Source organism: Glycine soja, chromosome 19 (assembly GCF_004193775.1).
Source record: "Glycine soja cultivar W05 chromosome 19, ASM419377v2, whole genome shotgun sequence".
Classification (NCBI taxonomy): Eukaryota; Viridiplantae; Streptophyta; class Magnoliopsida; order Fabales; family Fabaceae; genus Glycine; species Glycine soja.
Genome location: NC_041020.1, coordinates 14,221,554 through 14,293,642, shown reverse-complemented (window position 1 = coordinate 14,293,642; position 72,089 = coordinate 14,221,554). Strand labels below are relative to the sequence as shown.

The window sequence follows — 72,089 nt, the reverse complement described above, 5'->3', positions numbered from 1 at the left end:
ATCCACAGTATGTATGTATGATTACCTTAACTGAGAAGAAGTGCAAAGTTGGAAACATTAGTTCAATTGTTGAATTTAAAAACATTCTTAGCCAAGACACTTGTGCGCTGAGAGAAAAACTAGCCTTGTGAGGAATGAAATGTGGTAATTCTACCTTGATGAAGTTTTTACTTTCTAATCTTTTTCATCTTTATGTGTATTCCTTCATACTTCCATCACAAGAGCAAGACAAATGCAAGCTCAGGGTCAGTCATTGAAATTTTTGAAATGATTCGCAGTTATCTCATGCGTTGGTACATTCAGAACTTGTCTTTTGCTTGAGGACAAACAAAGGTTTTAATTTGGGGGAGTTGATAACTGCGAAATTTGAGTTAATTTGATAGTCAATTTTGGCTAAGAATGATTGCAATTTCTTTACTTTACTGCTGTTTTTAATGAAATAATAAAGAAATTAATATTTTTGTAGCTTTTGATTAGTAGAAGTTAAAAGAAGAAGATTTCAAGTGCTTTGGAGGAAAATTGATGCAAAAATTGGCAGAATTGGACAACTCGCTTAACGCGCAATCCAAGCTTAGCGTGCACCCTCACTAAGCGGGAAAACTCAGGCTTAGCGTGAAGAAGGTCCACGAGGAAGCCCAAAGGCGTGCTTAGCACGAAGTTAGCGTGAAAAGTAAGCTACTTTAGGCCTATAAAAGGAATAAGAAGCAAAAGGAAAAGATACCACTCTAGAGACTCAGGGTTCTCTAATGAATACATACTAAGTCTGAGCATCTCTAATAGGGGAAATCCTCTATATATGTCCATTGTCCCCTTCTCCTCCTCTATCCATCCCCCTTCTTCTATCCACATTAGCCCCTAAATTGTAAAGCCTCTCATGACAATGAGAGGCTAAACCCCTTTAGTTAGGGACTGACAGGTCTAAAAAGTCAAAAGATGTATTATATGTTTCATATCTATCAATGCAAACATGTGTTTTCTTTCCTATTATCCTTCCTTATTTTAATTTCATGTATCATTCATCCTTGCATTATCTTTAGGAGTTAGGTGCTCGAAAGAAGATAATCATTAGTAGAAATACAAGGAAGGTCTTATATGCATCAGTTTTAGAGATTAATCGCTAGACAGAGGGTAATTTCTAATAGAACTCAAAGGAAGATGTATCTTAATAAAATCATTAGTGATTACATTATGCTCATGCATCAAATCAAACATTTAGAATTAGAACTTCATGCATTTTATCTATTGAGTCTTTGCAAAGACATTTAAGAGATAGATAGGTAAGATAAGTTTGTCATCGTAAGACATCAGGGGCAAGTATTCTAATAGATGTGGGTAGGAAAAATTCACCTAATTGATAGAGAAAAATCTAAAATAATGCGTCTTAGGAAAATAAGGCATGTTAGGTCCTAACATTATCACATTCTGAATTTATCACTTTTTATCATCGTCTTTATCTTTTATTTTTCTTATCTTTTACATTAAAATTTAATATCTATTTTATCTTCTACTTTTTATCTTTATCATCTTTTAATTTAAATCTTTATCTTATCTTTTATCTTTCTTTATCTTTTATTTTAAATTCCTTATCTATTGCTTGTAGACTGAATTTGCACTTGCCAATGAGTTAACAAATTTATATGTAGTTTATCAATTTTTGAAAAATCATATATATGTATTCACTCATAGTTATTTTTAGGCTTAAATTTATTTTATCCTTAATAAATTAGCAAGAATCGATTTGATCAAATGATTCAATTTTTAAATTAACCAATAATATTGTTATTTGATTATAGTTAGTGAAGTTTTTGGAGTATTTCTCCTTGACTTTCTTTGGGATTTTTGGATAGCTAATCAATTTAGTCAAATGTGATTTATAACCTGATGCAATCCTACCCCGCAAGGGCATTGGATAGAAAACTCCAAGTAGATTGGGCCAGAGATGCAAGAGAAGGCCCTAGGGTTCTTATGAGCCTTAGGGTAGATTTCGGGCCCATGGGCTAAGTACGAGCCCACTTATCTTTGTAAATATTAGATTAAGGTTTCATTATTTTTGGGCCTTGTATTTAGGGCTCCATAATGTAGGTAGGGTACCCTAGAAATATAGGATTTTTCAGCCCTTGTATTTTAGGGCACCTAGACTAGTTTTTGTATTAGGGGTAGTTTTGTAATTTCACATGCACTAAGTGGATATTTGGTGTGTGTGGTTGGAAATAAATTTAATTGAATTGGTAGAAGTCCAATCCAATTAAATTTTAGAGGGGGAGGTGAGCATTTGCTTACTACACCCCATTGCCACATCATATAGTCACACTTTGTGCATGTCCTTCATGCTTTTCGTGTCTCATGACACCTAATTAAGAAGCTCCTAGGCCTACAAGCTCCAATGGAGCTTGCATCATGTGGTATCAAGAGCATCTTCATCTAGGTGATGTTCTTTTACTTCCTCTATCTTTTTGTTCGGTGAATTCTCTTTAATTCCTTGTTCTTCATCTTATTCTCCATGTATATCCTCCATTGTCTTGTGTTTTGGTGCTGTTTAGAGTAGATTCAAAAAAAAATAAACCGATTAAATCTTAGATCTACACTTGTTCTTGCATTTCTATGGTTCAAATTTTGTAGATCTACACTTGAATCTTGTTTTTGTGTTGATTTTAGGTTCTATCATTTTTCATTCATAATATTCATCTGCTGAACCTTAGATCTAAATTTTCTTCCAAAATATTGATTAGAAAAAAAAAACACAAAAATCTAAGTGTAAATAACTTAATCCATGTTGTCTTAGAGTCATGTTTAGTCATAGTAATTGTCACATTATGTTCTAAGTTTGTGTTGAATTTTTATTTTGTTGATTGAATTCTAGATACATTTGTTCATGTATTCTTGTCATTCTTAGCCTATCGTTTGAATTTTAAGTCTAATTCATGCATGTTATTTAGTTCATAACATGTTCTAAATCAATTCCTAGAAGTAGCCTTGTTGTTGAACTCTTTTTTGCTTTCTAAGTTTCCTACATGATGCCTATGATGAAGTTGAGTTGTGGCTGGATTTGTTAATCAAAATAAGTCTTAAGCCCTCTTTAATTGTGTTATTCAAGATAATTGAGCATAAGCAAACAATTGTAACTATCCAAGCCTTAAGCAACATAAACACTACTCTTGATTTCTAGGCTGAAATCGCTCGTGCTGGCGGCTTGAACATACGAACTTGTATAAATTACTGGGAATTGGTCACTACTTTTTTTGAGCTGAAACTTTTACTGAATTTTCTAGACATTTGGACAAAAATTATAAAAAAAGAACCAAGCGATTTGGATTAAATGAAAAAATAAGAAAAATCTCACAAGTTGGCAGAAAAATCAGTGTCCAGGAAAAAAAAGAAAAGTGAAAGGAAAGTGTGCTTGTTGTTTTGGCTCAAAATTTGTTCTATAATTGGTGCCTATTTTATACCAATCCTAGTTCTGAAATTTCAATTGAAAATTATTTGAAAACAAGTGCCAAAACTAGAGGTTTCTTTAGTCTTTTTTTTTTAGAGTTTTTCTACTCTACTCTAGAGTCATTCTAGGTTTCTCTTTGAGTCCTAACTTGCTTTTTGTGCTTTTCATTGCTTTAATTGTTGAATAATCCTTGGAAATTTGTCTTGTTAAAACTCTATTGGTTTAGCTTTCATTTCATTTTTTTTGGTCTTTGGTTATTGCTTGTCTCTTTGTTTCCTTGCTTGTGAATTGCCATATAGGGAATTGGAAAGGAGGATTGGTGCCATATCTTGAAGAATTTGAGTCAAGAAGCAAGGGGCCAACCACCTTAAGAGCTATTGGACTAAGAAGCACTCCAAATTGAGTGAAACACTAAAGAGAGAATAGCCACCACAATTGAGGACTTTTTTCTTTGTAATTTTGTAATTGGCAATTTGTTTTGCTTTCAAATTTTGTAACAAAAAGGCCTTTCATTGGAAGTAAGTTGGGAGCCTCCGCTAGGTCACCCTACTTCCATTTGTGTGTAATAATTTTAGGCAATTTCCCCTTAGGATAGTGAGTGTTTTGTTGGGAACCTTAAATGAGGTCATCCAAACACTCTTAGGATCCGCTTAGTTTGCATTTCTTGCACTTTAATTTCTTGCTTATTTTCATAGCTTATTTCCTTTACCCTCCATTGTCAAACCTCCTAGATAGCTTGCCTTTTACCAATTAGTTTTTACCTTATCTTTCACACCTCTTTTAGTGTTTATTTTGGCTAGTTTCAACCATAGTTTATTTTACCTTTTGTTTCAAACCCCCAACAAGAAAGAACCATAACTTAGGAACCAACATGAGTCTTCATTCTTCATCTAGTGTTAATGGTGAGGGTTCTACTCCTAAGGACCCCTTGTATAAGATATTAGATGAGTTGAGATCCCTTAAGTTGTGGAAAGAAAAACAAGAGAGAAAAGAAAAAGGTAAAAAAAGAGTGGAAGAAATAAGTCAATATGAAAGAAAGAAAATAAGAGAGGAAGAAAGAAGAAAAATAATGAAAGAAATGAAAAGAGAAAAACATGTCTCCTATAGTAGTCATAACTCTTGCAAGAGCCTAAGTGAAGAACTTCGTGACTATTATGAAGGAAGGCATAGGTCACATCTTAGACCTCACTCCCATAGGAGAGAAAATGAAAGAAAGCCTCAAGAGGTTAACATTAAACTCCCATACTTCCATGGGAAGGACAATGTAGAGGCTAATTTAGATTGGGAAATAAGGGTAGAGTAATAACTTAAAAGGAAGTCTACTTCAAAATCTTATGGCTCTCACTCTTATCCAAAGAAAGACCAAGGTCAAGGAATCTTAGGGGTGAGACCTTCTAAGCCCAAATATGATAAGGGGAAGACAATAGAAAAGCAACCCCGTAAGGCTAGTATGCAAGACAAGACTAGCTCCATGAAGTGTTTTAAATGTCTTGGAAGAGGACACATTACTTCTCAATGCCCCACCAAGAAAACCATGATTATGAGGGGCCAAGACATTTATAGTAGCCAAGATGAGGCTACTACTTCACCTTCCTCTAGTGAAAGTGAAGAAGCAAAGGGGGGAGAATCTAGTGAAGAAATCTATCCCCAAGAAGAAGGACAACCTTTAATGGTTAAGGAGGAGTGTAAGGAGGTAAGTGTCTCCTCCAAGAGGTTAGCTAAGAAGGAAAAACATTTTGAAATAAAGACAAATATTAAAGAAATTTCCCTTCTTAGACAACCTCCACATTTTCTCCTTTATAAAAAGACACTTGCTAGCATTGCCACTGTTAGTGTTTGGCTCTACTGAGCTTTAAAAGATTGGCTAAGATTTTGTTAAAACATAAGCACTTAGACAATGAAGGAAAGCTGGAGTTGCTGCACATGATGTCCAACGTTATGTCAAGGAATAAGATCGGGCTGCACAATGCACAAGGCAAGATAAAATGTCAAATGAAGAATTGAAGTTGCAGGATCCACGATGTCGGATACAATGTCCTGACATCCTGCCCGAGAATACTGGAGTTGCTGTACAATGCAAGATAAAAGTCAAGTGCAGAAGTGAAGCTGCAGGATCCACGATGTCGGACACGATGTCCTGACATCCGGCCCGAAAACACTGGACATATAAATCTGTTATATCTTTAACAGATTAGTGTGCAGTTAGCAAGAGATTAGAAGATCTATCTTTAGGAACGAATTAAAAGATCATTAAAGTTCGAATTTCAAAGTAGAAGAGTTCGTTCAGGGATTAAAGATTAAAGATTAAAGATTCAAACTAAAAGATCAAAAGTTATCTTTTAGTTCTTTAACTGCAGATTTTTCAGAAGAAGATAGATCTCCTCCAGCACAAGCCGTTGCAGCCCAGAAACGCAAATTGCTATATAATCATGGAGGCTGCACGAGTTCTGGACCAAGTCCGGGATTGAAGAGTTAGTTTGTGAGTTTTTGGGACTTGAGTCTTTTGTGAGCCACCTTGATGGTACCCTAGCATCAAGTGTTGGACCTATGTGTGTAGAGTTGATCTCTTGTGTGTAGAGTTGATCTCTTGTGTCTAGAGTTGATCTCTAGTGTGTAGAGTTGATCTCTTTTGTTCAGAGTTGATCTCTGGTGTGTCTTTGACTTAATTGTAAACACGGGAGTGTGAGTGAGAGGGAGTGAGCAGAGGTTCTCATATCTAAGATTGGGTCTTAGGTAGAGATCGCACGGGTAGTGGTTAGGTGAGAAGGTTGTAAACAGGGGCTGTTAGACCTTGAACTAACACTATTGAGAGTGGATTTCCTCCCTGGCTTGGTAGCCCCCAGATGTAGGTGAGGTTGCACCGAACTGGGTTAACAATTCTCTTGTGTTATTTACTTGTTTAATCTGTTCATACAGACACACATAAACTGCATGTTCTGAAGCGTGATGTCGTGACATCCTGTACGACATCTGTCCCCTGGTATCAGAATTTCAATTGGTATCAGAGCCAACACTCGAAATCACAGAGTGAGATCTAGGGAGATAAATTCTGATGAACATGGAGAAAGAAGGAGGACCAGTGAACAGACCACCAATCCTAGATGGAACCAACTATGAATACTGGAAAGCAAGGATGGTGGCCTTCCTCAAATCACTGGATAGCAGAACCTGGAAAGCTGTCATCAAAGGCTGGGAACATCCCAAGATGCTGGACACAGAAGGAAAGCCCACTGATGAATTGAAGCCAGAGGAAGACTGGACTATAGAAGAAGACGAATTGGCACTTGGAAACTCCAAATCTTTGAATGCTCTATTCAATGGAGTTGACAAGAATATCTTCAGACTAATCAACACTTGCACAGTGGCCAAAGATGCATGGGAGATCCTGAAAACCACTCATGAAGGAACCTCCAAAGTGAAGATGTCCAGATTGCAACTCTTGGCTACAAAATTCGAAAATCTGAAGATGAAGGAGGAAGAGTGTATTCATGACTTCCACATGAACATTCTTGAAATTGCCAATGCTTGCACTGCCTTGGGAGAGAGGATAACAGATGAAAAGCTGGTGAGAAAGATCCTCAGATCCTTGCCTAAGAGATTTGACATGAAAGTCACTGCAATAGAGGAGGCCCAAGACATTTGCAACATGAGAGTGGATGAACTCATTGGTTCCCTTCAAACCTTTGAGCTAGGACTCTCGGATAGGGCTGAAAAGAAGAGCAAGAACTTGGCTTTCGTGTCCAATGATGAAGGTCTGACTAATGCAGTTGTGCTCCTTGGAAAACAGTTCAACAAAGTGATGAACAGAATGGACAGGAGGCAGAAGCCACATGTCCAGAACATCCCTTTCGACATCAGGAAAGGCAGCAAATACCAGAAAAGGTCAGATGTAAAGCCCAGTCACAGCAAAGGAATTCAATGTCATGGGTGTGAAGGCTATGGACACATCATAGCTGAATGTCCCACTCATCTCAAGAAGCAGAGGAAAGGACTTTCTGTATGTCGTTCTGATACAGAGAGTGAACAAGAAAGTGACTCTGACAGAGATGTGAATGCACTCACTGGGAGATTTGAATCTGCTGAAGATTCAAGTGATACAGACAGTGAAATCACTTTTGATGAGCTTGCTACATCCTATAGAGAACTATGCATCAAAAGTGAGAAGATTCTTCAGCAAGAAGCACAACTGAAGAAGGTCATTGCAGATCTGGAGGCTGAGAAGGAGGCACATAAAGAGGAGATCTCTGAGCTTAAAGGAGAAGTCGGTTTTCTGAACTCTAAGCTGGAAAACAAGACAAAATCAATAAAGATGCTGAATAAAGGCTCAGATACGCTTGATGAGGTGCTGCTGCTTGGAAAGATTGCTGGAAACCAGAGAGGACTTGGATTTAATCCTAAGTCTGCTGGCAGAACAACCATGACAGAATTTGTTCCTGCCAAAAACAGGACTGGAGCCACGATGTCACAACATCGGTCTCGACATCATGGAACGCAGCAGAAAAAGAGCAAAAGAAAGAAGTGGAGGTGTCACTACTGTGGCAAGTATGGTCACATAAAGCCCTTTTGCTATCATCTACATGGCCATCCACATCATGGAACTCAAAGTAGCAACAGCAGAAAGAAGATGATGTGGGTTCCAAAACACAAGGCTGTCAGTCTTGTTGTTCATACTTCACTTAGAGCATCAGCTAAGGAAGATTGGTACCTAGATAGCGGCTGTTCCCGACACATGACAGGAGTCAAAGAATTCCTGCTGAACATTGAGCCCTGCTCCACTAGTTATGTGACATTTGGAGATGGCTCTAAAGGAAAGATCATTGGAATGGGAAAGCTAGTTCATGATGGACTTCCTAGTCTGAACAAAGTACTGCTGGTGAAGGGACTGACTGTAAACTTGATCAGCATCAGTCAGCTGTGTGATGAAGGATTCAATGTAAACTTCACAAAGTCAGAATGCTTGGTGACAAATGAGAAGAGTGAAGTTCTAATGAAGGGCAGCAGATCAAAGGACAACTGCTACCTATGGACACCTCAAGAAACCAGCTACTCCTCCACATGTCTATCCTCCAAAGAAGATGAAGTCAGAATATGGCATCAAAGATTTGGACATCTGCACTTAAGAGGCATGAAGAAAATCATTGACAAAGGTGCTGTTAGAGGCATCCCCAATCTGAAAATAGAAGAAGGCAGAATCTGTGGTGAATGTCAGATTGGAAAGCAAGTTAAGATGTCCCACCAGAAGCTTCAACATCAGACCACTTCCAGGGTGCTGGAACTACTTCACATGGATTTGATGGGGCCTATGCAGGTTGAAAGCCTTGGAGGAAAGAGGTATGCCTATGTTGTTGTGGATGATTTCTCCAGATTTACCTGGGTCAACTTTATCAGAGAGAAATCAGAAACCTTTGAAGTATTCAAAGAGTTGAGTCTGAGACTTCAAAGAGAAAAAGACTGTGTCATCAAGAGAATCAGGAGTGACCATGGCAGAGAATTTGAAAACAGCAGGTTCACTGAATTCTGCACATCTGAAGGCATCACTCATGAGTTCTCTGCAGCCATTACACCACAACAGAATGGGATAGTTGAGAGGAAAAATAGGACTTTGCAAGAGGCTGCTAGGGTCATGCTTCATGCCAAAGAACTTCCCTATAATCTCTGGGCTGAAGCCATGAACACAGCATGCTACATCCACAACAGAGTCACACTTAGAAGAGGCACTCCAACCACACTGTATGAAATCTGGAAAGGGAGGAAGCCAACTGTCAAGCACTTCCACATCTTTGGAAGTCCATGTTACATTTTGGCAGATAGAGAGCAAAGGAGAAAGATGGATCCCAAGAGTGATGCAGGAATATTCCTGGGATACTCTACAAACAGCAGAGCATATAGAGTATTCAATTCCAGAACCCGAACTGTGATGGAATCCATCAATGTGGTTGTTGATGATCTATCTCCAGCAAGAAAGAAGGATGTCGAAGAAGATGTCAGAACATCTGGAGACAATGTAGCAGATGCAGCTAAAAGTGGAGAAAATGCAGAAAACTCTGATTCTGCTACAGATGATTCAAACATCAACCAACCTGACAAGAGACCCTCCATTAGAATCCAGAAGATGCACCCCAAGGAGCTGATTATAGGAGATCCAAACAGAGGGGTCACTACAAGATCAAGGGAGGTTGAGATCGTCTCAAACTCGTGTTTTGTCTCCAAAATTGAGCCCAAGAATGTGAAAGAGGCACTGACAGATGAGTTCTGGATCAATGCTATGCAAGAAGAATTGGAGCAATTCAAAAGGAATGAAGTATGGGAGCTAGTTCCTAGGCCCGAGGGAACTAATGTGATTGGCACCAAGTGGATCTTCAAGAACAAAACCAATGAAGAAGGTGTCATAACCAGAAACAAGGCCAGACTGGTTGCTCAAGGCTACACTCAGATTGAAGGTGTAGACTTTGATGAGACTTTTGCCCCAGTTGCTAGACTTGAGTCCATCAGATTATTACTTGGTGTAGCTTGCATCCTCAAATTCAAGCTGTACCAGATGGATGTGAAGAGCGCATTTCTGAATGGATACCTGAATGAAGAAGTCTATGTGGAGCAGCCAAGGGGATTTGTAGACCCAACTCATCCAGATCATGTATACAGGCTCAAGAAGGCTCTCTATGGATTGAAGCAAGCTCCAAGAGCTTGGTATGAAAGGCTAACAGAGTTCCTTACTCAGCAAGGGTATAGGAAGGGAGGAATTGACAAGACTCTCTTTGTCAAGCAAGATGCTGAAAACTTGATGATTGCACAGATATATGTTGATGACATTGTGTTTGGAGGGATGTCGAATGAGATGCTTCGACATTTTGTCCAACAGATGCAATCTGAATTTGAGATGAGTCTTGTTGGAGAGCTGACTTATTTTCTGGGACTTCAAGTGAAGCAGATGGAAGACTCCATATTCCTCTCACAGAGCAAGTATACAAAGAACATTGTCAAGAAGTTTGGGATGGAGAATGCCGGCCATAAAAGAACACCTGCACCAACTCACTTGAAGCTGTCAAAGGATGAAGCAGGCACCAGTGTTGATCAAAGTCTGTACAGAAGCATGATTGGGAGCTTACTATATTTAACAGCTAGCAGACCCGACATCACCTATGCAGTAGGTGTTTGTGCAAGATATCAAGCCAATCCTAAGATAAGTCACTTGACTCAAGTAAAGAGAATTCTGAAATATGTAAATGGCACCAGTGACTATGGGATTATGTACTGTCATTGTTCAAATTCAATGCTGGTTGGGTATTGTGATGCTGATTGGGCTGGAAGTGCAGATGACAGAAAAAGCACTTCTGGTGGATGCTTCTATCTGGGCAACAACCTTATTTCATGGTTCAGCAAGAAGCAGAACTGTGTGTCCCTATCTACTGCAGAAGCCGAGTATATTGCAGCAGGAAGCAGCTGTTCACAGCTAGTTTGGATGAAGCAGATGCTGAAGGAGTACAATGTCGAACAAGATGTCATGACATTGTACTGTGACAACATGAGTGCTATTAATATTTCTAAAAATCCTGTTCAACACAGCAGAACCAAGCACATTGACATTAGACATCACTATATCAGAGATCTTGTTGATGATAAAGTGATCACACTGAAGCATGTTGACACTGAGGAACAAATAGCAGATATTTTCACAAAGGCTTTGGATGCAAATCAGTTTGAAAAACTGAGGGGCAAGCTGGGCATTTGTCTGCTAGAGGAATTATAGCAGCTACTGCAATCTGAACGTGCCCAAACGAATCACTTAACATCAATAGCACGTTCACCACAAAGCAAATTCGACCGTTGCTTCACACGCCCCTCTACATTCTTCATTCAAATTTATATCTGCTTGGCATTCGTGTTTTCTCCAGCATTTCCCAATAGTTTTCTGAGATTTACGAAATCATTCCAAACGCTCTGCTTTTCCATGGCTTCCTCACCAAAAGAAACTTCCGCTCCTGGTTCACCCGCTGTACCATCATCTCCGCACCAGGAACTACCTGATTTCCATATCCAACCCATACAAATAATTCCTGGTCAAGCTTCAGTCCCTGAGAAACTGGTTCCCAGAAGACAACAGGGAGTGAAGATTGCTGAAAACCCTAGCCCTGCAACAATTCCTAGGGAAGTAGACACGGAGATGGACAAGAAGATCCGCGGTATTGTGAGTAGCATTTTGAAAGAAGCTTCTGTGCCTGAAGCTGATGAAGATGTTCCAACATCTTCCACCCCGAATGTTTCTGTGCCTGATGTTGAGAAAGATGTTCCAACATCTTCCGGTCCAAATGCTGAAGTACTCTCTTCCCCCAGCAAAGAGAGATCAACAGAGGAAGATGATCAAGCGACAAAGGAGACCCCTGCACCAAGGGCACCAGAACCTGCTCCAGGTGACCTCATTGACCTGGAAGAAGTAGAATCTGACGAGGAACCCATTGCCAACAGATTGGCACCAGGCGTTGCAGAACGATTACAAAGCCGGAAAGGGAAAACTCCCATCAAGAGGTCTGGACGAATCAAGACTATGGCCCAGAAGAAGAGTGCTCCAATCACTCCTGCCACATCCAGAAGAAGCAAGGTTGCTATCCCCTCCAAGAAGAGGAAAGAAATTTCCTTTTCCTCATCCGATTCTGATGATGATGTCGAACTAGATGTCTCGACATCTAAGAGGGCCAAGAAATCTGGAAGAAAGGTGCCTGGAAATGTTCCTGATGCACCATTGGACAACATCTCTTTCCACTCCATTGGCAATGTTGAAAAGTGGAAATATGTGTATCAACGCAGACTTGCGGTTGAAAGAGAACTGGGAAGAGATGCCTTGGATTGCAAGGAGACCATGGACCTCATCAAGGCTGCTGGACTACTGAAGACAGTCACCAAGTTGGGAGACTGTTATGAAGGCCTAGTCAGGGAATTCATTGTCAACATTCCCTCTGACATATCAAACAGAAAAAGTGATGATTATCAAAGAGTGTTTGTCAGAGGAAAGTGTGTTAGATTCTCCCCTGCTGTGATCAACAAATATCTGGGCAGACCTACTGATGGAGTGATAGATATTGATGTTTCTGAGCATCAAATTGCCAAGGAAATCACTGCCAAACGAGTCCAGCATTGGCCAAAGAAAGGGAAGCTTTCAGCAGGGAAGCTAAGTGTGAAGTATGCAATTCTGCACAGGATTGGAGCTGCAAACTGGGTTCCCACCAATCATACTTCCACTATTGCCACAGGTTTGGGTAAATTTCTGTATGCTGTTGGAACCAAGTCCAAATTTAATTTTGGAAACTATATTTTTGATCAAACTGTTAAGCATTCAGAATCATTTGCTGTCAAATTACCCATTGCCTTCCCTACTGTATTGTGTGGCATTATGTTGAGTCAACATCCAAATATTCTAAACAACATTGACTCTATGATGAAGAGAGAATCTCCTCTATCCCTGCATTACAAACTGTTTGAGGGGACACATGTCCCAGACATTGTCTCGACATCAGGGAAAGCTGCTGCTTCAGGTGCTGTGTCCAAGGATGCTCTGATTGCTGAACTCAAGGACACATGCAAGGTGCTGGAAGCAACCATCAAAGCCACCACAGAGAAGAAAATGGAGCTGGAACTGCTGATCAAAAGGCTCTCAGAGAGTGGCATTGATGATGAAGAAGCAGCTGAGGAAGAAGGAGAAGCAGCTGAAGAAGAAGAAGAAGCTGCTGAGGAAGAGGAAGATGCAGCAGAAGAGACAGAATCAGATGATGATTCTGAAGCCACCCCATGATCATCAGACCCTTATGTTTGCTTTTCACTTTTATTAGCTAAAGGGGCATGTCCCTTTGAAACAATTGATTGTTATTGGTCTGTAATATTCGCACATTAATTTCATGCATCCTACTTTTGCCAAATTTATGTCTAAAAAGGGGGAGTAATAGTATTATGCTTGCTATTATGCATGATTTTGAGTAATAGGATACTATGTATGCAATAGTAGATGTATGGCAGTAGGATACGATGTATGCATGATTCATGACCTTGAGGGGGAGTTGTATGTACACGATTTTGAGGGGGAGACTGCTGCTGATGACGATGTTGTAAGCTACTAGAAGATGCTGCAGTAAGAGCATGAAGACAGGGGGAGCAGATAGCGGATGTCACATGAGATGTCTCGACATCCTGGAAAAGACTAGTAGCTGATAGAAGATGCTGCAGTAAGCATGAAGACAGGGGGAGCAGAAGCAGAAAGCTGATGTCACGAGAGATGTCTTGACATCCTGGAGAAGACTTGTAGATTTGCAACTTGAAGAATTTCCGCTGTGCTTGATTACTCCGATAATGGAAGTTGCTGATCCCACTTGCATAACTGCTCGTACCTGCTCAGGAAGTGTCTAAGTATGTTTTAGACAAAATTTGCCAAAGGGGGAGATTGTTAGTGTTTGGCTCTACTGAGCTTTAAAAGATTGGCTAAGATTTTGTTAAAACATAAGCACTTAGACAATGAAGGAAAGCTGGAGTTGCTGCACATGATGTCCAACGTTATGTCAAGGAATAAGATCGGGCTGCACAATGCACAAGGCAAGATAAAATGTCAAATGAAGAGTTGAAGTTGCAGGATCCACGATGTCGGATACAATGTCCTGACATCCTGCCCGAGAATACTGGAGTTGCTGTACAATGCAAGATAAAAGTCAAGTGCAGAAGTGAAGCTGCAGGATCCACGATGTCGGACACGATGTCCTGACATCCGGCCCGAAAACACTGGACATATAAATCTGTTATATCTTTAACAGATTAGTGTGCAGTTAGCAAGAGATTAGAAGATCTATCTTTAGGAACGAATTAAAAGATCATTAAAGTTCGAATTTCAAAGTAGAAGAGTTCGTTCAGGGATTAAAGATTAAAGATTAAAGATTCAAACTAAAAGATCAAAAGTTATCTTTTAGTTCTTTAACTGCAGATTTTTCAGAAGAAGATAGATCTCCTCCAGCACAAGCCGTTGCAGCCCAGAAACGCAAATTGCTATATAATCATGGAGGCTGCACGAGTTCTGGACCAAGTCCGGGATTGAAGAGTTAGTTTGTGAGTTTTTGGGACTTGAGTCTTTTGTGAGCCACCTTGATGGTACCCTAGCATCAAGTGTTGGACCTATGTGTGTAGAGTTGATCTCTTGTGTGTAGAGTTGATCTCTTGTGTCTAGAGTTGATCTCTAGTGTGTAGAGTTGATCTCTTTTGTTCAGAGTTGATCTCTGGTGTGTCTTTGACTTAATTGTAAACACGGGAGTGTGAGTGAGAGGGAGTGAGCAGAGGTTCTCATATCTAAGATTGGGTCTTAGGTAGAGATCGCACGGGTAGTGGTTAGGTGAGAAGGTTGTAAACAGGGGCTGTTAGACCTTGAACTAACACTATTGAGAGTGGATTTCCTCCCTGGCTTGGTAGCCCCCAGATGTAGGTGAGGTTGCACCGAACTGGGTTAACAATTCTCTTGTGTTATTTACTTGTTTAATCTGTTCATACAGACACACATAAACTGCATGTTCTGAAGCGTGATGTCGTGACATCCTGTACGACATCTGTCCCCTGGTATCAGAATTTCAGCCACATCTCTTAGGCTTGAGTTTATTCCTCAAGTAAAGGAGTTGTTGGATGAGGGTTTGGTTCGCAAGAGATTAAATCCTTGTGCTTTGTTGGTGCCCAAAATAGGTATTATTAGGCACCAAATCCCTAAAATAGGTGGTGTGATGAATGTTTTGGGTGGTGCAACACTCTTTTGTAAAATCACCCGTGCACCCAACATCTTCATGATTTGAGTACATAGGGACTCATTAGGTAGGTTTGTTCTTATTTTTAGTTTCAATACAAACTTAGGCACTCATATGGGACACCTTAGGTTTGTCATACTTTTTGGTAGGAATAATCAACATGAAAATACAGAAAAAGGTATGTTCTATTGCTTTACTTTTCTTAATTTTTTAAATTGTGATCAAGGGGTTCCCATGAACCCTAAGAGAATAAAGGTCATTCTTGAGTGGCCCGCTCCATCAAGTGTAAGAAAAATTTGGGGCTTCCAAGACTTAACAAACTTTTACAAAAGGTTTGCCCCATATTTTTCTATACTTGTAGCACCACTCATTGAGTTGGTGACGAACCATGTTCCTTCATGGGAAGATGCCCAGGAAATGAGTTTTCAGACCTTATCTTACTTCTGATGCAAGCTCCATTGGAGCTTGTAGGCCTAGGATCTTCTTCATCAATGGATTCCTTTGCTTCTTGGAAGATAAATGGCAGCGGAATGGAGAAGGAAGAGAGAGAGGAGACGCCACTTCAAGGAGAAGATGAGTCTAGAAGAAGCTCACCACCATAGGAGGCCATGGATAAGAGCTTGGAGGAAGAAGGAGATGAATGAAGGGAGAGGGAGAGAAGAGCACGAAATTTTGTGCTCAAAAGGAGCTCTGAAATCTGAAGTTAATATTCAAATGATCAAAGTTGAAAAAAATACACACACATGACCTCTATTTATAGCCTAAGTGTCACACAAAATTGGAGGGAAATTCAAATTTCACTTGAATTTGAAATTGAATTTGTGGAGCCAAACTTTGGAGCCAAAATTTCACTAATTATGATTAGTGAATTTTAGTTATGGTTCAGCCCACTAATCCAAGATCAATTACAAGATTCTCCACTAAGTGTGCTTAGGTGTCATGAGGCATGAAAAGCATGAAGGACATGCACAAAGTGTGACTATATGATGTGGCAATGGGGTGTAGTAAGCAAATGCTCACCTCCCCCTCTAAAATTTAATTGGATTGGGCTTCTACCAATTCAATTAAATTTATTTCCAACCACACACATCAAATATCCACTTAGTGCATGTGAAATTACAAAACTACCCCTAATACAAAAACTAGTCTAGGTGCCCAAAAAATACAAGGGCTGAAAAATCCTATATTTCTAGGGTACCCTACCTACAATATGGAGCCCTATATACAAGGACCAAATATAATGACATCCTAGTCTAATATGTACAAAGATAATTGGACCCAACCTTGGCCCATGGGCTCAGAAATCTACCCTAAGGTTCATGAGAACCCTAGGGCCTTCTTCAGCAGCTCTAGCCCAATCTTCTTGGAGCCTCTTGCTCATGGTTCTAGTGATTGGTCCCTTCCTAGGGAGGATTGCATCATCCCCTCCCCCTTGAAGAGGATTTGACCTTAAATCTGTTAGTTCTTCCTCCTCAATATCAGCTCCACCTGCAAAAGGAGTTAAATCAGAAATGTTAAAAGTGGTGCTGACTCCATACTCTTCTGGGAGGTCCAACCTATAGGCATTGTTATTGATCCTCTCCAAAACCTGAAAAGGTCCATCCCCTCTAGGGCTAAGCTTGGATTTCCTTTTAGTAGGGAATCTATCCTTCCTAAGATGGAGCCAAACCCAGTCACCCTCATTAAGAACTAGCTCTTTTCTTCCTCTATTGCCTTTAGTTGAATACACCTTTGTTTGGTTCTCTATTTGGTTCTTAACCCTCTCATGCATCTTCTTTACAAATTCTGACCTAGATTCCCCTTCTTTATGTATAAAAGAAGTGTCCAGTGGGAGGGGAATGAGGTCTAACGGTGTTAGGGGATTGAACCCATAGACAACCTCAAAAGGGGACTGCTTGGTGGTTCTATGAACCCCCCTGTTGTAGGAAAATTCTACATGAGGAAGATACTCATCCCAAGACTTATGGTTGCCTTTCAGAAGAGCCCTTAAAAGGGTGGATAAAGACCTATTCACTACCTCTGTTTGCCCATCAGTTTGTGGATGACAAGTGGTAGAGAAAAGAAGTTTAGTTCCTAACTTAGCCCATAAGGTTTTCCAGAAGTGGCTAAGGAACTTAGCATCTCTATCTGACACAATGGTCCTAGGCAAACCATGGAGTCTCACAACTTCCCTGAAAAAGAGTTTTGAGATGTGGGAAGCATCATCCACCTTGTGGCATGGTATAAAGTGTGCCATCTTGCTAAACCTATCCACCACCACAAAGATAGAGTCTACACCTCTTTGGGTTCTAGGAAGCCCAAGGACAAAGTCCATACTAATGTCTACCCAAGGTGCAGATGGGATGGGTAAGGGTGTGTATAGCCCATGAGGCATCACCCTAGACTTGGCTTGTAAACAAGCCACACACCTAGTGCAATGCTTATGGACATCTTTCTTCATATGGGGCCAATAAAACTTTTCTTTGAGTAAGACAAGGGTCTTGTCTATCCCAAAGTGGCCCATGAGCCCACCCTCATGGCTCTCTTTCACAAGTAATTTCCTAATGGATCCTTGGGGTATGCAAAGCTTTCCCTCTTTGAACAAATACCCCTCAGCCAAATAGAATCCATCTTGGGCCTTTTTCCCACAACTCTCATAAATGGGAGAGAAATGTTCATCTAAAGCATACAAGTCCCTAATATTATCAAATCCTAAAATTCGAGCTCCTAGGGAGCAAAACAATGTGTGTCTCCTAGAGAGGGCATCAGCTACCACATTTGTTTTTCCCTTTTTGTATTTGATAACATATGGAAATTGCTCTAGGTACTCTACCCATTTTGCATGCCTCTTGTTTAACTTGCTTTGCCCTCTAATGTACTTAAGTGATTGATGATCACTATGAATGACAAATTCCTTGGAAACAAGGTAATGTTCCCAAGTTTGGAGGGCTCTTATTAAGGCATAAAGCTCTTTATCATAGGTGGGGTAGTTGAGGGTGGCACTATGAAGTTTTTCACTAAAATAAGCAATAGGGTGCCCACCTTGTAACAATACAGCTCCAACTCCCACTCCAGAGGCATCACATTCTAGCTCAAAAGTTTTAGAAAAGTCAGGAAGAGCTAGAACAGGTGCCTTAGTAAGTGTTAGTGTTTGGCTCTACTGAGCTTTAAAAGATTGGCTAAGATTTTGTTAAAACATAAGCACTTAGACAATGAAGGAAAGCTGGAGTTGCTGCACATGATGTCCAACGTTATGTCAAGGAATAAGATCGGGCTGCACAATGCACAAGGCAAGATAAAATGTCAAATGAAGAATTGAAGTTGCAGGATCCACGATGTCGGATACAATGTCCTGACATCCTGCCCGAGAATACTGGAGTTGCTGTACAATGCAAGATAAAAGTCAAGTGCAGAAGTGAAGCTGCAGGATCCACGATGTCGGACACGATGTCCTGACATCCGGCCCGAAAACACTGGACATATAAATCTGTTATATCTTTAACAGATTATCGTGCAGTTAGCAAGAGATAAGAAGATCTATCTTTAGGAACGAATTAAAAGATCATTATAGTTCGAATTTCAAAGTAGAAGAGTTCGTTCAGGGATTAAAGATTAAAGATTAAAGATTCAAACTAAAAGATCAAAAGTTATCTTTTAGTTCTTTAACTGCAGATTTTTTTTCAGAAGAAGATACATCTCCTCCAGCACAAGCCGTTGCAGCCTAGAAACGCAAATTGCTATATAATCATGGAGGCTGCACGAGTTCTGTACCAAGTCCGGGATTGAAGAGTTAGTTTGTGAGTTTTTGGGACTTGAGTCTTTTGTGAGCCACCTTGATGGTACCCTAGCATCAAGTGTTGGACCTATGTGTGTAGAGTTGATCTCTTGTGTCTAGAGTTGATCTCTAGTGTGTAGAGTTGATCTCTTTTGTTCAGAGTTGATCTCTGGTGTGTCTTTGACTTAATTGTAAACACGGGAGTGTGAGTGAGAGGGAGTGAGCAGAGGTTCTCATATCTAAGATTGGGTCTTAGGTAGAGATCGCACGGGTAGTGGTTAGGTGAGAAGGTTGTAAACAGGGGCTGTTAGACCTTGAACTAACACTATTGAGAGTGGATTTCCTCCCTGGCTTGGTAGCCCCCAGATGTAGGTGAGGTTGCACCGAACTGGGTTAACAATTCTCTTGTGTTATTTACTTGTTTAATCTGTTCATACAGACACACATAAACTGCATGTTCTGAAGCGTGATGTCGTGACATCCTGTACGACATCTGTCCCCTGGTATCAGAATTTCAATTGGTATCAGAGCCAACACTCGAAATCACAGAGTGAGATCTAGGGAGATAAATTCTGATGAACATGGAGAAAGAAGGAGGACCAGTGAACAGACCACCAATCCTAGATGGAACCAACTATGAATACTAGAAAGCAAGGATGGTGGCCTTCCTCAAATCACTGGATAGCAGAACCTGGAAAGCTGTCATCAAAGGCTGGGAACATCCCAAGATGCTGGACACAGAAGGAAAGCCCACTGATGAATTGAAGCCAGAGGAAGACTGGACTAAAGAAGAAGACGAATTGGCACTTGGAAACTCCAAAGCTTTGAATGCTCTATTCAATGGAGTTGACAAGAATATCTTCAGACTAATCAACACTTGCACAGTGGCCAAAGATGCATGGGAGATCCTGAAAACCACTCATGAAGGAACCTCCAAAGTGAAGATGTCCAGATTGCAACTCTTGGCTACAAAATTCGAAAATCTGAAGATGAAGGAGGAAGAGTGTATTCATGACTTCCACATGAACATTCTTGAAATTGCCAATGCTTGCACTGCCTTGGGAGAGAGGATAACAGATGAAAAGCTGGTGAGAAAGATCCTCAGATCCTTGCCTAAGAGATTTGACATGAAAGTCACTGCAATAGAGGAGGCCCAAGACATTTGCAACATGAGAGTGGATGAACTCATTGGTTCCCTTCAAACCTTTGAGCTAGGACTCTCGGATAGGGCTGAAAAGAAGAGCAAGAACTTGGCTTTCGTGTCCAATGATGAAGGAGAAGAAGGTGAGTATGACCTGGATACTGATGAAGGTCTGACTAATGCAGTTGTGCTCCTTGGAAAACAGTTCAACAAAGTGATGAACAGAATGGACAGGAGGCAGAAGCCACATGTCCAGAACATCCCTTTCGACATCAGGAAAGGCAGCAAATACCAGAAAAGGTCAGATGTAAAGCCCAGTCACAGCAAAGGAATTCAATGTCATGGGTGTGAAGGCTATGGACACATCATAGCTGAATGTCCCACTCATCTCAAGAAGCAGAGGAAAGGACTTTCTGTATGTCGTTCTGATACAGAGAGTGAACAAGAAAGTGACTCTGACAGAGATGTGAATGCACTCACTGGGAGATTTGAATCTGCTGAAGATTCAAGTGATACAGACAGTGAAATCACTTTTGATGAGCTTGCTACATCCTATAGAGAACTATGCATCAAAAGTGAGAAGATTCCTCAGCAAGAAGCACAACTGAAGAAGGTCATTGCAGATCTGGAGGCTGAGAAGGAGGCACATAAAGAGGAGATCTCTGAGCTTAAAGGAGAAGTCGGTTTTCTGAACTCTAAGCTGGAAAACATGACAAAATCAATAAAGATGCTGAATAAAGGCTCAGATACGCTTGATGAGGTGCTGCTGCTTGGAAAGAATGCTGGAAACCAGAGAGGACTTGGATTTAATCCTAAGTCTGCTGGCAGAACAACCATGACAGAATTTGTTCCTGCCAAAAACAGGACTGGAGCCACGATGTCACAACATCGGTCTCGACATCATGGAACGCAGCAGAAAAAGAGCAAAAGAAAGAAGTGGAGGTGTCACTACTGTGGCAAGTATGGTCACATAAAGCCCTTTTGCTATCATCTACATGGCCATCCACATCATGGAACTCAAAGTAGCAACAGCAGAAAGAAGATGATGTGGGTTCCAAAACACAAGGCTGTCAGTCTTGTTGTTCATACTTCACTTAGAGCATCAGCTAAGGAAGATTGGTACCTAGATAGCGGCTGTTCCCGACACATGACAGGAGTCAAAGAATTCCTGCTGAACATTGAGCCCTGCTCCACTAGTTATGTGACATTTGGAGATGGCTCTAAAGGAAAGATCATTGGAATGGGAAAGCTAGTTCATGATGGACTTCCTAGTCTGAACAAAGTACTGCTGGTGAAGGGACTGACTGCAAACTTGATCAGCATCAGTCAGCTGTGTGATGAAGGATTCAATGTAAACTTCACAAAGTCAGAATGCTTGGTGACAAATGAGAAGAGTGAAGTTCTAATGAAGGGCAGCAGATCAAAGGACAACTGCTACCTATGGACACCTCAAGAAACCAGCTACTCCTCCACATGTCTATCCTCCAAAGAAGATGAAGTCAGAATATGGCATCAAAGATTTGGACATCTGCACTTAAGAGGCATGAAGAAAATCATTGACAAAGGTGCTGTTAGAGGCATCCCCAATCTGAAAATAGAAGAAGGCAGAATCTGTGGTGAATGTCAGATTGGAAAGCAAGTCAAGATGTCCCACCAGAAGCTTCAACATCAGACCACTTCCAGGGTGCTGGAACTACTTCACATGGATTTGATGGGGCCTATGCAGGTTGAAAGCCTTGGAGGAAAGAGGTATGCCTATGTTGTTGGGGATGATTTCTCCAGATTTACCTGGGTCAACTTTATCAGAGAGAAATCAGAAACCTTTGAAGTATTCAAAGAGTTGAGTCTGAGACTTCAAAGAGAAAAAGACTGTGTCATCAAGAGAATCAGGAGTGACCATGGCAGAGAATTTGAAAACAACAGGTTCACTGAATTCTGCACATCTGAAGGCATCACTCATGAGTTCTCTGCAGCCATTACACCACAACAGAATGGGATAGTTGAGAGGAAAAACAGGACTTTGCAAGAGGCTGCTAGGGTCATGCTTCATGCCAAAGAACTTCCCTATAATCTCTGGGCTGAAGCCATGAACACAGCATGCTACATCCACAACAGAGTCACACTTAGAAGAGGCACTCCAACCACACTGTATGAAATCTGGAAAGGGAGGAAGCCAACTGTCAAGCACTTCCACATCTTTGGAAGTCCATGTTACATTTTGGCAGATAGAGAGCAAAGGAGAAAGATGGATCCCAAGAGTGATGCAGGAATATTCCTGGGATACTCTACAAACAGCAGAGCATATAGAGTATTCAACTCCAGAACCAGAACTGTGATGGAATCCATCAATGTGGTTGTTGATGATCTAACTCCAGCAAGAAAGAAGGATGTCGAAGAAGATGTCAGAACATCTGGAGACAATGTAGCAGATGCAGCTAAAAGTGGAGAAAATGCAGAAAACTCTGATTCTGCTACAGATGATTCAAACATCAACCAACCTGACAAGAGACCCTCCATTAGAATCCAGAAGATGCACCCCAAGGAGCTGATTATAGGAGATCCAAACAGAGGAGTCACTACAAGATCAAGGGAGATTGAGATCGTCTCCAATTCATGCTTTGTCTCCAAAATTGAGCCCAAGAATGTGAAAGAGGCACTGACTGATGAGTTCTGGATCAATGCTATGCAAGAAGAATTGGAGCAATTCAAAAGGAATGAAGTTTGGGAGCTAGTTCCTAGGCCCGAGGGAACTAATGTGATTGGCACCAAGTGGATCTTCAAGAACAAAACCAATGAAGAAGGTGTCATAACCAGAAACAAGGCCAGACTGGTTGCTCAAGGCTACACTCAGATTGAAGGTGTAGACTTTGATGAGACTTTTGCCCCAGTTGCTAGACTTGAGTCCATCAGATTATTACTTGGTGTAGCTTGCATCCTCAAATTCAAGCTGTACCAGATGGATGTGAAGAGCGCATTTCTGAATGGATACCTGAATGAAGAAGTCTATGTGGAGCAGCCAAAGGGATTTGTAGACCCAACTCATCCAGATCATGTATACAGGCTCAAGAAGGCTCTCTATGGATTGAAGCAAGCTCCAAGAGCTTGGTATGAAAGGCTGACAGAGTTCCTTACTCAGCAAGGGTATAGGAAGGGAGGAATTGACAAGACTCTCTTTGTCAAACAAGATGCTGAAAACTTGATGATTGCACAGATATATGTTGATGACATTGTGTTTGGAGGGATGTCGAATGAGATGCTTCGACATTTTGTCCAACAGATGCAATCTGAATTTGAGATGAGTCTTGTTGGAGAGCTGACTTATTTTCTGGGACTCCAAGTGAAGCAGATGGAAGACTCCATATTCCTCTCTCAAAGCAAGTATGCAAAGAACATTGTCAAGAAGTTTGGGATGGAGAATGCCAGTCATAAAAGGACACCTGCACCTACTCACTTGAAGCTGTCAAAGGATGAAGCAGGCACCAGTGTTGATCAAAGTCTGTACAGAAGCATGATTGGGAGCTTACTATATTTAACAGCTAGCAGACCCGACATCACCTATGTAGTAGGTGTTTGTGCAAGATATCAAGCCAATCCTAAGATAAGTCACTTGACTCAAGTAAAGAGAATTCTGAAATATGTAAATGGCACCAGTGACTATGGGATTATGTACTGTCATTGTTCAGATTCAATGCTGGTTGGGTATTGTGATGCTGATTGGGCTGGAAGTGCAGATGACAGAAAAAGCACTTCTGGTGGATGCTTCTATTTGGGAAACAACCTTATTTCATGGTTCAGCAAGAAGCAGAACTGTGTGTCCCTATCTACAGCAGAAGCCGAGTATATTGCAGCAGGAAGCAGCTGTTCACAACTAGTTTGGATGAAGCAGATGCTGAAGGAGTACAATGTCGAACAAGATGTCATGACATTGTACTGTGACAACATGAGTGCTATCAATATTTCTAAAAATTCTGTTCAACACAGCAGAACCAAGCACATTGACATTAGACATCACTATATCAGAGATCTTGTTGATGATAAAGTGATCACACTGAAGCATGTTGACACTGAGGAACAAATAGCAGATATTTTCACAAAGGCTTTGGATGCAAATCAGTTTGAAAAACTGAGGGGCAAGCTGGGCATTTGTTTGCTAGAGGAATTATAGCAACTACAGCAATCTGAACGTGCCCAAACGAATCACTTAACATTAATAGCACGTTCACCACAAAGCAAATTCGACCGTTGCCTCACACGCCCCTCTACATTCTTCATTCAAATTTATATCTGCTTGGCATTCGTGTTTTTACCAGCATTTCCCAATAGTTTTCTGAGATTTACGAAATCATTCCAAACGCTCAGTTTTTCCATGGCTTCCTCACCAAAAGAAACTTCCGCTCCTGGTTCACCCGCTGTACCATCATCTCCGCACCAGGAACTACCTGATTTCCATATCCAACCCATACAAATAATTCCTGGTCAAGCTTCAGTCCCTGAGAAACTGGTTCCCAGAAGACAACAGGGAGTGAAGATTGCTGAAAACCCTAGCCCTGCAACAATTCCTAGGGAAGTAGACACGGAGATGGACAAGAAAATCCGCGGTATTGTGAGTAGCATTTTGAAAGAAGCTTTTGTGCCTGATGCTGAGAAAGATGTTTCAACATCTTCCACCCCGAATGTTTCTGTGCCTGATGTTGAGAAAGATGTTCCAACATCTTCCGGCCCAAATGCTGAAGCCCTCCCTTCACCCAGTGAAGAGGAATCAACAGAAGAAGAGGATCAAGCCTCAAAGGAGACTCCTGCACCACGGGCACCAGAACCTGCTCCAGGTGACCTCATTGACCTGGAAGAAGTAGAATCTGATGAAGAACCCATTGCCAACAGGTTGGCACCTGGCATTGCTGAAAGGTTACAAAGCAGAAAGGGAAAAACTCCCATTAAGAGGTCTGGAAGAATCAAGACTATGGCCCAGAAGAAGAGTGCTCCAATCACTCCTGCCACATCCAGAAGAAGCAAGGTTGCTATCCCCTCCAAGAAGAGGAAAGAAATTTCCTTTTCCTCATCCGATTCTGATGATGATGTCGAACCAGATGTCTCGACATCTAAGAGGGCCAAGAAATCTGGGAGAAAGGTGCCTGGAAATGTTCCTGATGCACCACTGGACAACATCTCTTTCCACTCAATTGGCAATGTTGAAAAGTGGAAATATGTGTATCAACGCAGACTTGCGGTTGAAAGAGAATTGGGAAGAGATGCCTTGGATTGCAAGGAGACCATGGACCTCATCAAGGCTGCTGGACTACTGAAGACAGTCACCAAGTTGGGAGACTGTTATGAAAGCCTAGTCAGGGAATTTATTGTCAACATTCCCTCTGACATAACAAACAGAAAGAGTAATGAGTATCAAAAGGTGTTTGTCAGAGGAAAGTGTATTAGATTCTCCCCTGCTGTGATCAACAAGTACCTGGGCAGACCTACTGAAGGAATGGTGGATATTGATGTTTGTGAGCATCAGATTGCCAAGGAAATCACTGCCAAACGAGTCCAGCATTGGCCAAAGAAAGGGAAGCTTTCAGCAGGGAAGCTAAGTGTGAAGTATGCAATTCTGCACAGGATTGGAGCTGCAAACTGGGTTCCCACCAATCATACTTCCACTGTTGCCACAGGTTTGGGTAAATTTCTGTATGCTGTTGGAACCAAGTCCAAATTTAATTTTGGAAACTATATTTTTGATCAAACTGTTAAGCATTCAGAATCATTTGCTGTCAAATTACCCATTGCCTTCCCTACTGTATTGTGTGGCATTATGTTGAGTCAACATCCAAATATTTTAAACAACATTGACTCTGTAATGAAGAGAGAATCTCCTCTATCCCTGCATTACAAACTGTTTGAGGGGACACATGTCCCAGACATTGTCTCGACATCAGGGAAAGCTGCTGCTTCAGGTGCTGTGTCCAAGGATGCCTTGATTGCAGAACTCAAGGACACATGCAAGGTGCTGGAAGCAACCATCAAAGCCAACACAGAGAAGAAGATGGAGCTGGAACGGCTGATCAAAAGGCTCTCAGAAAGTGGCATTGATGGTGAAGCAGCTGAGGAAGATGGTGAAGCAGCTGAAGTAGAAGAAGAAGCTGCTGAAGAAGAGGAAGAAGCAGCCGAGGAAGAAGAAGAAGCTGCTGAGGAAGAGGAAGATGCAGCAGAAGAGACAGAATCAGATGATGATTCTGAAGCCACCCCATGATCATCAGACCCTTATGTTTGCTTTTCACTTTTATTAGCTAAAGGGGCATGTCCCTTTGAACAATTGATTGTTATTGGTCTGTAATATTCGCACATTAATTTCATGCATCCTACTTTTGCCAAATTTATGTCTAAAAAGGGGGAGTAATAGTATTATGCTTGCTATTATGCATGATTATGTTGAATGTATGATGTATGGCAGTAGGATAGTAGGATACGGTGTATGCATGATTCATGATCGTGAGGGGGAGTTGTATGAATATGATTTTGAGGGGGAGACTGCTGCTGATGACGACTGATGTAAGCTACTAGAAGCTGATAGAAGATGCTGCAGTAAGAGCATGAAGACAGGGGGAGCAGATAGCGGATGTCACATGAGATGTCTCGACATCCTGGAAAAGACTAGTAGCTGATAGAAGATGCTGCAGTAAGCATGAAGACAGGGGGAGCAGAAGCAGAAAGCTGATGTCACGAGAGATGTCTTGACATCCTGGAGAAGACTTGTAGATTTGCAACTTGAAGAATTTCCGCTGTGCTTGATTACTCTGATAATGGAAGTTGCTGATCCCACTTGCATAACTGCTCGTACCTGCTCAGGAAGTGTCTAAGTATGTTTTAGACAAAATTTGCCAAAGGGGGAGATTGTTAGTGTTTGGCTCTACTGAGCTTTAAAAGATTGGCTAAGATTTTGTTAAAACATAAGCACTTAGACAATGAAGGAAAGCTGGAGTTGCTGCACATGATGTCCAACGTTATGTCAAGGAATAAGATCGGGCTGCACAATGCACAAGGCAAGATAAAATGTCAAATGAAGAATTGAAGTTGCAGGATCCACGATGTCGGATACAATGTCCTGACATCCTGCCCGAGAATACTGGAGTTGCTGTACAATGCAAGATAAAAGTCAAGTGCAGAAGTGAAGCTGCAGGATCCACGATGTCGGACACGATGTCCTGACATCCGGCCCGAAAACACTGGACATATAAATCTGTTATATCTTTAACAGATTATCGTGCAGTTAGCAAGAGATAAGAAGATCTATCTTTAGGAACGAATTAAAAGATCATTATAGTTCGAATTTCAAAGTAGAAGAGTTCGTTCAGGGATTAAAGATTAAAGATTAAAGATTCAAACTAAAAGATCAAAAGTTATCTTTTAGTTCTTTAACTGCAGATTTTTTTTCAGAAGAAGATAGATCTCCTCCAGCACAAGCCGTTGCAGCCCAGAAACGCAAATTGCTATATAATCATGGAGGCTGCACGAGTTCTGTACCAAGTCCGGGATTGAAGAGTTAGTTTGTGAGTTTTTGGGACTTGAGTCTTTTGTGAGCCACCTTGATGGTACCCTAGCATCAAGTGTTGGACCTATGTGTGTAGAGTTGATCTCTTGTGTCTAGAGTTGATCTCTAGTGTGTAGAGTTGATCTCTTTTGTTCAGAGTTGATCTCTGGTGTGTCTTTGACTTAATTGTAAACACGGGAGTGTGAGTGAGAGGGAGTGAGCAGAGGTTCTCATATCTAAGATTGGGTCTTAGGTAGAGATCGCACGGGTAGTGGTTAGGTGAGAAGGTTGTAAACAGGGGCTGTTAGACCTTGAACTAACACTATTGAGAGTGGATTTCCTCCCTGGCTTGGTAGCCCCCAGATGTAGGTGAGGTTGCACCGAACTGGGTTAACAATTCTCTTGTGTTATTTACTTGTTTAATTTGTTCATACAGACACACATAAACTGCATGTTCTGAAGCGTGATGTCGTGACATCCTGTACGACATCTGTCCCCTGGTATCAGAATTTCAGTAAGCTTTTCTTTGAGCAAAGCAAAGGCTTGCTCTTGTTTTTCACCCCAGGTAAATGCCACATTCTTCTTCACCAGCTCATTGAGAGGTGATGCAATTGTAGAGAAATTAGGAACGAACCTTCTATAGAAGCTTGCTAACCCATGGAAGCTCCTAATATCTCCCACACTTTTTGGGGTGGGCCATTCTTGGATGGCCTTGATTTTCTCAGGGTCCACTTGGACCCCATTTCTACCAACTACAAAACCTAAGAAAACTATATTATCTACACAAAAGGTACACTTCTCTATATTTGCATAGAGGGTGTTTTTCCTAAGGACTGAAAGAACTTGTCTGAGATGTCCTAAGTGATCATCTAGGCTCCTACTATACACTAAAATATCATCAAAATAAACAACTACAAATCTACCTATGAAATCCCTTAAGACATGATGCATAAGCCTCATAAAGGTGCTTGGTGCATTAGTGAGCCCAAAAGGCATCACTAGCCATTCATACAAACCAAACTTGGTCTTGAAAGCAGTTTTCCACTCATCACCCTTTTTCATCCTGATTTGGTGATAACCACTTTTAAGATCAATTTTTGAAAAGATATTGGCACCATGCAACTCATCAAGCAGATCATCAAGTCTAGGAATGGGGTGCCTATACTTTACAGTGATGTTGTTGATGGCCCTGCAATCTGTACACATTCTCCACGTACCATCCTTTTTGGGCACCAACAACACTGGCACAGCACATGGGCTTAGGCTCTCTTGGACCCAGCCCTTCTCCAACAATTCTTTAACCTGAGACTCTATCTCCTTAGTCTCCTGAGGGTTAGTCCTATAGGCTGGCCTATTAGGAAGGCTTGCTCCTGGGACTAAATCTATTTGGTGTTCTATTCCCCTTAAAGGAGGTAGCCCAGGGGGTATCTCTTTGGGAAATATATCACCAAATTCATGTAAGAGTTCTTGGACCTTTGGGGGTAAGGTCTCAAATGTAGGAATTGTGGCAGTGCTAAGGGATGTTTCCCTTGATAGGAGAAGGTAGAAAGATTGTTTAAGAAGGAGTGCTCTTTTAATATCACCTTTTGTTGCAAAATGATTTTCCTTCTTAACAATCTTCTTGGAGGAATCCTTTCCCTCTTTTTCCTTCCCCCTGGCCTTTGAAGACAAGACCTTACTATCCTTCTTTTTCTTTTGTTTTTCTAATTTTTCTTCCTCATCCCTCTTATCTTTCATAGTTAGTTGATCTTTGGCCACCTGTGAAGGTGTTTGAGGATGCAACACAAATTTAGTGCCAAGATGGGTGAGGCTAATCTCATTAGTTAGGCCATTATAAATGATCTTCCTATCAAATTGCCACGGCCTTCCTAACAGAATATGTCCTGCCTCCATGGGAACTATATCACAATTAACTTCATCCTTATGTGTCCCAATGGAGAAAGGTACCTTCACTTGTTGGTTAACTATCATTTCCCCTTGCTCATTGAGCCATTGAAGTTTATAAGGTTTTGGGTGGGGAATGATAGTGAGGTTCAACTTGGAAACTAATCTTGTGCTACAACAATTGCAACAAGATCCACTATCCACAATGAGAGAACAAGTTTTATCTAAAATTTTGCATCTTGTATGAAAGATGTTCTCTCTTTGGGATTGAGATAGATCACAAGATTGACCTCCAAGGAGCCTTCTAACCATTAAGAGGTCACCTTCTTCATGAGGGTAGACTTCCTCACTAGACTCTTCACCCTTTACTTCATCTTCACTTCCACTAGAGGAAGGGCAAGAAGTAGTCTCCTCTTGACTACTATAAATGTCTTGACCCCTCATGATCATGGTTTTCTTTGTGGGGCATTGAGAGGCAATGTGACCTCTCCCAAGACATTTGAAGCATTTAATGTTGCTAGTCCTTTCTTGGGAACTAGTCTTAGGGGTGTATTTCTCTATGGTCTTACCCTTATCTTCCTTGGGTTTTGAAGGTGCAGCCCCTAAAATTCCATGGGCTTGGTCCTTCCTTGGATAAGAGTGAGAGCCATAAGATTTTGAAGAAGGCTTTCTTTTAAGTTGTTGCTCCACTCTTATACAAAGTTGGACTAGCTCATCTAGGTCCCTATATGGAAGGAGTTCAACCTTGTCCCTCACTTCCATATTGAGCCCACTAAGGAACCTAGCTATGCTTGTTCTTTCCTCCTCCCTAAGTCCAGCTCTTAAAAGGAGTAGTTCCATTTGTTGTCTATATTCTTCAACACTCATACTCCCTTGTCTAAGCCTTTGGAGCTTGTCCATAAGCTCCCTTTCATAGTAGGAGGGAATGTGCCTCTTCCTAAGGGCACTCTTAAGATCATTCCAATACTCTACTGGAGGATCCTCATGAATCCTTCGTTCTTTAACAAGGGAAGTCCACCAATAGAGGGCATACCCTTGAAAGCTAAGGGTAGCCAATGGAACTTTTCTCTCTTCGCTAATATGATGGCAAGCAAAGAGTTGTTCAACCTTCATTTCCCAATCTAAGTAGGCCTCAACATTATCTTTTCCGTGGAAATATGGGAGGCTAATGTTAACCTCTTGAGGCCTTCTATCCTTTTCTCTTCTTTGGGAGTGATGTTTAGTATGTGAACTATGACGCCCTCTATAATAGTCGCTAAGTTCTTCACTTAAACTCTTGCAAGAGTCATGACTACTATAGGAGGCATGTTTTTCTCTTTTCATTTCTTTCATTATTTTTCTTCTTTCTTCCTCTCTTATTTTCTCTCTTTCATCTTGACTTATTTCTTCCACTCTTTTTTTACCTTTTTCTTTTCTCTCTTGTTTTTCTTTCCACAACTTAAGGGATCTCAACTCATCTAATATCTTATACAAGGGGTCCTTAGGAGTAGAACCCTCACCATTAACACTAGATGAAGAATGAAGACTCATGTTGGTTCCTAAGTTATGGTTCTTTCTTGTTGGGGGTTTGAAAAAAAGGTAAAAGAAACTATGGTTGAAACTAGCCAAAATAAACACTAAAAAAGGTGTGAAAGATAAGGTAAAAACTAATTGGTAAAAGGAAAGCTATCTAGGCGGTTTGACAATGGAGGGTAAAGGAAATAAGCTATGAAAGTAAGCAAGAAATTAAAGTGCAAGAAATGCAAACTAGGCGGATCCTAAGAGTGTTTGGATGACCTCATTTAAGGTTCCCAACAAAACACTCACTATCCTAAGGGAAAATTGCCTAAAATTATTACACACAAATGGAAGTAGGGTGACCTAGCGGAGGCTCCCAACTTACTTCCAATGAAAGGCCTTTTTGTTACAAAATTTGAAAGCAAAGCAAATTGCCAATTACAAAATTACAAAGAAAAAAGTCCTCAATTGTGGTGGCTATTCTCTCTTTAGTGTTTCACTCAATTTGGAGTGCTTCTTAGTCCAATAGCTCTTAAGGTGGTTGGCCCCTTGCTTCTTGACTCAAATTCTTCAAGATATGGCACCAATCCTCTTTTCCAATTCCCTATATGGCAACTCACAAGCAAGGAAACAAAGAGACAAGCAATAACCAAAGACCAAAAAAAATGAAATGAAAGCTAAACCAATAGAGTTTTAACAAGACAAATTTCCAAGGATTATTCAACAACTAAAGCAATGAAAAGCACAAAAAAGCAAGCTAGGACTCAAAGAGAAACCTAGAATGGCTCTAGAGTAGAGTAGAAAAACTCTAAAAAAAAAAAAAAAAGACTCAAGAAACCTCTAGTTTTGGCACTTGTTTTCACAATAATTTTCAATTGAAATTTCAGAACTAGGATTGGTATAAAATAGGCACCAATTATAGAACAAATTTTGAGCCAAAACAACAAGCACACTTTCCTTTCACTTTTCTTTTTTTTTTTTCCCTGGACACTGATTTTTCTGCCAACTTGTGAGATTTTTCTTATTTTTTAATTTAATCCAAATCGCTTGGTTCTTTTTTTATAATTTTCGTCCAGATGTCTAGAAAATTCAGTAAAAGTTTCAGCTCAAAAAACGTAGTGACCAATTCCCAGTAATTTATACAAGTTCGTATGTTCAAGCTGCCAGCACCAGCGATTTCAACCTAGAAATCAAGAGTAGTGTTTATGTTGCTTAAGGCTTGGATAGTTACAATTTGTGTTTGCTTATGCTCAATTATCTTGAATAACACAATTAAAGAGAGCTTAAGACTTATTTTGATTCACAAATCCAGCCACAACTCAGCACCACAACTCAACTTCATCATAGGCATCATGTAGGAAACTTAGAAAGCAAAAAAAAAGTTCAAGAACAAGACTACTTCTAGGAATTGATTTAGAACATGTTATGAACTAAATAACATGCATGAATTAGACTCAAAATTCAAAAGATAGGCTAAGAATGACAAGAATACATGAACAAATGTATCTAGAATTCAATTAACAAAATAAAATTCAACACAAACTTAGAACATAATGTGACAATTACTATGACTAAACATGACTCTAAGACAACATGGATTAAGTGATTTACACTTAGATTTTTGTGTTTTTTTTTTTCTAATCAATATTTTGGAACAAAATTTAGATCTAAAGGTTCAGCACAAGAATATTATGAATGAAAATTGATAGAACCTAAAATCAACACAAAAACAAGATTCAAGAGTAGATCTACAAATTTTGAACCATAGAAATGCAAGAACAAGTGTAGATCTAAGATTTAACCGGTTTATTTTTATTTTTTTTTTGAATCTACTCTAAACAGCACCAAACCACAAGACAATGGAGGATATACATGGAGAATAAGATGAAGAACAAGGAATTAAAGAGAATTCACCGAACAAAAAGATAGAGGAAGCAAAAGAACATCACCTAGATGAAGATGCTCTTGATACCACATGATGCAAGCTCCATTGGAGCTTGTAGGCCTAGGATCTTCTTCATCAATGGATTCCTTTGCTTCTTGGAAGATAAATGGCAGCGGAATGGAGAAGGAAGAGAGAGAGGAGACGCCACTTCAAGGAGAAGATGAGTCTAGAAGAAGCTCACCACCATAGGAGGCCATGGATAAGAGCTTGGAGGAAGAAGGAGATGAATGAAGGGAGAGGGAGAGAAGAGCACGAAATTTTGTGCTCAAAAGGAGCTCTGAAATCTGAAGTTAATATTCAAATGATCAAAGTTGAAAAAAATACACACACATGACCTCTATTTATAGCCTAAGTGTCACACAAAATTGGAGGGAAATTCAAATTTCACTTGAATTTGAAATTGAATTTGTGGAGCCAAACTTTGGAGCCAAAATTTCACTAATTATGATTAGTGAATTTTAGTTATGGTTCAGCCCACTAATCCAAGATCAATTACAAGATTCTCCACTAAGTGTGCTTAGGTGTCATGAGGCATGAAAAGCATGAAGGACATGCACAAAGTGTGACTATATGATGTGGCAATGGGGTGTAGTAAGCAAATGCTCACCTCCCCCTCTAAAATTTAATTGGATTGGGCTTCTACCAATTCAATTAAATTTATTTCCAACCACACACATCAAATATCCACTTAGTGCATGTGAAATTACAAAACTACCCCTAATACAAAAACTAGTCTAGGTGCCCAAAAAATACAAGGGCTGAAAAATCCTATATTTCTAGGGTACCCTACCTACAATATGGAGCCCTATATACAAGGACCAAATATAATGACATCCTAGTCTAATATGTACAAAGATAATTGGACCCAACCTTGGCCCATGGGCTCAGAAATCTACCCTAAGGTTCATGAGAACCCTAGGGCCTTCTTCAGCAGCTCTAGCCCAATCTTCTTGGAGCCTCTTGCTCATGGTTCTAGTGATTGGTCCCTTCCTAGGGAGGATTGCATCAACTTCAACATACTAAACACCACTAATACATATGTTTTTGTTCTTTTTACAGGTGTTGAGGAAAAAAGCCCAGAGTTTCAAGAACCTCGGGATTTGAGGTCAAATCCTTTTCAAGGGGGAGGGAATGATGCAATCCTACCCCGCAAGGGCATTGGATAGAAAACTCCAAGTAGATTGGGCCAGAGATGCAAGAGAAGGCCCTAGGGTTCTTATGAGCCTTAGGGTAGATTTCGGGCCCATGGGCTAAGTACGAGCCCACTTATCTTTGTAAATATTAGATTAAGGTTTCATTATTTTTGGGCCTTGTATTTAGGGCTCCATAATGTAGGTAGGGTACCCTAGAAATATAGGATTTTTCAGCCCTTGTATTTTAGGGCACCTAGACTAGTTTTTGTATTAGGGGTAGTTTTGTAATTTCACATGCACTAAGTGGATATTTGGTGTGTGTGGTTGGAAATAAATTTAATTGAATTGGTAGAAGTCCAATCCAATTAAATTTTAGAGGGGGAGGTGAGCATTTGCTTACTACACCCCATTGTCACATCATATAGTCACACTTTGTGCATGTCCTTCATGCTTTTCGTGTCTCATGACACCTAAGCACACTTAGTGGAGAATCTTGGAATTGATCTTGGATTAGTGGGCTAAACCATAACTAAAATTCACTAATCATAATTAGTGAAATTTTGGCTCCAAAGTTTGGCTCCACAAATTCAAGTGAAATTTGAATTTCCCTCCAATTTTGTGTGACACTTAGGCTATAAATAGAGGTCATGTGTGTGCATTTTTTTGAACTTTGATCATTTGAATATTAAACTTCAGATTTCAAAGCTCATTTAGAGCACAAAATTTCGTGCTCTTCTCTCCTTCTCCCTTCATTCATCTCCTTCTTCCTCCAAGCTCTTATCCATGGCCTCCTATGGTGGTGAGCTTCTTCTAGACTCATCTTCTCCTTGAAGTGACGTCTCCTCTCTCTCTCCCTTTCTCCATTCTGCTGCCATTCATCTTCCAAGAAGCAAAGGAATCTATTGATGAAGAAGATCTTAGGCCTCCAAGCTCCAATGGAGCTTGCATCATAACCAAACCAACCAATTGCTACGAATCAACTCATAAATTGCCGCATATACTCCAAACCCAATTTTTTTCCGAAATTACACCTTCTCTCTCCTATCTTTTCCCAAACTACACATGTTTTTGGATAATTTCTCAATATGCACCATTTTCATGCTGCATTGGGAAGTCGGGTTTGACCACCCTGACTTTCGTATGGGTTTTTTTTTTAAATTAATTTGTATGTTTAAATTTTTATTTTAATTTAAATTATTAAAATAATACAAATATTATATTATATAAATATATTTTTAATTGATTTTAAAAATACTTTTTTATTAAAATAATTTTTTTATAAGAAAATAATATTATTAAATATAATTACTTATCTTTTATTATTTAATTTATATAAGACATTTTGTGGGTGAACATTTTGTAAAATCTGAATTTTATCTAATAATATATTTACTTTAGTAAAAATATTAAAAATTTTAATATTATTATGTTACTAAATATAATTTGTTTATCTATGTCATCAGATTTTTTTAAAAAATGATAATATTTTTTATTTAACAATTTATTTATCGAAGAACATTATACTACATTATAAATAAAATACTTAAACAATTACAATTATATAAGAAAAAACTTAAGATGAAAGCATGGAATAATTGTTCCTGTTATGACCATATTGTCGTAAAATTTCATGTTTTTTTTTCTATTTTTCCATTAATTTTTAATAACAAAATATTATTTTAATAATATTAAAATTTTAACTTTTTTAATAAAAAAATATTAATTTAATAATATAAAAAGTTTTAATCTTTTTACTAAAGCAAATATATTATTAACAAAATTCAAATTAAAAAAAAATGTTCACCTACAAAATGTCTTATATAAATTAAATAATACAAGATAAGTAATTATATTTTATTAAAAATTATTTTAATAAAAATTGTTTTTAAAATCAATTAAAAATATATTTATATAATATAAAATTTGTATTATTTTAATAATTTAAATTAAAATAAAAATTTAAACATACAAATTAATTAAAAAAAAAGGCCCATGGTCGGAGTTCCCAATGTAGCATGGAAATGTGGTGTATATTAAAATTTTTTCAAAAAACATGTGTAATTTGAAAAAAGATAGGAGAGAGAAGGTGTAATTTAAAAAAAAAATCCTCCAAACCTATTTATAGATTCATAAATTTATGTATAATAATAAGTTTAATGATCATGATAGTATAAAACACTTTTACACCATCATACAATAATAATTTGTCATTAATATAATTATCATAAAATTCAACAATCATACCATATAAGTTATAACTAGATTATGATTAAAAAAATTTATAATATTATTGTGTAATTCTTTTTCTCTATAATGATATTGAATTCTAGTTGTTATTAAATTATTAAAGTTGGACTGAAAATATTGTTTTTCAATAAGGGTGGATTATAATGAGTTCAAATATTATTAAAAAAACACCTCAAACATGCAATGCATTTAATTATTAAAAAACAAGTTTAAATAGGTGTGATCTTGCAGTACGTAATAAGATATTCCATTAACCTTTTGACAAAATATTATTAGTAAAAATAAATAATTAGGATACTAATAAAAAAATTAAACTCCATTTTTACAATAGATGGTCGAAAGCACACGATACAAACCAATTAAACACGTTAAAAATTAAACTGCATATTTTGGTCCTTATGCAATTGAATTAGCTAGACTCATCTGGAAAACTCATAGGTAGGCCCACAAGAAGGGCGAAATGGCTGGCGAGACTGGGGATCTTCCTTCCTCCATCCTTCAACACTCAGCCTGCACTTCCTTATTCTTTTAACATTTTCAAAATTCTTAAATTATCCTTACACATGCACGTTTATTTTTTCTAGATATACTTTTCTTTCTACATTATCACCAAGAAATGAAAGCTTCTATTGTACCGTAATCACATAATGTACTTAATTTAACAAGTGGCCTTTTCAGCCACTCATCAATGGCAAATGCATTACTAAGATTTCACTTGGATTTAATCATATTTTGTGGGCCTCATGAATAATACGGTCAATATCAGTTTATTTGAACAATACCTAGTTTGCACCCAGCCCGAACATGTTTAATACAGGACTGGTTTTTGATTAAGAATTGTCTTGAACCTGTTTTTCTCCTGCCTTTTTTCCCCTACCATAACATTCAAGGAAACCAGTTTATGGGTTCTTTGATCAAGAATTGTCTTGAACATGACTGGACCAATCAACTATGAAGGATTAGGGAAGGAAAGAATGAAAAGAAGAATTATCAGAAACTACAAAACAGATAAGGATTTAGAATCAGATAAATATACAACAGAATCAAACCCTAGTCAGCTCAGCTACATAGATGTGAAACAAAACTAACAGAAGAACAGTGCATGGCTATGGGAACTTACAAGCACCCATACTCAATCAAAACTACATAAGAAAAATGGTCCTATAAATGTTTCGAATTTTGATTGTGGACAAGATCAGATGATAGAAACTACAGTATGAAGAAAATGCACAGGGGAGGGCAAAACTGAGCACGGTACAAACCAAGCCCCGAAACTTGGCACCAGACGTGGTAAGTCATCAAGAAGTAAGAACTGGCTTAGAACTTCTCAACGCATTCCCACCTCAAAATTAATTGACCTCTTAGCTTTTCTACGAAATACGACACTCAGTCCATCATCAATTATGAGAAGTCACAAGTAAATGCAAGTAAAAGTAATCACATAGTTTCATGGCTTATGCTCAACCAAACTATTTAACATTAGTAATGCTCATATGACCAGACTGCATGGACCAACAACCACGTAATAACTTAACCCACAGAATTGTGGAGTTCATAGAAACTTCTCACACCGTAAGAGAGAATAAACGGTAACTAGAAAGCACACTGACAAACGTGCTACACAAGTACGCATAACTACTGCAAATACATCAAGCAAGCAATGAAGATTAAATATAAAAAATGAACTAATTGATGATGTAGGAACTGCACTCCTCTTTGCAATTTTGATAAGCATCCTAGAGAATCCAAATCCCACCCTATTACCTTCCGAATTTACCACACAAAATAGATGTTATTCGTCATCATAAATCTAGAATCTACATTATAGAACTCAACCAACCAATGCGCATTTCATCTACAACGAGACAAATTGACTAAAAATTAACCACTTACAACATCATTGACGGTATCCACAATCGAATATCCATCCCTTAAGCCTTAACTTCCACTTGCCTAGGTCCACCGTGTTCCCCAAGCCCTTGTTCCTTCCCAACATCCACATTGCCCTTATTCTGATACAACGGATTCCCCGTTAATATCCTTAACCCAGAACTGCCACTAATCTCCAAAACCTCCGGCAAACCGTCCCCACACCCCTTCGACAAACCCACGTCGATCCGAATCGCCTTGTCGTCGCAAACGCCGTTAATCCCCACAGTCTGAATCGTGTGCCCCATCACCATTCTCTTAACACCGGGCACCGTAGACAAAACATGCTCAAGTGCCGAACAATCACACTCCTTTTCATCTCCACGCGAGAATTTCCTCACCCAAACGAGGCCGTCCGCCCCCCGACAATAATCCGGTGAAAACCGACCTGTTGAGCCATTAACCCAATCCCGAACCTCCTCGTTGATCTTCTCCAAGCCGTACGAAGTGTGCTGTGGCAGCAAACCCCCGTGCACGAAAATTGAATCCCCAACGACCAAAACGGTGACGTTTTGTGACAAGAACCTTTTCGCAATTGGGCCGTTGGGCCGCAGCGCCGCGACCCGGGCCCGAAACCCGTCGTGGAACTCTTCCCTCACGCCGCGGAAGGAAGAGGGAATACCTTCCATTGGGTCTTTAGGGTTTTCCAAACCGTGACAGAGGGTTTTCATTTTGTTCCCGATTTCGAACCATTCCCACCAAACTCTAAATTCCTCCACCCCGGGTAGTGTGGCGAAGCGGAAATCGCCCTCGACGTTCATGATCTCGTGGTTGCCGTTCATGGTGATGATCCGGCCACCGCGCCGCGCCGCCTCGCGCTTCAGCTTCTCGAGGAAGTAGAGGATCTTGAGCTCGTCGCCGCCGCGGTCGAGCACATCACCAATCTGGACCACCGTGGCGGAGCCGCCGGTGTAGCGGTCCGCGACGTCGATGAGGCCAGCGAGGCGCAGCGCCTCCTTCGACTTCTCGAGATCGCCATGGAGGTCGCCGATTGCCACCAGGCGCGGCGGTGAGGGGAGGCGCGTTGGGAGCGGCGGAGGTGGCGGCGGCGGCGGCAGGAAGAGACCGCCGCTGACTGAGAAATCGACGAAGGTGTCGACGAATGATGAGAGGAGATTGGGAATGTCTTCGCAGAGCGAGGTTGAGATCTCTTCACTTCCCATTGCGATGTGGTTCTTGAATGCCACTCTCACAAATCAAATTCTCGCTTCAGAAACGCACAATTGCTTGCGTGACGGTTTTTGCAGGTTAGGAAAGAGAAATTGAAGTCGTTTTCTTGTGTGGCCTAACGTGGGGAAATCTTTTTGCTTTTCAGGTCTTTCCCGCCGGCCTTTTTTGAAGGATGCAGTGAATCAAATATCACCATTACTAGCCAGAGATATGAAAAATTGAAGTCGTTTTCAGGTCTTTGTGCCGATGTCCAGGCTGAGACTCTAATTTGAGTATTTAAAAATTAGAATAATTAATATTGAGTTATTATATGTATGTAATAAAGTATAATTTTAAGTATGATATATTATTTGAATTGAAAGAAAGGATTTATGATAAAAATATGAAGAACACAGAGATATGAAATATGAAGAGGCAGAAAAAAGATAACTACATAATTGATTGGTTAACAAATAAATATTAAGAAAAAATATTAGTATTAACTCGTGTTTTCAAATAATTTAAGTACAAATAAAAAAATATAAATGGAAAAAATATGTTCATAATTAACCAAAGTAAATACATTAAAAATACAATAATTTTTTTTCTAGTGAGAGCCCGTGCATCTTTAGTGTATTCTTCCATGTTCTTTACATACAATGAGTATGTTGGAGAAGGCTTAGAAACAAAAAAATAAATAAATAAATAAACTTTTGTATTCTAAGAAGTCACACAGTTTTGTTAAAAATCGCAACTTTAGATGCTAAAAAAACGCAGAAGACGGGTTTAACTTATAAAGAACATAAAGATATAAAACATCAAGAGGCAGAAAAAAGATAACTACATAATTGATGGGTTAACAAACAAATATCAGGAAAAAATGTTAGTACTAGCTCATGTGTTCAAATAATTTAAGCACAAATAGAAAAATATAAGTGAAAAAAAGAAAGCAATACACACACAAAAATTACAAAACATAAATCTTTTGTCCACGTTTAATCTATAATAAAAATTCATAGAACATTACAGATGGAAACCGAAATAAGGCCACACAAAGAAAAGAATGGAGATATCAGTAGAAAATACGACAAGAAAATTAAGAACATTAAGCCAGGCAGAAAAAAAAACTACATAATTGATTGGTTAACAAACAAATATTCGAAAAAGATATTAGTATTAGTCCATGCCTTCAAATAACCTAAGTACAAATTCTAACAAAATATAATATTTAAATATTAAATGTAACTGAAAAAAATACATTTGATACATAATAAACAAAAGACAGATTATGAATATAATTTTATAATTATTTTTTCCTTAAATTAAACAAAAGACATCTGATGCACGAGCTCATACTAATATTTAAGATTTCATACTTATAAATTATTACTACATGCACACACTTATATAATTTTGTTCATTTGGATAATAATAATGTTTAAGTATTGGCAGAAAAAAAATACATTAAATAAAATATGAATTTGAAACTAATCTCATCCAATTATAGATCGTTTTGGATGGTATTCTTGTCATTATCGTTAGTAACTTGTTGTAGTGAATAAAATAATTTGAAATGAAAATTAACAAAAATACAAATAAAATATGCTTATTAATTAAACGTTAATAAATTAACCATGATTACGACAAAAACAAATACAAAATTGAAGCTGATTTTAATAATATGTTAAAATTGATAGTGTGATATTTAAAATTGATTAAGTACCTACTAATTAGGAATAAGTCAACGTCTAAATTATGATTATTTCCATGTCCTAACAGAATATGCTTATTAATTTGAAAATTATGATTATTTCTATATCCTAACATAATATTTAAAAATTGATTGTTAAGTACCTATTAATTTGAAATGAAAATTAATAAAATAAAATATGTTTATTAATTAAACGTCAATAAATTGACAATGATTACGCAAAAACAAATATAAATTTGAAGTTGGTTTTAATAATATGTTAAAATTGACTGTAATATCTAAAATTGATGGGTAAGTACCTACTAATTTGAAATGAAAATTAACAAAAATACGAATAAAATATGTTTATTAATTAAACGTCAACAAATTGACAATGAGTACAGCAAAAACAAATACAAAATCGAAGTTGTTGTAATAATATGTTAATATTGATACTGTAATATTTAAGATTCATTGTTAAGTACCTACTAATTAGGAATAAATCAACATCTAAATCATGATTATTTCTATATCCTAAGAGAATATGCTTATTAATTTGAAAATTATGATTATTTTCATATCCTAACACAATATGTAAAATTGATTGTTAAGTACCTATTAATTTGAAATGAAAATTAACAAAAATACGAATAAAATATGCTTATTAATATTTAATATATTTTCACCGTATTTGACTTAATCTGAAATATTGCTGTTAAACATTAATAATGTTGGCGTTGCCAAATAACGACCATAAATTGATTTATGTTGGAAAAATTTAAAATCTTTTGGTTTGAAATTATAAATTTTACTAACACTACTAAACAATTTGATCATACCCATTACATGTTAGTCTTATTGGACAGTGTAACTAAAATAATAAAAGTGACATGCACTAGTGGCCTTTCAAATTTTAAACCGAAATAAGGTCACACAAAGAAAAGCACATGACTAATTTTAGATATTAGTAGTGTTAGTCCGTGCCTTGAAATAACCTTTGGGATGTATTCCAAATGTAAGGCACAAAGGAAATTTCAAGAAAACAGGGTATAGAAAACAAACTTGTTGACTGCATCTTTTTTTTTTTCTTTTTTATTTAAAATATTTAAATTTATATGAAATTATAAGACCCACAAAATTATAATAAGTAACTCATAAATAAATAATTATGTAATGTAAATGGTCTTAGGAATCTATTTTTAAAAAATAAAGAGGTTGTTGCACTAACATTAGTTTAATATTAATCACCCAAACTCCCTAGTTGATCATAATATTTTTTTGTATGATTGAAAATGAAAATAAAAATGTTAATAAATAGCATAAAGGTCAGGTTTGTATCTTTCTGCACATCATCCTAACATTTTTTAATTTTTCCAAAATTCATTTATTAATTCATTATTTTTTTTTGTTAAAGGTTAGGTTTGTATCTTTCTGCACATCATCCTAACATTTTTTTATTTCTCTAAAATTCATTTATTGATTCAATATTTTTTTTGTTATACAGGTTTCAACTAAAGTAACGTGAACACTATTCTTCCTGAAATATATAATAAAATTATGAGTTTAGTCCAAATTAAAAAGAAATTGAAAAATTGTTTGATACCCAAAGGTATTGAACTTACAACATTAATAAAAATATGAGAAGAAGGCACATGAACGAACCTTTGGGATACACATGACTAAAATAAGATATTAGTAGTGTTAGCCCATGCCTTCAAATTGTTGATTGCATTTTTTTTTCTTTTTGATTGAATCCCTTCCACCATAAATTAAAGAAAACAATACACACAAAAATTACAGAGCATAAACCTTTCGTCCACGTTTAATCTACAATTAAAATTCATAGAACATTACATATGGTAACCGAAATAAGGCCACACAAAGGAAAGAATGGAGATCTCAACAGGAAATACGACAAAAAAATCAAGAACACTAAGCCATGAAACATGCAGAGGCAGGAAAAAATAACTATATAATTGTTTGGTTAATAAACATATATTAGGAAAAGATATTAGTGTTAGACTGTCCCTTCAAATAACCTAAGTACAAAGTCTAACAAAGTATAATATTTAAATATTAAATGCAACTGAAAAATATACATTTGATACATAATAAACAAAAGACAGATTATTACAAAGGCATATGAAAAAACCTTTGGAATGCAAATGACCAAAATCAGATATTAGTAGTGTTAGCCCAAGCCTTCAAATAACCTTTGGGATATACTGATTTAATTTGAAATGAAAATTAATAAAAATACGAATATAATATGCTTATTAATTAAACGTTAATAAATTGACAATTGATGCAATCCTACCCCCCAAGGGCATTGGATAGAAGACTCCAAGAAGATTGGGCCAGAGATGCAAGAAAAGGTACTAAGGTTCTCATGAGCTTTAGGGTAGATTTTGGGTCTATGGACTAAGTATGAGCCCACTTATCTTTGTACATATTAGAATAGGATTTCATTATTTTTGGACCTTGTATTTATGGCTCCATAATGTAGGAAGGATATCCTAGAAATGTAGGATTTTTCAGCCCTTGTATTTTAGGGCACCTAGACTAGTTTTTGTATTAGGAGTAGTTTTGTAATTTCACATGCATTAAGTGAATATTTGATGTGTGTGTTGAGAAATAAATTTAATTGAATTGAGAGAAGCCCAATCCAATTAAATTTTAGAGGGGGAGGTGAGCATTTGCATGCTACACCCCATTGCCACATTATATAGCCACACTTTGTGCATGTCCTTCATGCTTTACATGTCTCATGACACCTAAGCACACTTAGTGGATAATCTTGGACTTGATCTTGGATTAGTGGGCTGAATCATATTTGAAATTCACTAATCATAATTAGTGAAATTTTGGCTCCAAAATTTGGCTCCACAAATTCAATTTCAAATTCAAGTGAAATTTGAATTGAAATTCAAATTTCCCTCCAATTTTGTGTGACACTTAGGCTATAAATAGAGGCTATGTGTGTGCATTTTTCCAACTTTGATCATTTGAAAATTAAACTTTAGATTTCAGAGCTCTTTTAGAGCACAAAAATTCGTGCTGTTCTCTTCCTCTCCCTTCATTCATCTCCTTCTTCCTCCAAGCTCTTATCCATGGCCTCCTATGGTGGTGAACTTCTTCTAGACTCATCTTCTCCTTGAAGTGGATTCTCCTCTCTCTCTTCCTTCTCCATTCTGCTGCCATTCATCTTCCAAGAAAGCAAAAGAATCTATTGATGAAGAAGATCCTAGGCCTACAAGCTCCAATGGAGCTTACATCAACAGTGATTACGGCAAAATCAAATACAAAATTGAAGATGGTTTTAATAATATATTAAAATTAATAGTGTAATATTTAAAATTGATTGTTAAATACCTACTAATTAGGAATAAGTCGACGTCTAAATTATGATTATTTCGATCTCCTAACAGAACATGCTTATTGATTTGAAAATTATGATTATTTCCATATCGTAACATAATATTTAAAATTGATTGTTAATTACCTATTAATTTGAAATGAAAACTAACAAAATATGAATAAAATATGCTTATTAATTAAATTTTAATAGACTGACAATGATTACGTTAAAAACAAACACAATATTGAAGCTATTTTAATAATATGTTAAAATTGATAGTGCAATATTTAAAATTGATTTTTAAGTACCTACTAATTAAGAATAAGGTAACATCAAAATTATGATTATTTCGATATCCTAACAGAATATGATTATTAATTAGAAAATTATGTTTTTTTAATATCCTAACAGAATATGATTATTAATTAGGAAATTATGATTATTTTCATCTCCTAACAGAATATTTAAAATTTATTGTTTTCTTATGAAAAAAATAAAATAGAGCATTATTGGCTTCTTTTACAATTACCTTGGTACTTTTAATCCTTTGTCTGACCTAAAAAAAAAAATCAGTTCCCTTAGTCTTAGTCTCAAATTTTGATTAAATTAGAGTATAATTAAACATGACATTTCTAAAATAATTTTAAAAAGCTAATTATTTTTATTACTTAGAAATTATTTCAAAGTATAAATACAATATTTATTTGTTTAGAACCTAGAATTTTTTTTACTCACCACCATAAGGCATTTCAAGACAATGTACAAAATCCAATTACTCTTGACAGTGTAATATTAACTTAATCACTTTTAATTCTATCAAACCATGAAGTAGCACTCAATTTATAAGTCTTATTCCAACGCAATCCATTAAACATTAAAAATCCAAAATTGTTACTTTTCTTAGAAATCATCGATGAAATATGTTACATAATATGAAGGGAAGTGGATATTACATACATTATCTTTGTTAGCATAGACAATTTTACTTTTCAAATATCAATTTCTTGCATCATTCCATCTCATTTGCAGGCAGTCTTAAGTCTATTGTTAATTATTAAATATTAACATGTATATTATACTATTACTATAAATTCACAATATTGAATGTTTAAAATTTCTTTTATTTACATTAAATACACTAACAGTTTAAAATTATTTTACATTACAACCTAATAAATACATTGTCTGGAAACCATAATTATTAAATTACAATTTTAAACTGTTATTCATCAATCAAATGGGGTCATCATCACTCCAATTTTGCTGCTTCTTGATTATCAGCTCCCATACAATTGTCAACTAATTTTTTGTTAAGAATTCTTGCCATTGCTACATCAGAACGCAAAAATGCAACGCAAACAAATATATTGAACCTTTACACCACCAAAAAAGGACGAAGGCACAAAAAGTTGGAGATGGATGAGGAGCACAAAAAAATTTAAGATTTTGTGTTGCGAGAACTCAGAAAATAAAATAAAGGCAGAACATCCCAAAAAATTAAAGGTTTTGGGTTGCAAAAAATCAAGAAACAAAAAAAAAAAGTTATCCAATGATACAGATATAAACCCAAAATGCAATGCAAGGTGTAGAAGCCTTTTGTAGTGCAAGAACTCAGAAAACAAACCTGTACTCATGGAGCTTTTTGCAATGCCAAAAGTCCTAGCTGTTAAATGCAACGCTTAGGAACACAAAAAAATTTAAGCTTTTTGCAGTGCGAGAACTTAGAAAACAAAATAAAGGAAGAACACCCAAAAAAATTAAAGCTTTTGTCTTGCGAAAAATCATAAAACCCCAAAAAAGTGGGTATAGGAAGGAATGAACACGTTCGAGAAGGCTGACGAAGATGAAAAAATTTAACCGCAAACCAAAAAATCAAAGAAAAGGAACCTGTACTCATGGAGTTTTCAGATAAAAATCGCACCTGTAGTGTGCTCTTCCACCTTCCCTGCATGCAATAGAGACTCATAAAGAAGGTTGAACCAAAAAAAAAATAAGCTTTTGTCTTGCAAAAAGTCATAAAACAAAACATATGCGGGATGTCGGAGAAGGATGAGGCTAACAAAAAAATTTAAGCTTTTGTATTGTGAGAAACAAAGAAACAAAGAAAACATAAACAGAGAAACAAAGAAAACAAACCTGTATAAGATAAAAATCAAAGCTTTTTTGAGATAAAAATCGCAGCTTTAGTGTGTTCTTCCACCTTCTCCGCATACAACATGCCAAAAAATATATTGAACCATTACACCACCAAAAAATGACGAAAACACAAAAAGCTGGGTATAGGAAGCAATGAACACGTTGGAGAAGGCTCAGGAACACAAAAAAATTTAAACTTTTGTATTGCGAGAAGTCAGAAAACAAAATAAAGGTAGAACACCCAAAAAAATTTAAGCTTTTGTGTTTATGAACCTGTACTCATGGAGTTGCTGAGATAAAAATCGCAGCTTTAATGTGTTCTTCCACCTTCTCTGCATAAAATATGCCAAAAAATAAACACACGTCTTCTATCATTGTAGTTCAAGAGAGAGAAAGAGAAGAAGAAGAAGAAGAAGAAGAAGAAGAAGAAAAAGTGAGAAGTGAGAGAAAAAGGTCAGCGCACAAATGAAAAAAAAAACATATGGGTTTGACCGTAAAAAGGAGCAATAAGGAAGTAGAAAGGAAGTATCTTGTAGAGGAAACACACGTCTTCTACCATTGTAGTTCAAGAGAGAGAAAGAGAAGAACAGAAGAAGAAGAAGAAGAAGTGAGAAGTGAGAGAAAGGGGTCAGTGCACAAATGAAAAAAAAACATAGAGAAGGGAAAACGTATTTGCATTTCTTGGAAACGTAATTTCATGAGAGAGAAAGAGAAGAGAAGGGAAAACGTATTTGCATTAAACACAAAAGACAAAAAATATTAATTATTTCAGGGAAGCAACAGGCAGATTTTCGTTTCGGGAAAAAAAAATCATAAAGGCGCAAAGCAGTTAATGCACATTGATAGCCATCCATAACAGACACGTGGCAACAAAGCTTTAGGCCTGATGAGGGATTTTTGGGCGGGAAGGAGGATTGTTGGTAGGACGACACGTGGCAAAAAAGAGTCAATTGGCATAGTCAAGGGCCTTTGTATAAATAGATAGATATTCCATAAATAATAGAGTAGATAGTCATTTTTGTTTTTTGTTGTGTAATTTGATTTAGTCTCGGAAAGTCTAAAAATCTCTAATGGTTTGGTGTTTTGTTATATAATATTTTTTGACTTTTAGTCTTTGCATTCCGCTAACAAATGCTCCCAGAAAGATGAAAATAGAAAATTTAGTCCCCAAAAGTGTAAACAGTATGACAAATATATCGAAACATTAATAGTAGATTGTGACTAATTATTATAATTTGAAATAATTTATAATGATGGCGACAATTTTTAAACAAACTCGCAAATTAAATTGAGTCTAAAAAAAAATACTCGTTTTATAAACTATAAATAATTTTTTGATGCTCCAAAGCTTGGTGAAAGGTTAAGTAAAAAAAATGCTTATTGTAAAGCATTATAGTTAAATTAGATCTATGAATAATTTTTAAGGAAAATTGTAATTGCAATGACACTTTTAATTTTTAAAAAACAATCATCTCCTTTAGAATGATTTTTTTTAAGGTTATGATTTTTTAAATGATCCGTCAATAAAAAATAATTGTGTGTGATTTAAAAAAAATTAAAAATCAATAAACTTTTATTATTATAATTTGTAATTTGATTTCATTGCATATACTAATAGACATTCATATTTTATTATGAAAAAATTATAAAAAAAAACAATTAAATAAGTACTGTTTGATTAGACTGAAACAATGATTTTCTTATCATTTTATAGTAAAATTTTTTTTCTGTGTTGATGACATTTATTCAAGAATTAACAACCAAATGATTGATTTTTTTTTTGTAGTTGAAGAAAAGTAAGAAGAATTCGCCAAAACAATAAAAATTCACTTTCATTAGTAATATTTTATGCATGTGTTCAACCGTTGATGAAATTTGAAAATTATATAATGAAAACAGACACTTACTCGTATGATATAGTTCTCCTAAATTTTTTTCGCAATCATTATAAATTTTTCAAAATTATAATAATTAGTCACAATCTATGGTTAACGTCGGGATATATTTGTCACATTTTTTACACTTTCGGGATTATATTTTGTATTTTCATCTTTTAGCATTTGTTAGCAGAGTGAGAAGATGAAAAGTCAAAAAAATATTATATGACAAATATGCTCCTATGCTGACAATTAGAAATGATCACGTTAGCAATCATTTCAATGACAAATTCATCCCTATGTGCCACGCGGACTATTTTATTAACGGTGACAAATAAAAGTTAACGGCCGAATATATTTGTCGCACTTTTTACATTTTTGGGACTAAATTTTGTATTTTCATCTTTCAGGGACACATTTATCACACATTCAGGGAGAAAAGTGACTATTTACCCTAAATAATAATATAAAATTAGTCAGGTTAAGTTTTCTCCAATATATTTATGATATGGTAAGTGTATCCGTCCTGCTCGATTTAATTATAAAAAAATTGTTTTATTTTTTCTAGTTTTTATGAATAAAAAAATAAGATAAGATTGGAGACAGGCAGGATGGGGAAACCCGATCCCCAAGCGGGAGTGATAATGGGTTTAATTTATCAGTTCCAACGGAGATCGGGGGCGAGGTGGGGGCAGGAAGGACTTGGGGGCTGGGGGCATTAAACCTTTTCCCGCCCCACCCGTTGCCATACCTATTTATGATCTATTGTCTTTTTTGGACGAATTTATGAATTACTTGAGTTAGGCCGGCCTAATGTACTCTCGTTTATATTCAATACTATTTAGTATAATTTTGGAAAAGTGGTAGGACAAAATGGATTAATATGTTAAAGTAATTGTTTACATAATATCTAAATTTGATCATTGGTAAAAATATTTTTTGATCAGATTTTACTTATCCTGTGATCGAAATTCTAATTAATCAGAATCTCTTTCTTCTAATAAATGAGATAATTAAGGCAAAAAAATATTATATAGTTCAATAATTTCATTTAATACATACTAAAGAAATATTTAACTAATTTTAATGTAAAATAATCAATTGAAACATATTTTTAATTTTTAGTTTTTAAGCAAGATTGAAAACTAAAACAGCAGGCCACCAAAATAAAATAATGTAAAACAGCTTTACTAAAGCTCGTATATAAAGTTTAATAATTATATACTATAGTTTGTTTTTCATACAATATATGACTTTTCCTTGTTCTTTGACTGTGAGCTAGTCTATTCCTGTTGCAATTGGAGTGTAGCAATTCATACGACAAGTTTTTTTTATAAGTAATTAATTTTTTTAGAGGAAGTAATTAATTAATCACCAGAAATTGATCATCACAACCAATCGTAAAAATAACAATTCAGCAAAAAAAAAAAAATCGTAAAATAACAAAGTAAGGAAGGTTTTAAAAAGTTGATAAGATTGAGAATCTCAAATACTCATTGTTCTTCTCAAGTATCATTCTATTTTTTTTTTACGAAAAACAAAGTCATATCTAATAGAGTTACACATAATCAAGAAAAAAATTATGGAACTTAAAATAGAGTTACACATATAGTTAAATAATTAATACGGACAAACGCACATAAAATAAAAACAACTACCAAATTACAATAGTATTATTATTTTTACTAAAAAAATTTTGCAATACTGAAAACGTGCAACAAATGGCCTAATTCTAACCCACCATCCCTTTAAAAATAAACGGCATTTGCTATTTCCACTCCCTTTTTTCTAAGTACACTCCCTTCCCCCCCTTTTTTATAAGTCAAATTACTTAAATGATTTTTTCTTCCAAAACCTCTTGTTTCCCTCACATTGTGTCACACTACCCTCACAAGAATACATTCCTCTCATGACAGAAACACTCCCCCTCTCTTTTATCCCATTTGTCTTCCCCAAATTCTGTGTTATCTTTACTTTGGTTTTTCCAGTTGTTTTGTGTCATGTGTTGCAATCCCTATTAAACCCTAGCACGATGGGTTTTGATTCGAAAACACAACGAACGACGTTCCATTCAACTTGATCAAACAAATAGTTTCTTCCACCTTTAGTTTCTATTTACGCCACGAGTAAGTTGTTCACCCAATTTATTGTGAATTCTCTAATTGCTCACAAAATTGATTCATTTAGGTGAAATGAATCTATTTAAGTTTCGTTGTTGTACCTCTTCGACCTCTTTGGTTGGGCTTCACCATTGAACTCGGTAGGAGCTGCTCTTATCTTATACCCTCAGGTCCCGACTGAGGAGTTCCTGGTTGTCAATTAGGCGTCCCACTATATACGTTGTCCAAACCTTAGTCGTTGCACGAGGATCTCAGAGCAACGAATAGAATCACACAAGATCTACTCTTGTGAGAATATCAAATCAGTCAGTTGTGATACATTCCTATATAAACCCCACTGCTTGACTTAGAAAGATAGATTACACTTTACACTTGATTGCTCTTGCACTAGGTTTCCTTTCTTGAAGGCACAATCTAGTTACTAGAACATTTTGGTGCCCATCGTGGGGCACGATGAAATGCTTCCTGTCACCCTTTGTTTTTGCCTTGTTTTATTCTACTTTCAATTATGAGGCCCTCTAGGAACGTGATAGGCACATTGGGAAACGGTGGAGGAGAGCCTCCGATGATTGAACAAATGATGGCACAGATGGAGGACATGAGGAGGGAGATGGAGGACATAAGGAGGGAGAATGTGAAGGTTAGGATGGAGAGCATAGAACCAAGGAGGGTGGCAGATGAAGCTCTCTAGGCCTAGAACACATTGTGATAGTAGAACCTAGAGATGCAGCAGAGGGCCAACCAAGCCCAAGCCACTCTTCAGGCTCAAGCGACAAATCTCAGAGGTTTGGAGGGGGAGGCCGCAGTGGAACAACCAAGGGATTTCAGCCCCTTCATGGAAGTCGTAATGAACACGGAAATCTTGGCAAACATTCTCTTCCCAAAGATGTTGCCCTTTGTCGAATCAACGGACCCCAATCAGAATCTAAAGAACTTTTGTGCCTAGATGATGATCAACAGTGGAACTAATGAAGTAAAGTGCAAACTCTTCATCGGGACCCTAACTAGGGTCTCCTTGGACTGGTTTAGTGCATTGCCAGACAACTCCATCACTTACTTCGACAAATTTTCTCTCGTTTTTGTTGCACAATTTGTAGCCAACAAGGAGTGGCTAGCATTAACAATCAACCTTTTTTATGTACCACAACAGCTAGGAAAGTCATTGAAGGGATTCCATATGAGATTCAATGGAGTGGTCGTCTGGGTAACTAATCCAGACAAGAGGATGGTTATGGCAACTTTCTGCAAGGGATTGCGAGTAAGGTCGTTCGGTGAGTCACTAGTTTGCCTTCAGTCGGACACCATGACGAACGTCTATCTCGAGTGAGTTTCCATATAGAAGTTGAGGAGTTGATAGCTAGGAAATGAGTAATGGAGAAAAAAGGAGTTTGGATCGGCTTCCAGTTCAAGATTGAGTAAAAAGCCCTATCAAAAGGAGTTTCTAAAGCCTTGAGGAAATTGGAATAAGGAAGTGGTCGGTTACGGGATGAGACATAAAAGGAGGATGAAGAGGTTATGACCAGAGGAGACATGGGTGAGAAGAAGAAGTCCTTGACCCAATATTGTTGACCGTGCCACAAGAACAAATTCTAAAGGAAGTGTATAATGCAAACCTGATTACATACCCCACACTGATTGAGGGACAGTTAGGCCCTGATCGAACTAAGTGGTGTGGGTTCCATAAGATATACGAGCACAACACACAAAAGTGCTTGGCTTTGATCCGTCAGATTGAGTACCTGACTAAAATGGGGCCTTTGGAAAAATACGCTTGGAAAAAGTCAGATCACTGAATGAGAAGGGGAGAGATAAGTCAAAGAAAAGGGATCCACATCCACCCCCACCAACCCTAAGAACTTCATTAGCACCTGCCTACTAGTAGGTAATTTATGGTGATTTTAAGATGATAGTTGGTGGTTTTTCAGGTAATTTATGGTGATGTATTGAGATGCTTTTGTCAGCTAGAAAGTCCCAAAGGAGTTAATGATGCGCTATCTAAGGGTATTGGTTGGATTTGCAAGGATGGATGCTGAGGTTCAGGGTTATGTTGATCTAGAAATAACTTTTGGCGATAAAGGAGCCAAAATTCTCATGATTCGATATATGGTCGTGAATGCACCCTCCACCTACAATATCTTACTAGGATGGCCATTAGTGAATAAGTTAGGAGAAATCATTTCAATGACTGAAATTCTGATACTGGGGACAGATGTCGTACAGGATGTCACGACATCGCGCTTCAGAACATGCAGATTATATTTGACTGTATGAACAGATTAAACAAGTAAATAACACAAGAGAATTGTTAACCCAGTTCGGTGCAACGTCACCTACATCTGGGGGCTACCAAGCCAGGGAGGAAATCCACTAAAATAGTGTTAGTTCGAAGATCTAACAGCCACTGTTTACAACCTTCTCACCTAACCACTACCCGTGCAATCTCTACCTAAGAGCCACTCTTAGATATGAGAACCCCTCTCACTCCCTCTCAATCACTCTCCCGTGTTTACAAATAAATCCAATACACACCAGAGATTGCTCTCTGAACAATAGAGATCAACTCTACACACTAGAGATCAACTCTACACACTAGAGATCAACTCTACACACTCAGGTCCAACACTTGATGTTAGGGTAGCATCAAGGTGGCTCACAAAACACTCAAGTCCCAAAACTCACAAAATAACTCTTCAATCCCGGACTTGGTACAGAACTCGTGCAGCCTTCATGTTTTTATAGCAGTGTGTGTATCTGGGCTGCAACATCTTGTGCTGGATGAGATCTATCATTATCCTGAAAAAATCTGCACTTAAAGAACTAAAAGATACAGTTTGATCTTTTAGTTTTTATCTCTAATCTTTAATCCCTGAACGAACTCTTTTAGTTTGTAATTCAAACTTTAATTATCTTTTAATTCGTTCCTAAAGATAGATCATCTAATCTTTTGCTAACTGCACAATAATCTGTTAAAGATATAACAGATTTATGTGTCCAGTATTTTCGGGCAAGATGTCCTGGACATCGTATCCGACATCGTGGATCCTGCAGCTTCAATTCTTTTATCTTGCCTTGTGCATTGTACAGCAACTCCAGTATTTTCGGGCAGGATGTCCTGGACATTGTATCCGACATCGTGGATCCTGCAGCTTCAATTCTTCATTTGACATTTTATCTTGCCTTGTGCATTGTGCAGCCCGATCTTATTCCTTGACATAACATTGGACATCATGTGCAGCAACTCCAACTTTCCTTCATTGTCTAAGTGTTTATGTTTTAACAAAATCTTAGCCAATCTTTTAAAGCTTAGTAAAGCTAAGCACTAACAATGACCCATCGAAAGATGAAGTTTTTACTGGATGATGGGTCGATTGGCATTATTAGAATTGAGAGATCACCCACAAGTGCTATCATGAATGCCTTAGAGCAAAGAGAAGACTTTATGGACCAACAAAGCAATATGGGGTCTATTTTGTGCCACAAGTTGGCTTTAAACCCCTCAGCAAGAAAATAAAGAATTTCAGAGAAGACAAGATGAAGACTTCACTAATCTGAACAAGATGGTGTGTCATGCTATCAATTGCTAAGTTTCATGGATGCCTACTCGGGTTACAACTAGATCCCGATGCACCCGTATGATGAGGAAAAACTTCTTTCATTGTTTACTAGTCCATCTAAATGCCATTCAGTCTTAAAAACACAGGCACAATGTATCAACGGTTGATGCACAAAATCTTAGTTAAACTTATGGGAAGAATTGTGGAAGCTTACATTGATGATATGGTGGTAAAATCATTGAAAGTCGATAAACACATTGCTGACCTCCAAGAGCTTTTTGATACATTGGGCCTTTACTAGTTGAAATTGAATCCTAAGAAGTGCTCGTTTGATGTCTGAGCAGGTAAATTCCGCGGTATCATGCTGACGAATAGGGGAATCGAGGCCAACCTTGATCGATGCTCCTCAGTCATTGATGTAAGGAGCCCAACCAACGTGAATGAGGTCCATAAATTATTAGGTCGGACAAATTCCCTTATGAGGTTTCTTTCTAAATCAATAGATAAAATGCTCCCTTTGTTTTGTTGCTTACACAAGAATCAAAGGTTTGTTTGGATAGATGAGTACAAAGAGGCTTTTGGTTGATTGAAAGCATTCCTATTTAGCCTGCCAATTCTATAGAAACCACAACCAAGTTTGCCTATTATTGTATATCTTTCGGTGTCTAAGAATGCCATTAGCTTAGTTTTATTATAGGAGATTGCAGTCGAGCAAAAACCTATATACTGTTTAAACCAAGTCTTGAGAGGTGTTGAGTCCCAATATTAGAAGTTAGAGAAGATAGCCTTGGTGGTATTGATCACGGCTAGGAAGTTGAGACATTACTTATAGAGCTTCCCGGTCATTATCAAAACGGACAAGCTGATCAGACAAATTTTTCAAAATCTCAACCTAGTAGGAAGGATGGTGAAATGGTCCATGGAGCTCTCAGAATATGGCATTGTCTTTGAAAATATGGGTGCCATCAAAGGCCAAGTACTTGCTGACTTTGTGGTAGAACTTAATCAATCGGCATTTGAGGACATTGTCTTTTCACCCTAGGTATTGTTTGTCGACGGATCAGTGAATATGACAGGAAGTAGAGCAGGAATCATATTAGCAAAGGTGGTAATGTTAGCAAAGGGAGATTCCAAGGTGGTAATGTTACATGCCAAAAGGGACTACTAAGCAAAAGATTCCCAATTAGCCAAGTACTTGGAGAAAGTTAGGGAGCTAGCTATGTTTTTCACAAGATTTGACTCCAATCACCTATCAAGGGATGAGAATGACAAAGTTGACATATTATCAAGGTTAGGGAGTTCCAAGAAGCATGGAACCAAACGATCATCCAAGAGACTCTGAAGGACAGAGTATTGCCTTAGTTGAGGCATAGGTCATGTTCCTCCAAGTAGGAAGGGGTTCTTGGATGGGGCTTTCATTCACTATATAGAGTTTCGTGATTTATAGACTGGCAAAGCAAAAGCAGGAGAATGCATCAAAGAGGCCTTCAGGTATACAATTATTGTAGGAAAACTTTATAAGAAGGGTCTCAACACACCACTCCTCCGATGCTTGGCTCTGACTTAAGTGGAGGCAATTTTTACCGAAGTACATGAGGAGGTTTGTAAGAGTCACATTGGAGGTTGATCGTTGGGGAATAATATTGTCTAAGCAGGGTATTATTAGCCTACACTCTGATCCGACTACATGGAATTCGTGAAGAAGTGTGATGCATGACAAAGACACACCAACCTATATGGTTTTCCGATCAAGTGTCTTCGTTCTTTGTCTTCCCCTTGGCCTTTCAACAAGTGAGGTATTGACATCCTTGGTCCATTACCAATTGGAGTTTTCCAATTGAAGTATTTAATTGTTGCAACTGACTATTTCAGCAAGTGGGTCAAGGCTAAACTAGTGGCCATAATCATCACAGAAAGAGTGAAGAAGTTCTTATGGCAATCAATTTTGTGCCAGTTTGGAGTTCCCAAACTTAATTGCCGACAATGACACATAGTTCAATTGTTCAAGTGTCAAAGAATCTAATAAATTTGATATTTATGTTAGTAGAACATCCACAATCGAACGTCCAAGTTGAGGTCGCCAATAAGGTGGTTTTGAATGGCTTGAAAATGCACCTAGTACACGTTTAGGCATCATAGGTCGATGAGTTGCCTCTGGTTCTAAGGTCCCACAACACTGCTAATGTGCCATTATTTTCTCCTATTTCTTAACCCTTTTTGCACCATTTTAAATACTGATTAGTCTTAATTGTCAAATTTATTAGGCAGTTTTATTATTTGAGCCCATTCAGCTAATTTGATGTTTTTAATCTAATTTCAGGAATTAATGAAGCATTGGGCTTGAATCTAGAATTGGGCTTGGGCTTGAATCCAACATTGGGCTTGGACTTGAAGAGGGCAGACTAATTTATTCTACAAAATTAGATCTTATCTTATCTTATCTAGATATTATTTAGATTTAATCTCATCTAGATATTATTTCATCTAGATCTTATCTTATCTTATCTAGATTTGATTTGATTTTACTTATGGGCTTGGATTTAAAACAGATTTGTAAGCTTTGGGGCTGAAAAACTATATAACAGCACCAAGGTTCTAGTTTAGCTCTCTCTCCTCTCTCTCTTCTTTTTTTTCGTTTTTAGTTTTACCCTCTCTCCTTTCTCCTTTTTTTTCGTTTTTAGTTTTACCCTCTCTTCTCTCTTCTCTCTTTTATTTTCGTTTTTTACAATTCCAGTTCAGACTTTTAGTTTTATCAATAAAATTTCGTTCTCTATTTGATTAATGGAAGGCTAAGTCCGCAGCGTTGTTTTCTCTTGAGGATCAAGCACAGTTCTCTTTGAGGTTCTATTATTACTGTTAAATTCTGTTCAGTTTTTCCTCTTCACTAATTACTCTGAATTTGTTGCTATTAATTCATGCATGCTTAGTGCTTGATTAATTGTTTCTTCGCTTAATTTACGTTCATGCTTAATGATCGATTATGAGTAATTGGTGTGTGTGATGCTTAATCACATAATGAATGCTTTATGTTAAATTTCGCTTAGTAATTTAATTTAGGGTTGGATTAAGTGGTTGAACTGATAAAGGATAAATTCTCGCAACCTAGGATAAGAGACTTGCTTATGAATCAAGGGGAAGCAACGTATTTTAATTTTGATAATTTCTATTTCAATTTTACTCGTTGTTTAATTTACAAAAGCAAACAACCCCCCCCCCCCCCCCAATTTGTTACTATTTCCTACTATCTGTTATGAACATTTGGTATATCATTGCTCATTGGGAAACGACCTAGGATCACTTCCTAGTTATTACATTTTAATATTTATTTGATTCGGGTACGGCCTCGATTAACCACCCCTTACTCATCCACTCAAAAGCTCCCTTTTAATCTAGTCTATGGAACTAACATCAAAATCCTTATCAAATTTTCTAAGCCAACTTTCTAAGTAGATGGATTCAATGAGGAAAAATTAGAGGAAGACATATCGATTAATCTAGACACCGCTGGAGAAGTGCGAGGGGTAGCGCATGTTCAAGAAGCGATGGCCAAGATCCAAGATTAAAGGAATTACAATTCCCGAGTTGTGCCAAGGGAATTCAAGGAGGGAGACTCAGTGATGAAAAAGGCTCAACCAAACTAGATCACAAATAAGCTATCTCCAAAGAGGGTTACCAAATCAGCCAAGTAGTAAACAGAGGTGCATACAAACATTGTGTGCTAATTGAGGGAATTCTGCTGAGAACATGGAACATTGCGAGCCTCTATTTCTATTAGAACTAATTTTGCTCAAGTAGGTGCATGCCCAATTGTCTTAGTTTTGTTTTTGTTCTACTTTCATTTCAATAAAGCGGTGATCGACTCAGGTAGGGGTGCCAACCCTTGTTAGGATTCCTACTTGTCCGAGGTCAAATCTAGGGGTGCTAACCTAGTTGGGATGTCGACTTTGGACCGGTTTCTTGTCGTAGGACTTATTGCTTATCTCTATTCCATAAGTTTTTTTCATTCCATAAAACAAGGCATACTTTGAAATCACATACTGCTAGTCTTATTATCATATTGTCTACTATATTCTTTGCATGGTCGGAATCGATAAGACTATTAAACTGCCATGATACCTATGGTGCATGGTCAAAATTAACATGAACGATACGACTATTAAACCGCCATGATACCTATGGTACATGATCGAAATCGACATGAACGATACGACTATTACACCGCCATGATACCTTTGGTACATGGTTGGAATTGACACCACTATTAAACATCATGATACCTATGGTACATGGTCAAAGTTGACATGACTATTAAACCTCCATGATACCTATGGTACATGGTTGAAATCGACATGAATGACATGGTTGTTACACTGCCATGATACCTATAGCACATGGTCATAATTGACATGAATATTAAACTGCCATGATACCTATGGTACATGGTCGAAATCAACATGAACGACACGACTTGGCATGACTATTACATTGGAGAGTTTTAACTTAGTCCAATATTACCTTCTCAATCAAAGGTCAGAATTTACTTTTTTGGCGAGTTTTAACTTAGTTCAATATTACCTTCTCATTCAAAGGTCAAAATTTACTTTGGCTACTTTTAACTTAGTCAAATATTACTTTCTCATTAGGGGTCAAAATTTAAATGATTACATTAGCAAATTTAGCCAAATATTACCTTCTTAATCAAGGGTTGGAATTTAAATGATTACATTGGCGAATTTTAACTCAGCCAAATATTACCTTCTCAATCAGAAGTCAGGATTTACTACATTGGAGAAGTTTTAACTTAGTACAATTTTACCATCTCAATCATGAGTCCGAATTTATAAGACTACTTTGGCGAATTTTAACTAAGCCAAATATTACATTCTCAACCAATAGTCCAAATTTACCATATTGGCAAGTTTTAACGTTGTCCAATATTACTTTCTCAATCAAAGGTCAGAATTTACTACATTGGCAAGTTTTAACTTAGTCAAATATTACATTCTCAAACAAAAGTAAGAATTCAAATAGATATTTTGCAAACTTAGTCAAAGAATATTGGAATTACTAATACTGGCATAGAGTTGATTTGCCTCTGCATGCATGCCTCTGTCACTATTAACAAAACTTAGCTTTTCAAGATCTACATGGTTAGCCACCGGCATGTTGTGCATATGGTTATGGACTAAGCACAGAAAGGCCACATCCTAGAATAAGTTGCCTTCATTCCTTGGGTTCCCAAAGTCAATGCGGTTCAAGTTATCCCCCATTTCCTCAATAGGAGATTACTCATTGGTCTTAGTCGAGCTGGCTGGACATCCATCTTTAGAGTCCACCTGAATATATTCCTACCCACCAACACCCATCCGCTCCCTTTTCCTAGGAACAAGGGTTTGCTCTACACCAATCATGTTCAAGGGAGGGGCGATTAGAGTGGTTGATCCACCAACAACATTGGTAGTGGTTCCCATAACAATAGCAACAACTATTTAATCGACTTTCTCTTTCCCAGCAACTAGTGGAGCCATCTCACGCCTAGAGGATGCCATGCTCTTCTTCACAGTCTGTTCTGCACAAAATTAAAAAAAGTTAGTCACATTATTATGTAATGTCAAACATACAAAGTTATAATCGAGAAATTAAAATATACCAATGAAAACTCGAATTCGATGATTCGTGAGGATTTAAACATTATGGTGAATAAGGTTAATTGCTTTATATCCTTGACATCACGTTGATCGAATGTCGATAGACATTCAAGATCATAACCTCCATAATTTAGAGGACTACTTGTCCAATGGTTAGGAAATCCATCTAACTCCACACTTTCTTCCATAGCTCTCACTTGGAAAAATCTATATTTAATGTTTTTATACAACATAGTATATAATGTTAATATCCCTCGACCACCCACACTATTAACAAACACCCAAACAATTTTCTTGGTGTTAGAAAATTAAAAAAAGTAGAAGACTTTCCCTAGGGTAGGTACTATACCTAGGGCTTTACATGTAATTTTGAAAGATTTAACAAAAACCCAACTATTTGGGTGGAGTTGGGCCGGAGCAATGTTCAATTTCCTTAAAACACCCTTCTCGAACATAGTTAGAGGCAGCCTAATATCCAATTTTGAGAATATGGTTTCATAGAAAAAGGTAAAGGGTTCCTTGACCCCTTATCGACCAGTACATATAGGTTATCCTATCATACATGGCTTGACAATGATGCTATCATCGCCTCTGTTGGTTGTAAGGAGTAACTTGTCCTTAGAGAGAACCAACATGGGGTAGTTGTAGTATACCAACTTCTGCTTCACCACTTCTTGCTTGGTCCATTGGTATAGGGTTTCATAATTTATTTATATGCCGACCTTAAAACCTCTTCTACCCACCCCCTAGACACACTACAACCCTAATTCCAGCGATGTATTTACACCACCGCCATTGTCATCATCATAGTCTCTTGTTGAAAATCACCTCAAATATTGGCAAAGGAAGAAGAAAACATAATAAGGATGGGAGATTTTTTGAAAATTTGGAAGGGGTAAAGAACTTTCTGAATTTTGGGGTATATATAGGCAAACAACATGTATGTGGGGAGGACAACCAAGGGTCATAATCATTACGAACCAGTATGTCTCCCCATGCGCAACATTTCACTCCCAATGCTTTGTTTGAAAACAAAATCCTTGCCATTCATAAGCCTCCACATGGCAGCTATAGGAAATGGCATCACCATGCATCCAAAGGTCACCAGTGGTGCCTTTTCAAGTACCTTGCTTTTATCGAGGTGTCGCATCCATAAAAGTTCTTCTCCACGAGTTGAAGCATGTTGTTACGGATGACTGACCAGGGGATCACACTTAGTCTTTTTATGCTGATGCACTTGAGATTGCATGGTTGTGTACCCCTTCGACCCCCTCACTTGTATCAAGGATGACCGCTTCCTATTCTTAGTCTTTTTGTACTTACAGACTCAAGAATATGGGGCTATGTACCCCTTCGACCCCCTCGGTCGTATCAAAGAAGACCACTTCATACACTTAGCCTCTTCATGCTTACACATTCAAGACTGCAGGGCTGTGTACCCTTTCGTCCCCCTTGGTTGGGTTTCGCCATTGAACTCGGTCGAAGCTCCTCTTATCTGATACCCTCAAGTTTCAACTGACGAATTCCTAATTGCTAGTTAGGTATCCCACTATAAACACTACATAATCCTTAGCTGTTAAGCAACCTTAACTACTTGTGATATGCACCCGAGGTTCTCAGAGCAACAGATAGAATCACACACAATATACTTTTGCTTGATTAGGTCTCCTTTCCAGAAGACACAATCTAGTTACAGGAACACATGTTATACTCACTACTAGAATTTTGCTTATTAGCTAGGAAATTTCATGCATAGTTTTTACAAGAATTTGCAAGAAACACGTTTCTTGCAGATTTTCCTGTTGAATTGAATCCATAAGTAAATCTTCATAGATAATAGCTTCTTGCAAATTTAAAATCCCTAGGAAATTTCTTGCAAAAAAATCTGTAGGAAACTTTCTTATGAAATAAGCCATAGAAAAATCCACAAGTAATTTTTTCTTATAGATTTCATTTTGTAGGAAATTTCCTGCCAATTTGTACTTCAACAGTAATTTACCTGTGGATTTTCTTGTAGAATAAAATCCGTAGGTAATTTCCTACGCATTTTTAAAAAATTTGTAATTATTTTAACATAATTTTTTAATTTACTTCAAAATGTATTGAAAACTACAAAATATATGTTTGGATTTTGAAAAGGTAAAATTGTAGAAGGTATAAAGATTAATTTTATAGTGTGTTTGGATGAAGCAATTCAGCAGGAGAATTCATTTTTTCAAGGAATTTAAAATGATTCATGATAAAATAGCTTGTTTGGGTAGAATATTTGAAAAAAGATTTAATTTTTGGTATTTTTATGAATCATTTTGATTGATTAAAACAGTGGGATTTCAAATTCTCTCAAAAAATATAGAATTCAAAATTCTTTTTTTGGAGATGTTCACTCTAACTCTCATTCTTGCTCGCGATTCTTTCTCGCTCAACACTCGCAACTACAGGTGACCAAAGTTTTTATGGCCGACATCGACATAAGTTGTTTTTCACTAACGTTGGCTGAGGTTTTTTCGATCAGAATTCTTTTGTATGATGTCAACCAAAGCTATTTTTTTGCCGATATCGGCTAAGATTTTTTTTAGATGATGTTGGTTAGGGTTATTTTCTCACTGATGTCAGTCATGGGAGTTTTGTGCTGACGTCGACCAAGGATTTTTTGGCCGTTGTCATCTAGGTTTTTTCAGTTGATATTGACCAATGATTTTTTTGGCCGACGTTGACTAGATTTTTTCTACTGACATCGGTCATGACTAATTTTTGAGTAGACACCTGCTAGGGTTTTTCAGTCGACGTTAGCTAGATTTTTCTAGACAACAGAAGCCAAAGCTATTTTTTAGCCAATATTGACTAGGGTTATTTTTCAGTCGATGTTATCTAGGGTGTTTTGGCTGATGTCAACTAGATTTTCTTAGCCGCCGTCGGTTAGAATTTTTTTTGCTAACATCGACTAGGGTTTTCTGGCTGACATCAACCATAGTTATTTCTTAACCACATTAGCTAGGTTTTTTGGTTGATGTTGGCTAGGGTTTTTTTCTGCTAATACCGGCTAGGTATTTTTTATTGACATCGGACATGACTATTTTTAGTCGACATCGACTAGGTTCTTATAGTCGAAATCCACTAGAGTTTTTTCGGTCGACATCGGTTAGAGCTATTTTTCAGCCAACATTAGCCAAGGCTATTTTATAGCTAATGTTGGGTAGGATTTTTTTTCCAACATTTGTCATGACTATTTTTTAGCCAACTTCGACTAGGGATTTTTCGGCCAACGTTGACCAATGATGTTTTTCGGCCGACATTGGGTAGGTTCTTTTGGTCGGCATCGAACAAGCTATTTTTTAGCCGATATTGGGTATATTTTTTTGTCAACGCCTGCTAGGATTTTTTAGGCCGATGTTGGCTAAAAATAGCCTTGGTCAATATCGTTCGAAAAGACTCTAGCCAGTGTTGACCAAACAAACCCTAGTCAACGTTGGTAAAAAAACCTAGCCAAAATCGACTGGAAAATAGACTCAACCAATGTTAGCCAAAAAATAGCCCCGGATGACGTCGGCTGACAAATATTGCCGACATACTTTGACAAAAAAAACCCTATTTGATGTTGACCAAAAAAATAGCCTTGGTTGATGTCGTTTAAAAACATCACTGGTTGTGGTTAGGCAAAACAACTCTAGTTAAAATTATCAATATTTTGTATTTTCAAATTATTAAAAATTGAAAAATATTTTTAAATTAATATTTCAAAATTAGATTGTGTTTGTTTTCTATAAAGTTAAATATTAAAATTCCATCTATTTAAAATATAAAATTGAAATTTTGCATATGGAGGAAATTGAATTGCTCTATCCAAACAAAGAATTTAAAATTGAAGAAATTTAAATTGATTTATCCAAACAAAGCATTTTTTTGAAAAATGAAGGAAATTAAAATCAAAGCAATTCAAATTCCCTGAAATTTTGAAATTACTGATCCAACCACAATGTTAGCTAAATTGTGGTTAGGACTTTTTCTATGAAGATCTAAGTAAATCATCATTGTTACTACATTTTGAATTATGCCAAAGATGATTTCTATGTTATCTTTCACGTTACTAAACATGATAAAAAAACATTGCTATTTATTTTATTTGTTGTATTCTACCAGACTGCAATAGGAATACATGGGAAAATTATTCCAAACTAAGAGTTTATATTCCATACTAGGAAAGGATGGAGGAAGAGAAATTGGTAGAGGAAGAAGCCTTTTCATGCAAATGGAAATATCAAAGTAAACTCTAACCAATGCTTTTTAAGGATACTTTAGTTATAAATGTTCCTCACCAATGGCCACCGATTTCCAAGTCTAACTCTAAAATTACAACTACACCAACTCTCAATTAGGTAGCTAACATACTCTTGGTGGTCTCCAACTGCAAGTTCCAATGCAAGTGGGTACCATTGACAACATTGTTTTCATTTTGGCCTTTCCTTTCCTCGCTCTTTTAGACAATGGAAAGTAGACTACCTTTCCTTGATTGTCTCTTGCATAACACTCTCAAAAGCATTTGCTCATGTTCCACTTCTCCAACTTCCTATGCCAAACTATAGTAACAAGTTCTATTCATAATATATAATTTCTTTCCTATGCCAACCCTTGAAAGTGATCTAACTAGCTTTTCTTACCTAGTTGGCCAGCACATTTACATGCCTATATATCAAGCTAAAATGGGACTAAATTGCAAGGACAAACAATGCCTTAAAAGCCTCAAGAAACAAACAAGATATCAAAAGTATAATTTCTCATCATCAATTAGTTAGCTAACCATCAAGGCAGAAAATGGCTTGTATAACAATCCAAATATTTCAAATTAAATGCCTATGATAACAATATATTTAGAATAAAATGTCATAATAGGTTTACATCATAGTGTAGCATCACAATGCAAAAATCAAACCAAAATATCCTACCATTAAATAGAACTGGCCATAAATGTATAAAAAACTATGGTTTCTTTATTACTACTTAATTCAAAATTCTAATATAACCTAAATTACCAATAGAATTAAAAAATTTCCACCATGCCCCAAAGCAAAACTTCCTTCTTCAATAAAGTTTGACTCATGCATCATTAATAAAAAAAAAAAATGAATATCCATTTGTTATTAATTTGGAACCTAATTAATAAAAAATAACATTAAACATATGTTGAGGCAACACATCTCTTTCAAACAATTAAGCAACATATCATATTGATGTAGCTCCATTTGGAGCTTGTAGGCCTTGGATCTTCTTCATCAATGGAGTCCTTTGCTTCTTGAAGATCAATGGCAGCAGAATAGAGAATGAAGAAAGATGATTGGAGACGCCACTTCAAGGAGAAGATGAGTCAAGAACAAGCTCACCACCATAGGAAGCCGTGGATAAGAGCTTGAAGGTAGGAGAAGATGAGTGGAGGGAGAAAGAGAGAAGGAGAACGAAATTTTGTGCCTCAAATGAGGTCTGAACTTTGAAGTGTAATTCTCAAATGATAAAATTTGAAAAAATGCACACACATGGATGTTTGGTTTCCGGCAAGTGCACCAGATCGCACAAGTAGTATAAAATGCTAAGAACCGATTATCGAACACTTGAGGAACTTGTGTTATTTGGTAAGCTATTTCAGCCAATAGGCGTCTATTGTGTAAAAATAAGTGTGAATATGAACAAGTGTATAAACTATTTGTGCAAAAAGAAAGAAAATCACGCGAGAGAAATGATGTGTAAAAACAAGTAGAGAACACGTTGGTCTTCCTAATAGGTGCCTGATGCTAAAAAGATATTCTCTATCTAACAATGCTCATGTGCTCTTATGGTGTCTCCTGAGATACTAAACCCTGATTCCTCATGATAGTTTAGCCTAATCCTGATCAAGCCTCGTCCGCAAAATTCCTCTTGTAAGACTAAACTCAACCAAGACCGCATTAAGACACACATACTCAACTGACTTATCGCACCCTGATTCCTTGTGAAAACACGACAACTCAGCCCTGCACTATCAAGGACTTTAGAGTCAGACCAGTTTCCACTGTTGAATGACCCTAACAAAGCATGCATCTACGTGATCAAGGTAAAGGCATACTGGAATGAAAAGCAGATAGCACAGAGAACACACAAAACATCATTAAATAGATAGAAATATATTTACATCAGGTACCTACAGGGAAGATCCAACAGAGGATTTAGCTTTCCATACTAGGAAGCCTTCTTAACAAAAAAAAGAAGAACAAGATGAAAGATTGAAAAAATACAAGTGGTGAGGATGTCTCCTCCACCTCTAGTATCTCACAATCACTCACAAATTCATCTCAAGCTCTCAAACCGGCTCCTGCTTCGAGCTCTGGTCTCTACAGATCTTCACACAGCAAAATCTCTCAAAACTCTCTAGAACTTGGACCTTTCTCTCTCTAGAAACCCTAGACATGCAAAGCTCTGAATCCAAGTCCAAACTCCCTTCACAAAATTTGATTTCAGGCTTAAATATGTGGCCTTGTTTGTGCTCGTGCGCTTAGTGCACGTATGGACCGCTTAGCGCACGTTAGTGATTTTTGGCTTAGCGCGCCTTTCTCGCTTAGCAAATGAACTAAAGCGGTGCGCTTAGAGAGATGAAGCGGTGCGCTTGGCAAATATGTACAACTCATCTTCTTCTGGATTCTTCCTCACGCTTAGCCCAGGAGTGTTGCGCTTAGCGGATGCTCGCTAAGCCAACATATTGGCTTAGCGAGAAGGTGAAAAACAACACTTTCCAAAGCTTGCCTAATTAACCTGAAATTGAGAGAAAATGATTATTAAACACACAAAATGAAAGTACTAAGTATTTATTACCTATACTTAACATAAAATACTTATAACCTTACAAAATAACCATAAATTGGGAGAGTTTGATACAATTTATACAAGTTTTATACACAAAAGTTTGTCATTTTCACTGACTATCAATGGATTCCTTTGCTTCTTGTGATGAAAGCTTGCTTGTGGGGCTTCTATGGAGGCTGGATCTTTGAGCTTCAATGAGGTCCTTCAATGGTGATTTTCCAACATGGAGATGCAGCGGAAGACAAAGGAGAAGAGGTGAGAGGAGGCGCCATCCACTAGGGAATAAGCCATGGAAGAAGGAGCTTCACCACCAAGATGAGCCTTGGATAAGAAGCTTGTAGAGGATGCTTCAATGGAGGAAAAGAAAGAGGGAGAGAAAAAGAGAGGGGGGAACATGAAATTGAAGGAAGAAAAAGGGAGACAAGTTGAACTTTGAGTTGTATCTCACAAGACTCTCATTCATCAAAGTTACAACAAGTGTTACGCATGCTTCTATTTATAGACTAGGTAGCTTCCTTGAGAAGCTTTCTTGAGAAAACTTCCTTGAGAAGCTTCTTTGAGAAAACTTCCTTGAGAAGCTATAGCTTAGCTACACACACCTCTCTCATAACTAAGCTCACCTCCTTGAGAAGCTTCCTTAAGAAGATTCCTAAAGAAGCTAGAGCTTAGCTACACACACCTCTCTAATAGCTAAGCTCACCTCCTTGAGATGAGAAGCTAGAGCTTAGCTACACACCCCCTATAATAGCTAAGCTCACCCCCATGACAAAATACATGAAAATACAAAAAAATTTCCTACTACAAAGACTACTCAAAATGCCTCGAAATTCAAGGCTAAAACCCTATACTACTAGAATGGCCAAAATACAAGGCCCTAACGAAGGAAAAACCTATTCTAATATTTACAAAGATAAGCGGGCTCATACTTAGCCCATGGGCTCGAAATCTACCCTAAGGCTAATGAGAACCCTAGGGCCTTCCCTTGGATCTCTGGCCCAATCTACTTGGAGTCTTCTATCCAATGCCCTTGCGGGGTAGTATTGCATCATTCCCTCCACCTTGGAAAGGATTTGACCTCAAATCTTTAGGTTCTTCATACTCTGGGCTCCTTCTCTCAACACCTGTAAAAAGAAAAAAAACATATGTATTTATGGTGTTTGGTATGTTGAAGTAAGGTAAGGTCTGAAAACCCATTTCCTGGGCATCTTCCCATGAAGGAACATGGTTTCTCACCAACTCAATGAGTGGTGCTACAAGTATAGAAAAATATGGGACAAACCTTTTGTAAAAGTTTGTTAAGTCATGGAAGCCCCAAATTTTTCTTATACTTGGTGGAGTGGGCCACTCAGGAATGACCTTTATTCTCTTAGGGTTCATGGGAACCCCTTGATCACTATTTGAAAAATTAAGAAAAGTAACGCAATAAAACATACTTTTTTCTGTATTTTCATATTGATTATTCCTACCAAAAAGTATGACAAACCTAAGGTGTCCCATATGAGTACCTAAGTTTGTATTGAAACTAAAAATAAGAACAAACCTACGTAATGGGTCCCTATGTACAATCACCATGAAGATGTTAGGTGCACGAGTGATTTTACAAAAAAGGGTTGCACCACTCAAAACATTCATCATACCACCTATTTTAGGGACTCGGTGCCTAATAATACCTATTTTGGGCACCAACAAAGCACAAGGATTTAAGCTCTTGCGAACCAAACCCTCATCCAACAACTTCTTTACTTGAGGAATAAACTCAAGCCCAAGAGGTGTGGCAATGCTAGCAAGTGTCTTTTTACAAAAGAGAAAATGTGGAGGTTGTCTAAGAGGGATAATTTCTTTAATGTTTGTCTTTATTGTAAAATGAGTTTCCTTCTTAGCTAACCTCTTGGAGGAGACACTTACCTCCTTACACTTCTCTTTAACCACTAATGGTTGTCCTTCTTCTTGGGGGTAGATTTCTTCACTAGATTCTTCCCCTTTTGCTTTTTCACTTTCACTAGAGGAAGGTGAAGTAGTGGACTTATCTTGGCTACTATAAATGTCTTGGCCTCTCATAATCATCGTTTTTGTGGTGGGGCATTGAGAAGTAATGTGTCCTCTTCCAAGACATTTAAAGCACTTTATAGAGCTAGTTTTCTCTTGCATACTAGCCTTAGGGGCTTGCTTTTCTATTGTCTTCCCTTTATCATCTTTGGGCTTAGAAGGTGTCACCCCTAAGATGACTTGACCTTGGTCTTTCTTTGGATAAGAGTGAGAGCCATAAGATTTTGATGTAGACTTCTTTTTAAGTTGTTGCTCTACCCTTATTTCCCAAACTAAGTTAGCCTCTACATTGTCCTTCCCATGGAAGTATGAGAGGTTAATGTTAGCCTCTGGAGGCTTTCTCTCCTTTTCTCTTCTATGGGAGTGAGGTCTAAGATGTGACCTATGCCTTCCTTTGTAATAGTCACGAAGTTCTTCACTTAGGCTCTTGCAAGAGTTATGACTACTATAGGAGGCATGTTTTTCTCTTTTCATTTCTTTCATTATTTTTCTTCTTTCTTCCTCTCTTATTTTCTTTCTTTCATCTTGACTTATTTCTTCCACTCTTTTTTTTCCTTTTTCTTTTCTCTCTTGTTTTTCTTTCCATAACTTAAGGGAACTCAACTCATCTAAGATTCTAGATAAAAGGGTCTTTATGACTAGTACCCTCGCCATTAACACTAGATGAATGATGACTCATGTTGGTTCCTAAGTTGTGGTTCTTTCTTGTTGGAGGTTTGAAAACAAAAGGTAAAATAAACTATGGTTGAAACTAGCCAAAATAAACATTAAAAGAGGTATGAAAGATAAGGTAAAAAACTAATTGGTAAAAGGAAAGCTATCTAGGCGGTTTGACAATGGAAGGTAAAGGAAATAAGCTATGAAAGTAAGCAAGAAATGTAAACTAGGTGAATCCTAAGAGTGTTTGGATGACCACATTCAAGGTTACTAACAAAACACTCACTATCCTAAGGAAAAATTGCCTAAAATTATTACACACAAATGAAAGTTTGGTAACCTATTGGAGGCTCCCAACACACTTCCAATGAAAGGCCTTTTTGTTACAAAATTTGAAAGCAATGAAGGTAAGTAAATTGCAAATTACAAAATTACAAAACGTCCTAAATTTTGGTGAATTGTTCTCTCTTTGGTGATTCACTCAATTTGGAGTGCTTCTTAGTCCAATAGCTCTTAAGGTGGTTGGCCCCTTGCTTCTTGACTCAAATTCTTCAAGGGATGGCACCAATCCTCCTTTCCAATTCCCTATATGGCAACTCACAAACAAGGATACAAAGAGACAAGCAATAACGAAAGACAAAAAAAAAATGAAATGAAAGCTAAACCAATGGAGTTTTAACAAGACAATTTTTCAAGGATTACTCAACAATTAAAGCAATGAAAAGGACATAGAAGCAAGCTAGGACTCAAAGAGAAACTTAGAATGACTCTAGAGTAGAGTAGAAAAACTATAAATAAAAGACTCAACAAACCTCTAGCTTTGGCACTTGTTTTCACAGTAGTTTTCAATTGAAATTTCGGAACTAAGATTGGTATAACATAGGCACTAATTATAGAATAAATTTTGAGCCAAAACAACAAGCACACTTCCCTTTCACTTTTTTTTCCTGGATACTGATTTTTCTGCCAACTTGTGGTGTGATTTTTAGTATTTTTTCCTTTTATCCAAATCACTTGGTTCTTTTTTTATAACTTTTTCCAGATGTCTAGAAAATTCAGTAAAAAATTCAGCTCAAAATTCAAAGTAACCAATTCTCAGTAATTTTTACAAGTTTGTATGTCCAAGCTGCCAGCACCAACGATTTTTTAAAGCATGGTATATTGATTGCATTGGGCTTACTTTCAACCTTCCTATGTATGTTGAACTCACTAGGATTGTTTACCACAGTTTTAGGAGTTCAATATTCACTTAGGATCAACATTTCAGCTAGCAATTCAATCACCATAACTCAAATTCACAATAGACACAATCATAAGGAAACCTAAAAGTTCAAGAAAAGGTTCACAATCAAAGACTCTCTAAGAATTTTGCATGAACATGTTAAGGACTAATTAACATGAAAGATTTGACTCAAATCAAATAATAGGCTAAAATAATTTCATACACTCATGAACAAATGTGTTAGACAAATAAATAAGAAAATAAAATTCAGCACAACATAAGAAATCTTATGTGACAAGTTTCATGACTAGACATGACTTCTATGACAAAACTACAATAGGTGAACAAGTCACTCAAGATTTTTGAGGTTTTATTCTACTTTAATATTTTTGTAAGAATTTTATGGTTTAGGTTTCAGCCACAAAAAATAACTAGACAAAACTCAAAGGAAGCTAAACTCAACACAATTCATGGTTCAAGAACAAGAACAAGAAATTTGAACCATAGAAAATCAAATCTAGCTTCTATAGCAAGTTTAATCAGTGGAAACTCTAAAGAATCATGTTAACAACATTTAGCACAAGACATGTGAAGAAACAACAATGGAAGAGAAGGTAAATCAAAAAATTAATGGAGGTTTAAGGAGCACCTACTCGAAGCTCTTGTGCTCTGATTAACACTTGATGGAAGCTTGCTTGTGGGGCTTCTATGGAGGCTGGATCTTTGAGCTTCAATGAGGTCCTTTAATGGTGATTTTCCACCATGGAGATGCAGTGGAAGACAAAGGAGAAGAGGTGAGAGGAGACGCCATCCACTAGGGAATAAGTCATGGAAGAAGGAGCTTCACCATCAAAAAGGGGGAGATTGTAGAAGCAAAGCTTCATGATGAATCAAGAGTGATTCAAAGATGTTTTGATGATAACAAAGATGATAACAAAAGATGATGACAAAGGTGATGACAAAAAGCTCAAAGGTCAATCAAAGAATGAGTTCAAGATATTCAAGAGATCAAGATTTCAAGAATCAAGATTCAAGAGATCAAGATTCAAGACTCAAGATTCAAGAATCAAGAAAAAGCTTAATCAAGATAAGTATGAAAAGGTTTTTTCAAAAACTGAGTAGCAGATGGATTTTTCTCAAAATATGTTTACCAAAGAGTTTTTACTCTCTAGTAATCGATTACCAGATTATTGTAATCGATTACCAGTAGCAAAATGGATTTGAAAAAGTTTTCAAACAGAATTTACAACATTCCAATTAATTTCAAAAAGCTGTAATAGATTACAATGTTTTGGTAATCGATTACCAGTTCCTTTGAACGTTGAAATTTAAATTCAAATGTGAAGAGTCACATCCTTTCACATAAAAGCCTTGTGTAATCGATTACACTGATTTGGTAATCGATTACCAGTGATTGTTTTTGAATAAATCAAAAGATGTAACTCTTCAAAGGTTTTTGAATTTTTCAAATTGGTTTTAAGTTTTTCTAAAAGTTATAACTCTTCTATATGGTCCTCTTGGCCAGACATGAAGAGTCTATAAAAGCAAGGCTTTGTTTTGTATTTT

The 72,089-nt window shown here is 37.3% G+C and overlaps 1 protein-coding gene and 1 long non-coding RNA gene across 4 annotated transcripts; both read right to left on the bottom strand.

Moving 5' to 3' along the window:
* Positions 1-37,021: 37,021 nt before the first annotated feature.
* LOC114400821 (shewanella-like protein phosphatase 2) lies at positions 37,022-39,676 on the bottom strand. Of its 3 annotated transcripts, none has more exons than XM_028363463.1 (2): positions 38,206-39,676; positions 37,022-37,309 (listed from the first exon to the last, which is right to left on the bottom strand). In XM_028363463.1, the coding sequence occupies exon 1, from the start codon at positions 39,402-39,404 to the stop codon at positions 38,244-38,246; it is 1,161 nt and encodes a 386-aa protein (XP_028219264.1). In that variant the 5' UTR covers positions 39,405-39,676; the 3' UTR covers positions 37,022-37,309; positions 38,206-38,243. The 3 variants fall into 3 exon arrangements, with proteins under 3 accessions (XP_028219264.1, XP_028219263.1, XP_028219265.1); XM_028363462.1 differs by having other exon boundaries at positions 37,022-37,261; XM_028363464.1 differs by having other exon boundaries at positions 37,022-37,248.
* Positions 39,677-45,543: 5,867 nt separating this feature from the next.
* LOC114398336 lies at positions 45,544-47,201 on the bottom strand. Its single transcript, XR_003663581.1, has 2 exons — positions 46,575-47,201; positions 45,544-46,383 (listed from the first exon to the last, which is right to left on the bottom strand). It is a non-coding gene; the product is annotated as an uncharacterized LOC114398336 (long non-coding RNA).
* Positions 47,202-72,089: the final 24,888 nt, after the last annotated feature.

Excerpts from the sequence above, each read along its gene's own strand:
- LOC114400821 (XM_028363463.1), bottom strand. The coding sequence starts at position 39,404 with ATGGGAAGTGAAGAGATCTCAACCTCGCTCTGCGAAGACATTCCCAAT.